The following is a 72,089-nucleotide window of genomic DNA, read 5'->3' as shown; positions in this document are numbered from 1 at the left end:
TGTACATTTTTCTCCCACTTTAGACAAAGCCTGTTGTTGGCAGCCGAGTCATAGAGTGCACTTAGATCCCAAAGGCCATGTAGCACTGTGTTTTACTGTTGGTCCAGACTGGCTGGAGTTTTTTTTTTTTGGATCCTTCAGGCTTCTCTGTGTCTGTATCACTCTGTCTTATGTGCCACTGATGGTCTCTGAAGCAGCACAATTCAGTGTTAATGCATCACTACCACATGCGAGCCCTGTTGGAATAGACTCTGAAGAGGATTTGAGAGGACACAATGCTAGAGGAAATGAAGAACCAAAGGCCTACACTACACAATGGCCTTACCGACAGATGGTACCAACCATTCATAAAGATCACACCGTTTTTTCATGTTTTCTCACTGAACAAACACATTAGGCGCTGATGTAGTACAAACTTATTTTCCTTTGTACCGATTCCACTTCCTTCAAATCCCTAGTCATCTCCTCACCTCAGTCTGTCCTTCGCAGTCAGACCCATGCACCTCTTCACTCACCATTATACTGACCTTTGTCGAGAGAATGAGTGTAGAGATAGAAAGTGAATTTATAAAATTTAATTTTGTATCACGCTTGAAATTGAAAAAACTAAAATTGTGGCATTTGAAATAGGCAATCTCGAATGCTTTAAATGAGAAAAATGGATCAAATATCTCAACGGTTGATATAGTATGAGATATACGTCTAAGAAAAGTCATTTTGAGCTAGTACAGTGCAAGCTGTAATACATTCACATAGCGACAGTTTTTCTTTACATAACTAAATTTTTTCTTTCCTGCGTTTCACTTTGTCATTCTGCATCTCTCGATTTAGTTGATCCTTTAACGGACAGGCATAAGGGTTTTGGCACATCACCCCATGTATTCCCCATCTCCCTTTCATGTTGCCTCTGTACTAAATAATGAATGCAGTACATACAATTATGATGTTAAACTTTAGCTGCTAAATGTGTGTTTTAAAAAGACAATGTGGCTGGTGTTGACTTACATATTTACAGATGCACTTATTCAGTCATTTACAATTCTGGCTATGTGTTTGCCTGGTAATCCATGAGTAAAAAGATATGATACATGTTTTATAATGTCAAGAGGGGACAACTCAGTTGGAAAATTATGCAAATGAATTTTTAAGTAAAATTAAAAAGTTAGAGACCAGCTTACCAGACACGGCTTCAAAAGTGATCTTATGTATGATGCATATCTTCATATAGTCTATTATTATATAACAACTAGGATTCATTGGGTTGTTTCACTTGATCTTTGACACGATTGAACACGCTTATTAGTTTAATAACTATATGTTTTCTACACAATGTTAACACTGCTTTTAGCTTAAACTCAATCTCATCCTGGGAATAGATCAATAAGCAGATGGAAGAGAACATCAGGTTATATCTTTTGAGACATTGTTTTGATTAAAAGCTTTATTTTCCCTCATGTGTTGACCTATAGGCTGCTTTATCTTGCCCAAGTGATTCTTGCGCAAGGATACAGTACCCAAGGCAACAGCTCAGGCTCGGTTATATAACTCGCTTTTTTCTCCACCGAAAATGTACCTGAAATATTAAACAGCAGTTGTGTTTTGTTAACATGCTGAAGATAAAAGATCAAATGGAGTTGCTCTGTCTGTCAGTGGGACAGTGTGCTTGTTGGTTAATGTGAGCAGTGAGCACATGCATGTTGTGTCTTCTAAAGAATTCAAGTCCCCCCCTCTGTCTACCTCCCTTTTCCCTGTACAGTTACCGGGCATCAGTATGGTGCTAATTAGACGCTGCAGTGAAGCATGGGACGGAGCGAGTGGACAATCACCACGGTGAGAGATAATTTCACACTCTCTGCCCTGATCACTGTCTAACAGCTGCTGGAAGCACAACTGGCAGAGAAACCCTGCTCAATCTCACTCCAAGCTAAACCAACGCTGTGCAGGCAGGAAAGCAAGCGTGTGTGTGTGTGTGTGTGTGACAATCCTCCACATTCTTTCCCATCAGCAACCTTAAACACAAGCTCCTCCAACTCCAATAGTCTCCTCAATATATCCGAGGCTGAGGTGGTCATGGTGACTTCATCCGTAATGAAAAGATTCAAGATATGAGCGTTATAATGGCAAGGGGGTTTAATTAAAAGATGAATCATAATTCAACTTAATTTCCTTTTGCTGTCCGTGGAGGTGAATTTCAACTAGGTCACAGCAGCACCACCGCAACCTACAAGCTTAAACACAATCTTACTTTTAACCCCAAATTCAACTCTAAAGTTGAAAGTGATTTCAATTGTGATTTATTTTAGAAGTTTCACAAGCAAAAGCATACATGCACATAAAAAAACTCACAACACTATAATATTGCTTTCATTTAAACGGATAGCTGATTTCGGTCTTTCAGCTGTATTTGCCATTTGCAAACAGCCAAATTAGGAACATTTTAAATAACACACAATAGCAGCGATAGCTTAAATGTTCTGAAACAAGAATCCAAGATAAGTTATATTTTAGATAGCATGCTGTGTGTATTAACACACTTTTTTATTTATTTTTTATTTAAATTGAACTACTCTTTACAAAAATGTTCCGACATTACCCACGTGGGAAAGATGTGGCTGTTTAAGCTATACGACCATGCATTTCTGATGCATGGTCGTATAGTCCGTCTTTTCAATCACACATAAATAATATCACCCGCACTGCCTATTTCCACCTCCGCAATATCAACCGTCTCCGGCCCTCCCTCACCCCTCACTCCACTGCCATCCTGGTCCACAGTCTAGTCACCTCAAGACTAGACTACTGCAACTCCCTCCTCTTCGGTCTCCCCCAAAAAACCATAAACTACAACTGGTCCAAAACTCCATAGCAAGAATCATCACCAGAACCCCATCCTCACACCACATCACCCCTGTCCTGTACCAGCTTCATTGGCTCCCGGTTCACTTCCGCACTCAATTCAAGGTCCTCCTCTATACCTTCAAAGCCATCCATAACATTGCCCCCCCATACCTAACAGACCTTATCCAAATTGCCACTCCCTCCCGTGCACTCTGTTCCTCCTCCTCTGTTCACCTCACTGTCCCCTCTGCCCGTCTCAAGACGATGGGGAGCAGAGCCTTCAGCCGCTCTGCTTCCCTGCTCTGGAATGCACTACCCCCCGACATCTGCAACACTGAATCCATAACCCAGTTCAAATCCAAACTTAAAACCCACCTTTTTGAATCTGCATACCCCCCCTGATCCTGCCTTCCTCATCACCTCACCACCCATTGTGTATTTATTTTAAACTAAACTATTCTATTTGTGTACCTTGCTTTTAAACAGTATGTTATTGAATTCTTTGAATGTAAGGCGACCTTGAGAGCTTTTGAAAGGCGCCTCGAAATAAAATGTATTATTATTATTATTATTATGGTCACACAATTTAGTATTTCAAGCTATACAATTAGGATGACTAAAATAATCAGTTCACTAGGCCTACTCATCTGATTCTAGTCTAAAAAGGGGAAACATACAAGCCTATATGTGACGCAGAGGTTATGAGGACAGAAATCACAAGCAAAATGATTGCAAACTACTAACTGCCTAACTCTGGCTAATCTTCAATTAGTGTTTTATGTTGGTCCCCGTCAGTAAAAGCACAAGGTGGGACATTTGACAGCAAGGGGACTGAAAGTAGAAACTAATAGACAATTGAGAAGACTAGGGAAGGAAAAGTATTTTTGATTCCATTTGGACAGGAGGTTGGCCTTGTTTGAGTGATAGGCACATGTTGGTATGGTTGGCAATTTCCCAAATCACACCTATACTACTGCTTCACTTGTCCTGACCCATAATAGTCTTACTAAAAATAACTATCTGCTTTTAGTGGTGTGCATGTGCCAACACACACATAAACACAATACCTAAATGGTCTTCCTACACTGCTCCCGTGTGATAGTGCACTGCAGATGTTAGCGATTAGCTTGGTATAATGATGATAACCTGAGAGGCTTCCTCTGCCTCTCTTGTCGCTCTCTCTTTGTCTACCTCCCTTTTTATCTCCCACACACACACACACACACACAGCGTCCCTCTGGCCATGGGGTTCAGCTTGAATTAGCCTTGTTCCCTACCAGTGGATGGGCCATTTACACATGTTGCCAGGCAATTAAGTGCTTGTCTGACATTGGGGTTTCTGGCGAGGGCAGACAGCATTATCACATGTTGGACAAGAAAGGGTGTGAAAGCATAAAAGGTTGCAGTTGGGGCCAAAGCAAAATGGGGTTTATGCTGCCTTCCCATTCATTCTCATCTTTATTTTGCTTTTTATCATGTGTACCAGTACCACTAGTAATGACAAACTACAGGGTAAAGATCCAAATGTGACCTTAGAACTAATGGTAACACTTCACAATACGGGTTAACAAATGATTAAGGTATACCTTAGTTATTCCTGATATGCATTAGTTAACTGTTATGCTTACTAGTTAATGCTTAACAAAGCATTAGTTAACTACGCATAACCGTTAATAACTAAGCATTTACAGTTAGTTAATTCTTAAATCATTAACTACGCACTTCCTAACCGCTAATAATAAACTAAGCATTAACTTAATTGAGGTAGTATATGTCTCCTTATTTTAAAGTGCTACCAAACAAATGTTCAATTGTACATATACAGTACCAATGGTATTTTCCTCAACACCATTCTTCTGAATGTTAGTTGCCTGACAGATTGTAGCCTATAGTGTTTGGATTGCAGGAGCGTTGCAAGCCGGAAGCCTAGTGGGTTTGTCACACACTCGTTAGAAAAGGCTGGGAGTAGGCTAATGCTGGTCCAGCCACAAAATGGACATGCAAATTACAGTTATGGATGCTCATTTGATTGCCTTGTAGGGGGAGAAAGATACAACGCAGGAGAACCATAGACATCACTGGCAGCCTCTGCAAGGGACCCAAAGCTATTTATTTTAAAACATTATAAGAGCATTTTGAAAGTAATACAAAACAGTTTTAAGTTTTTAGTTATAGCCTAATTAATGTCCAAGATTCTTAGTTGTATAACCTGTAAATTAATTAAGCAGCAATGAATTGAAATGCTGCACCTTGCTGCGGTGACGTGCCTGTTTACTCATGTGACACAGATCACTAGCACACCTGTCTGCTGGGTGTGGTGGGTTGTTACTACTCCCTTGGTTGAGTTGAACCACATATACAAGTTTTCCTGTTGTGGCTGTACAACCAAACACCACCTCTCTAGCTGGATACAATTGTTGACTGGGAAACTAAAGGCAACATGGAATGGGCCAACAACTGACTTTTGTCTAAAGGATGTTGGATTCACAAAGATCTGTAACTAGACAAACCTGTGTTTTCATTTCAACAGCAGAAATATTGCATGGCCAGATGTGAACTGTCTATGTAAAAAGAAACATAATCAGTTTGATGCTTTGTGTATTGTATGGGTTTTTGTTAATGATCAAACTGACTTCCTCAAGGGTAGCATCAGGAGCATTAGAGCAGATAGGGATTCTCGTGAAGCCTGTTCCCTGGGCCGAAGTAGTTCCCTGATGTATTTTCAATGTTTTCTCCTCTCTGAATACTGAGCAGTCAATCAAGTCATCAAGTATAACAAGATCTGCGTTCAGTCACAACAGAAGGACAGATTATTATGAGTTAGGCTGACTATTATTTTTTGTTAAATATAATAAATATAATTTTAAATCATGCGTATACCTACGTGGTTGATAAAGCCTACCGCAGACATCAGCAGTCAGTCCAATTACAGCAATAGCAAGCCGTGTTTTCCAATGTTCTTTGAGCCTGCCTCATTGCACCTTGTTCATGCACACAATCACGCACTTGTCAAGTCTTCTTTTGTGTAAAGATGCATTTTTGTCTTGGACGACATTATACTGATTAGCACCGTAACAAGTGGGGTATGGCGCCTTGGAGTGTGTGCATGTGTGTGAGAACGTCACAGTGCAAATGTGACATGTTTCATTTGGTTTCCTGCCATTTTGATTACACCGTCGCTCTTTAATTCCACACTCTCTTTCACACAAACACACACGCGCGCGCGATAAACACTTGCACGTCACCTCGCACGACTGGCAGTACTCATGCCTTCTCCCTGGGGCACTGTGGTTCTTGTATTAGAAATGCATTCTATCAGTGCTTTTAATGCAAAAATGCAATGAAAGTCATTTCACGCCATGTTGAGCAACTTTGCCACATTGTTGTTAGGTCTCTGTGGCTCTCTACAGAGTGACAAGAAGAGCCACATCCACACACATATCTTGGAAAACTTCATGTACCTCCTCTGTGACAGGTGGAGGAATAGAAATTAACAGATGAATCAGCTCAGGAAATCTCAGCGTAGGCTGGTGTTGCAGTGGAAACGGTGATGAGGGATTAATCGGTGTCGTATATGGATTTGACTTGGATGTCACAACGTACTGTGTGAGACCGGCACAAGACGGCGTACACAGCCAAATGGTGCTCCAGCTTTTCCTGTGGTGCCTACTGCCTACAATAAAACACATCACATGATCGTATACAGCTTGACCATCCTGCTGCCGGAAAACATTTGCTTTGTTTGAATTGCATGTCTCTTACTGCATCTCTCCTCTTAATTCAGCCAGTGACCCAATAGGGCTTTATCACTATACCGTCTAATAAACTGTTGTTGTCACTCTTGTCGGGACACACTGAGGCACCACTGATAGTAATCTGCAGGCTCTATTTTCTCTCCAGCCCACAGAACAAGGGGTCAACCAAACTTGTGCTCGCAAACTTAGTGCAGCAGGTACTCCTGGGAGGGTGCTACAAAGGCAGTGTGGTGAAAGATGATGAGTTATGCATTCAAATCAGCCAGGGGAATGCTCATTATTTGGGTTTGTTTGTTTGTTTGTTTAGCTTTTTAATTCTCTCTCTAACTCCTTTTTCTCTCTCGATGGCAAACAGTGGTGTCTCATGTGAGGGATGGCTATTTCTTGGAGCTGTAGCACTCGTCTTGGTTTGATATGCACACTATAGCAGGTTCAAAATGTTCTCCTGCACAGGGCAGACACTGACATGACAGCTGATCAATGACGTTTCAAATCACTGAGGCTCCATTCTCTTTTCCATTCATCTGGCTGCTTTGTTGAAAGGCGTTCTCTTGTGAGGGAGTCCTTAATGGCTACTGAAGGAAAGGCAGTTTGGGATTTTAAAATAAGGCATTTAAATAGTCAAGTGAACCTCATAATGCAATTTGTTTACGTTAAACGTACAATTAGTGTCCCAAGAACTGATGGTTAATTTGTGCTTGGCATTGTCTATTTGGATGACAAGCCCCTTTTTATTAATCAGGAGGAGCCATTTGACCACTTTGCCTACTAATTTGGGATAATGGCAGCCTGTTCCTTCTGTAAACAAACCCCTCCGCCCCTTCAGAACAAGTTGCTCTTCTCATCCGTCTTGCACTGTCTCTGGGCTGTAATCTCATGGCAGTCAACGACTGCCTCAACCAGCACTGCAAAACAAGTTGGTATTTTACTATTTTCTTGTCCTTAATAAATAGAAATGCTCTAATATGGGCGATGCAAATGGATGAGGGGTGTGTAAATGGAGATGATTTAGTGAAAGTTGCCTATTGAAATTGCATAAAGAACCCAAGGATCAGGTCTGTTTTAGCAGATAATTAAAGTCACATATTGTGCTAATTTTCCAATTTGGGTTTCTACTAGAAAACTATCTTAATTGCTTAGGGTCCAAAATGACCCTTTATATTTCCAACAGTGCCATTGCTAAATCTCCCTTTTTTCTGTCTGAAACCCTCTGTATTAGAGCCTCTAGACTAGAGTCTCTTTAGGAGAAGGGGGGGGGGGGCTGGCTTCTCTTACTCTGAGAAGTTTTGGAACACAAGTTTACAGAAAGGTGGAGGTACAGAAAAAGAGAGGGTGGTTTTTCTCATTAATGTTGAAAAAACACGAAACGGTGCAGGTGACCTTTATGTTGATAATTGGTGACTTCATCAGTAATAATGAACTCTACAAGACAAACCAGCAGACATATCCAGATCGGCATCACATTAGTTTAATGCACTCATCCACCACAGCTTACAGATAAAGGTTTTGACCTTCAGCTGATTGCATCCTGAAGGCATCCATTGTTTACTTCAATAATGCACAACCTGGCTGCCCCCAAAACACACCACCACACTCAAAGCATCCAATCATAATCACTTTAAACAAATTGCTTCACGTAGTTTTGGCAGCAATGGTGTCAGTCACATGCAAATGTAGCCAAAATCTAATTACATGCTACTGTATTAGTTTGAGTAAAAACAAATTAGAAAAACATCAAAATGCAATCAGGATCACAATTTTGACTTGTATTGTAATGTAATACTGTATATTCATGTGTCCGTATTGTAATAGTTAAGAAAATTAAGCAGAACCAAAGACAGGACCAGACTTTGAACAATTCCAAACATGTAAGTTGAATCCTTTTTAAAAAGGCACATCATAGTCATTTTGATAATAATTTGCCATTCATATCTGAAGTGTTTGAAAAAAAGTATAAACATAGTATTATAACAATCAGGGAGAGGATGAGAACAGGTGAATTGCCTAATGCTTTATGCCGATAGTCACAATTTGCAGCTTAACAGTAGAGCTGTCTTTGACTCTGCATTTCCTAAGACCGACTGAAGATTCTTCTTTGCATTAACTTGTGTATGGATGATGTGTGTCTTTATTGCACAGACATCTACACTTCTCTGTTTGATTACACTGTCATGCACTCAAGCTTGTGTGTGCTGCTGCAGTGCTGTGATCGTCCTGACCTAGAAAAGACTGTGCGCTGTGTCAGAAGAGGGGGAATCCAAGCACCACCACTGAAGGCAGCAGTTTCACTTTCTCACACACACAGCTAACCAAAGTCGTGCTGTGTGATAGGCACCCATCAAAAGTTCACTGAGAAACTATTTTAGACTAATGTCAAGACTGCTTGCATTGCACATGTCTGCTGCATCAAAGACACTTGCTTTTACTCCACGGCAAATCAAGCAGGATCATGCTTGTCTCTCGGCTTACTCTGATCCAGGTTGCAATAATATCATATGCTTTGAAAAGCAATAAAAGCACTGTCTATAGATCATCCTTACATAACAGCAGGTTTAAAGCAGGTGTCAATGTGACAGATTATTTATCCGGCTGCTAAAGTGGACAAAGAGTACCGGTTGACAATGCTCAACATTTTTATAACCTTCACCATTTATAGCAGTTGGTATTTTCGGAATCATAATTGAGCCTGTGCCTCGCTGAAAAATACAGTAAAGAGATAAGGGAGGTGAGGCAAAAAGGGAGCATATCTGTGATGTATCGTGGCAACTGAGGCTGACGAAGGAGAGGGGTGTCATAGGAAGGCCATTCACAGCCGCACAATAGATTAGTCTCAGGCCCTCACAAAACGCACACCAGTTCAAATTATCCCACAACATCAATCAGGCAAGGGGTGAGAATATTGTCTTTGGAATGAAACGATCCTTTACTCCACATGAAGAGTGAAATGAACCATCTTTAATTACAGCCCAGGCTCCCCACTGTGCACAACAAAGACAAGTGGTGTGTCCCCTACGCATTCTGGGCGCATTACTCACTGAGTCATATTGACCTCTTACTTATATTCACAAGAGTAATGTGACACACAAGGCTCAGGTGGATTTCATATATGAAGTAGCATGCAATCAGACAAGGCAATCAGAGCTAACAGCATAAAAATCCTGCCGACTCATCCACTCGTTATAGTGTCAGTTTTCGTGGCAACAGTGAATCTGGATGACGATGAGATTCGTTGTTGCTTTTTAGGATAATCTTTGATGGTGACGTATTATGCTTTTTCATCTTTCCGACCTGTAAATATTCTTACAATGTCGGATAGTCGTGTTAAACGATGTCAGAGTCTCGAATTATGAGGTACGCATTTGGAGGTGTTTTGGTAAATTATGCGCCCCTCTGAACTCAAAGTTTCAGCAGGTTTATTCTAACTTGGTCACACAACCATACGTATAGACTTCTCTATACATATGGTTGGTTCATCGCACTTAACACAGAAATGTTTTCTTAAAATGGGCCAGTATAAAGCTGGATTAGAAATTAAACTGCTGCTAAAGGACGTTGCCGTTTTTTTGTTGTTTTATTTTTCAGACTTTATTCACAAAATCTCAGACATACGGAAGGAAACTAGATATTCTGTATAAAGACTGCGCTGTTCCGACGATACTTCTCCATATTGACGAGTCAGAAGTACAACATTTTATCAGTGTCTTACCTACCTATGTTTGTTTTGAGTCAGTAATTGGACAAAAAGGTTGCTGTACACTGTGTGTACAGTGTCAAACGCAGTCCAGAAAATGTAATTCACTATTTTGAGTGTGAGAGAGAGACAACGAGCGGCACATCACAATATATTCTTCTTGCATTTGTCAGATACAGCCAACATAACTTCTGTGGTCGCTTGGGGCATTTGAGACTTTTGTTCATCCGAGATCAAACAGTCGGGCTAAACTGCAGCTACGTCCAACAAATGAAAACACTCCCTTTCCACAAAAGGGATGAGAGATGGCATTCTGGTGATGTTTGGTTAGCGGCAAGAGTGTTGATTTGTGGCACCCGCCTACTCACTTATGCACCCTTGAGCCGAGCCACCAGTGCTAACCCCAGGCATAGAGAGTAACCCAAACACTGCGTAAAAAACACTAAGACGTAATACCCTTGGATATGTCTCAAAGATAGCATCACACACATGCACACAATGTTTGTGTGTAGTGTAAGCTATGAAAAACTTTCGCTTTTATATGTATTAAATTGGCTATTTAAGAAAAAAAGGTGCATGATTGATGCATTTTGAGTGAGGTGATGCCACTTATTAAATCCAGGGCCATTGTCTTCCTTTGACGTTACAGGCATTTTCTCATTACACTGCTAAATCAGAGACTGGTGCTTAGGTCAAAAGGTGGTTACCTCAAAGATAACTTAGCTTTCATTGAACTGGCAGGAGAATGAGTAACCTCTGTATGTCTGAATCAAGGAAGTAATGTGAACACATAATACATATGCTCATATTTCACATTGCATGTCAGCAGGTCGCACTTTTCAAGAAAACAGATTACTCGACTTCATAAAAAGAACGTATGGTACAACGCAGGAGCAGAGCTGTGTTTCACCTCGGACACAAGATAGATAGTATAGATAGGAGATAATGCTTGTGAAGGATTTGACAATATCTGCATAATAACCCCCCCGCCCCCCCAAAAAAAGCCCAGCATCTGCTATCATTTGGAATCTGCTGTAGTAAATCGGCTGTCACAGGTAGTACTAGGCAGTACTAAGTTAGGTTGGTAATGGGGGGGGGGCTTCTCCCCTTATTACGTCATATTGGGAGGGAAATCTAAATGGGGTTATTGCACACAGCTTTTCAGAAATGTGGAGGTGGAGAAAAAGAGATAAGAGTTGTTTTTTCTCATACTTTAGGAGTCTCTAGCTAGACACACTTGGGACCCATATATTATTTTGAAAAAAACATGAAAAAAGTGCATTTTTGCATAGTAGCTGACCTTTAATTCTAAAGTAAATTAAGAATGATAAATCCAAAATGCAGCAGTCCACCTGATATGAAGCAGTGAGTTATGCAGAATTGATTAATTAACTAAAGCATATTAAACAGCATTTTATGACTTGGAGCGAGCAGACAGCTTCTTCTTCTGGAACGTTGCACTGATAAGCAACAGTACATGGATATAAGCTTATAAGGTTGGCAATGAGTGCAGCTGAGTGTAGCAGCCACGTAAACCGCAGAAGAGAAGCTCAGCAGTCAAGATGCTATTATGATATGGAAAAATAGCTAAACAAGCCGACATATAATCCTGTTGCTTTGAGTTAAACTACTCCTCTTACTTCCCTGTGTACGACAAAAGGCACATGCTAAGCTTTCATATGGTGCGGATGTGCACAAGGTAAAAGTAATGTTGTTGAGACATGACAGAAGTTATCAGCCAGCAGACACTATGACATGGCCAAGGGAAAGACCTGGGAGAGCAACTCAACAGCAGCTTCAGAAATCTTGCAGCGTAATACCAAACACAGCCAACAGATTATAACCAGCGAACACGTACCTTGGTGAAGTGAAGCCGTGTTCCCGAACAGGAAGGAATTTCCCCTTTTAAAAAAAAAAAGAGCCACTGCGGTCCCAGGGTGAAGAAAGCTAAGCAGGACAGGAAAAGTCCACTTCCAGGTTCAAGTGATATAAGGCCGAATAGTTGATATTAGGAAAGGCTGACAGAGCCAGTCTTCAGCAAGTAGCCACAGGGAAAAGGTTGTTTCTCATCAAAGTCCTTTTGGAGCAACTCAAATTGAGTTTTAGCGGGGCTAGCTTGCTTGTGAAATGTTAAATGAGCACCAACAGGAGCAGAAGGAGCAGCAAGGTTACAGAAAAGTTAGCTAATTAGCAGTGCAGCAGGTGTTCGAGAAGGAAGAGGGTGCATTGCAGCTGGTCCAGGTGGAGCTAATTTGAACGGCTAATATGAGCAATGTTTCTCATATTTTCGGAACCTTAAAGCCCAAGGCATTTTCTCAAGGAAGTGTATTGCAATATACAGAGTTTTATTTTTTCAGTTTTTTAACTGGCCTTCATTGATATAGATAAGGTGGAGGACAAAGTTTTAAAAAAAAAATTCAGTACTGTAGTTCAACAGCACTACAAAACCCCATAATTACCATACAGTTGAATCAACACCTCTCTAAAAATATGTCCATGAAAACTGAACTTTACAACCTCCTTGAAGGTAGGATTTATTGCAGTACTGCTGTTATAGACTGCATTAGTTTAGCAAATGCAATGCAATACAGAGGTCAAACTTCTTTCACCACTGCATGTAAAAGAAAAGTGGATGTGTGTTAACATCGGGTAGCGTCACACAGTCACTGCAGCCTCCCGCCTCTCAGCCCGGGACAATTTATGGCCAGCCAACCCTGGGCAACAGGGGACACTTAGTGGTAAAGTGTCAGCACTGGCTAACAGCTGCAAACATATTTATCCAGCAGCTGCAATTTATAGGGAGGGAGGCCTGTCACCAGATGTGACCCCATGGGACATGGCCTCAGCTTTGGAAGTCAATAAGGGGACAGCATGAGGGGGTAAGGAACAAATATCTGGACTGTGGGAAATATGCAATCTTGCTTACTATCCGTTTCTTTTTTTGCCTTTCTCTCACACAAAAAAAACCTTGCGGAAAGCTACTGTACAATCTCAATGCACTGGGGTCATCTCACTGCAGGGTCAGACTGAGACATGTCTGAAAGTGTAGGGGGGAGGAAAGCATTAAAAGATCCGGATAATGAATCCATGCAACGGAATGATAAATGATCGCAATGAAATCAGAACTGGTTTAATGAAAGGCATAATGAAGACGGGTGAAATTGAGGGTGCGAGGAAAAAGAGTCACAGAACATGAAAGTCAAAGCAGAAAAGAGAGCAGCAAATGTAATGAAAGTGGCAGTGAGGAAAATCTATACTAAGCCAGAGCAAGGGGGGAGGTGGAACGTTGGTCCACTTTGCCGCAATAAGCCTCCAGCGGTGAGGGTAAGAGGCAGGGAGGCCAGTATTCCTGACAGAGCCTTATCTCATCTTCAGCCTGGAATAAAACCCATTTTCCCACCCGAGACAATAAAGCACAAGGTTACCGAACCTCGCCCCTGTGACACTCCTATTTAGAGAGGGGCCTCGGCCCAACATTAAAATGCATAACACCATCACCGCGAGGTAGTGTATGACACCAGGGCAGAGTTTGCTCTATCTCTGTGTGTACGTATGTGTGCTTCATGATAATGCAACCGAAGCGTGTTCAACTTCAGCAAGTAGTTGAGCAGATAAAGTCTATCGGGGCAAATAGACCACACTTGAGCACCGTTATGCTTGCTCCTGCATTTTTTGTTTTGCATTGACATAAATAGGGTTCATTTAATGGCATTGTTCATTATCTTTTAGAGCAGGAAAGAAGTGAAGTTTGAATGTGCATGTTGAACATGCATTTCCACAACTGAGTATGAGTATGCTCAAACACACCCGCAGCCTCCCCTTAGTTGTCTTCCCCCGGGGGTTTTCTCCTCACACGTTGACGTGAATGTGTCAAGTGGCCCCTCGTCATTGCTAAGTGGATTGGGCTGTGTGATGGACATATCAGACGCCCCCGGGAAAAAATGCCATGCGAATCATATAATGTGATTCTCCTCTGTCGTAATGGGTGACAAGTGTTTCCTGTCTCTCCACCCACCATCCCCTCATCCATCCGTTCCGAGGGCGCCGGCTCCCTAAACTTCGCCCGAGGAGACGGGGAAGCAGGGAACGATAAGATGGAGAGATCGGCAGGAGGGAGAAGGAGAAGGAGCGCCAAGAAGGGTGGAAAGAGATGAGATGCCTCTGTGCATCGCTTGGAGCCAGAAGAGATGCCCACAAGTTGTCAAGTTCCCTGTCTTGTTCGCTCACAAACAGAAGGCAGGGAAGTAAAATGACTGCTGTGATGGAGAAATAGACTCTGGCAAAGGGAGCTGCAAACACAGGGTGGCTTAGGCTAACATTTGCCCAAAGCTTACGCCTGCTTGATTGTACACTTTCTACATGTCATATTTTTCTCTGTCTCCTTCTTGCTCACACAAATACATATACAACCCCCACCACACACACACACACACACACACACACACACACACACACACACTAATAGAACAAGAATAACAAGTAGTACGTATCCATGTCGACAAACAATCCTGCTCTATTGTCTCATAGCTATGTTAATTAGGTCGATTAATGCAATGCATGTTTGGCATCACGAAGCAGTTGGTGCAGTTCGGAGAGCATTAACAGCAATGTTATACTAATTGCGAGTCTGTAGCAAATTCCTTGTTCAGACACTACCATTTGGCTCAGCTCAGGCTCCTGTATGGCCTAACCTTTCTCATCAGAGGTAGACATGCAAAACTGGCTCAGGACTCATTTCAGGGAAAGGCCTCCTCTGGCCTGCTCATTTCTAATGAAAAAGGGGTACCAAGCCAGGCTCTGGCAGTCGCAGACTCTTTTAATTGCTTTAAAGACTATAAAGTGAGAAAAAGGAGCTATTTGTCTGGAAAGTACACTTATCTAATCTCTCTTAAACTACTAACTTTCTCTGGGAAAGGCGAGACAATTAGCACCTTTTACAACATATTGAGATAGATCTTGGGCAAATTTCAAAAGGCGTTTGGGAATGATGTGATCATTTGAGGATTTTCTGTTGGAACTTGGCACTGCTGCATAAGAAAATAAAATCCTACCCCAACATCTGAAGAAGGAGATTACAATAGGGGCATCCTTTCATTCAGGGACTACACATTTGGTTTCTGTCTGACTATCATTATATACCGATATTAGCACATCTCTTAAAACAAAATGATTTAAGTAATGTGACTAGAATCTATCAGGATTTGTTGGAAATACTCAGCCCAGAAATGATGTGTTATGGTTGGAGAGCTCACAAACTGGAAATTGTCCTCTAAAATGTGTATATGATGATAATTTGATTACACAAGGCCAATGGGATAGATAGATAGATAGATAGATAGATAGATAGATAGATAGATAGATAGATAGATAGATAGATAGATAGATAGATAGATAGATAGATAGATAGATAGATAGATAGATAGATAGATAGATAGATAGATAGATAGATAGATAGATAGATAGATAGATAGATAGATAGATAGATAGATAGATAGATAGATGGATAGATGGATGGATGGATGGATGGATGGATGGATGGATGGATGGATGGATGGATGGATGGATGGATAGATAGATAGATAGATAGATAGATAGATAGATTGATTCTGTATAATCTCTCCACCTATTACTGGGTCTTCCCAGTGCCTCCTCCCAGCTGGACATGCCTGGAATACCTCCCTGGGGAGTTGGCAGGGGGCATCCTTACCAGATGCCCGAACCACCTGAACTGGCTTTCCACGCAAAAGAGCAGCGGCTCTGCTCCACTGAGCTTCTCACCATATCTCTAAGGGAGACGCCAGCCACCCTCCTGAGAAAAAAAAACTTGTAAACTCGTTCTTTCGGTCCCTGCTCAGCCTTCATGACCATATGAAAGGAACGAAGACTGACAGATAAATTGAGAGTTTTTCCTTCTGGCTCAGCTCTCGTTTTGTCGAAACGAGTACAATACCTCCGCTGCTCCGATTCTTCTCCCCTCACTCGCTAACAAGAACCTGAGGTACTTGAACTCCTTCACTTGGAGTAAATATTCTTTACTCCAAGTGAAGGAGATTCTTTACTCCAAGTATTCTTCCATAACCGAATTCTGTAGGCGCCACTGAACACTAAAATAATATAACAGACATTAAAAATGTACTTATCATTGTCAACAAAAACAACACTTGAATGCATGATTTACTTTGGTTTCTACCGTCTGCATTCTGACGTAGATAGAAGCATACAAACGTGTACTTGAAAGCAACACCACCAAAAGGAAATCTGCAGATGGAAAAAAGAAATAGCCACACTCAGCCAGCATTATTTGACAATGATGAAATGTGAGCTGTACATTTTCCTTCAGGTGTTTGAGACAGAAAACTGTAACAAAGGGGTTATGGAGGCTTAACTGCTTCCCAAGCTTTAGGGACTACACCCAGCAAGTTGCAGTGTTACTTTGGTAGTGCACGAGTGAGGCTTTGTGCAAGTGTGTGCATTCTATAATTGTGTGTGTGTGTGTGTGTGTGTGTGTGTGTGTGTGTGTGTGTGTGTGTGTGTGTGTGTGTGTGTGTGTGTGTGTCTTTGGACAGAAGCCCTTTATCAGATTCTGGCGGAGTGGAGCACAAGGGGATCGATAGAGCTTTGGCCTGAAACAGGGAGACAGTACCTGGATCTTAGCCGGCCTCCATCGTTCCTCTCATTGATCTTCATTACCTTCACAGACTGGAGTTCGGGCAAGAAGGAGCTGGACACAGTGGCCCATACACAAAGGAGCACGTACTGTACACACTCCCACGAAGGTGCGTGCACATTCAGACTGTGAAATTACAGTAATCTTTTTGACTTTGTAGGGTCCTCAAGTGAACTCAGGCAAGACACATAACCACTCATCTTTGTATCCACAATGCAAAACGAATGAACATATAACATGGATGCAGGGTAGGCAACATCTACAAAGACCAATAGCCTGAATATGTATTCTCTAAAAATAAGAATTAAAAAAACATTCAACCCCTGTTTTACAACAAAAAGAATAGTGCTTCAATGACACATGTGCATTTGCAAAGCATCATTTAAGTTACTATAAACACAATGTTCAGCTGTATAACCATTGTGTATAACCAGCTGTTAACCTTGAGCCTTCCTTGGCTGAACTTAAGTGATTTTTCTTTTAAAGACGTGTCATTCCCAAATTACCAACTGGAGATTGTGTTCCAAAATAGTATACTTTTTGAGGAGTTTGTGGCTTTAATGTGTTGGAAGTTAATTGTAAACCAACATACACATTTATATCAGTATGTAGTAGACCATGAAGCGGCAAAAACAGCCAAGGTATTATTTTTTTCAAGAAATATAGAAAAATATCCATATACATAATGATACAAATGTAAACTAAATTAGAGATTGCATCATCTTCTGAGACTGTCCTTTGGGATGAGCCTCTAAACGAGTGTTAACATGAATAGGAAGTCCTAGAGGTGCTGATAATCACGGTATAATTTTGTAAGCAAGCCCCAATCTCCTGTGAAAGACCTTGTGATGCAGCCAAAAGTTCAGAAACACAAGGTCAAAACAGAACAGTTGAGCTCAACTTGTGAATGACGGCCACTGCAGGGTACCTTTTTAGAGAGGTTATTTGGTGATTTAGTTTTACAACTCAATAAAGTGAAAACGAGACACATAATGTATTTCTGAGGAGAATGTTAGGAGAATCTAAAAGGTTTACCACCTCGTATGAGAGAAGCTCTAAAACACTGGACCCTACAGCACACTTCCCAAGTATTTCAAACTCCACACAGCATGTTTAGCACAGGCTTACTAGACATGTGAACACTCTTTAAATAATGTCTCCAGACCAAAGAACAATCTTCAGACAGAAGTATAATTAATTATTTGTTTTACATATTTGTACCTTAAGGTTTCATTATTATATCAAAACAATAAGAAAGAAAGGTGGAAGCTATAATGTTTACAAGCAAAATGTAATAATTTTGTGGAACTCGCAAATGTAGTCGCAAATTATTGAGCACTAACACATAAATTATCACTTGCTGTTACTGGGGAAAGTAAAGAGATTATGGCTTTTGACACTGTCGATTAGGCAATGATGTGTATGCACATGGCTCCATATTTTGCAACATGATATCTGGTTGGCAGAAAAACCTCTTTGGATCTCATCACAGTTAGCTGCTCTAATGTGGATGTCATTCATGTCCATGAAGCTCTTTAAGAAGAGATTTCCTGATCTCAACGGGGTTAAACAAAAGGAAAATAATTCAAGCTTTTATGGAGCGTCATCTGTTCATGTCCAAACAATGTATAATCAATCTGTAATACAGTAACTTCCACATCATACATTTAAAGTGGGTTTTATTATTATCTCCACAAACAATTACAACACAATTGCATGTGAACACACTGAGCGCCTCATAATTAAGCTCTAACTTTCAATTAAGCTGCTAAAGGTTTTGTCTATTTGAAGAGAGCAGTATAATTGCTTTATTCAGTTGAGTTATTGAACTGAGTAATCCCTGACAATGGAAGTAACAAACAAGCCAGTAAAAGCTGTTTTATAGTCAGGGAAATGGCTTTAAAACACCCATGTCATCCTTAAAAGATGTTCAAATAATCCCAATCCAAGACAATTTACATTCAGCAAAAAGAAAACAGGTCCAACCAGCTGGTTAAAGGCACCGGGTCTGGCTGGATAAGAGACGGGTTGTTTACCCTTTGCTTGTGTGCCGCTGTTCACCTTGTCTCCAAAAAGCCAGGAATTTAATGCACAGTGAAAGTGAGTAAAGAAAGGAAGAGGAAAAGCAAGGGGAAAGTGAATGAAGGGTGGTTGATTGAATAACCAAAGCTCTCAGGTGCCATCCCCCCCCCCCCTGTGACTTAAGTTAATTCAATTCTCCCCTCTGTCCCATTCAGTCCTGTCTGGGAGTAGACGGCATCAAAGCATAGCCGGAAAAGACTAAATGATTGTAACTCAATTGTTGCAGGGCCATCATTGATTGTTTGCCCAGAAAGAAGTTGGAAGAGAGACAAGAGACACTTATTTCCTCCACCTCTCCCACCCTACGTAAACACTTTTAGGATTGATGTTGGCATATATGTGCAGTTTGCACCTATTAGGATGAGGAAGCGTCCGTGCACTGAGCTTTCATCTGTACTTGCAAGGTATATGCACTCAAAGCACTAATGAAGCGCACGCTAATTGCAGAAGAGGCGATTAAAATTGCATGAAAAACAAGGAGCACTCTTTGCTAGCACACACAAACAGATGGATATTTAATTAGGAGCGTAAAAAATGTCATATTAAATGTGCTCACTCACTCAAAGACTGCCACTTTCTGTATATTCATAGCATAGTAATGAGCTGTGGTGCAGACAAAAAGGAAATTTATTTTACTTTCTTCAATTAATATTTTCTTGTCCCAAGTAGTCGCCTTAACATAAGCCCAGAGGCTTCAGATGTGTTGGAGCCTCCCCCATATCCACCACCAACATGAAACAATAAGTAACGACTTAGAATGGATAATTAACAAGATGCATTCAGATTAAAAAAAAAAAATCAAATCTCACCAATTTCTCAAAATACAGAGAAATGCTATATCCATTTTCTTTTACAGGCTTTCTCTTGGGATTTTATTTTCTAAAAATAAAAATAAAAAGCTCTGTCACTTACATAACTTGGCTGTAAACTGCATTTAATTGAATAGCTTGCCGCAAGTTCCAAGTACAAGTCTTCTCAATATTCCACAGCAACATTCATTCCGAACCCCCTCGTCAATGGACAGCGACAAATAGTTTATGGAGTGCTCCCCTGATCAGTGAACAGAATATAAAACTCATCAAAATAAGACAAAATGTCAACATCAACTCAAGACATGGTTAGGTGATCAGCCAAGTGGGTGTGCACAGAAAAAAAAAGACTGTAACAAACACAGGAAAGATCCAAGAGTCTGGACTCCGAGGTGAAATCAGTAGACACTGTCTTTAATCAGTAAATCAGTCCACTCTGGCGAAATTAGTTTAGTTTAACAAGGATTATTATTCCCCCTTCAAGTCTTAAATCTAAAATATTAAACCTGTTGTGATGTCATCAGGGTTATCATATTTCGGCCTGGGAGGCAAATGAGTAGCCTGTATAACATATGTGGGCAGTGTGTGTATGATTTGAGCATGGGGAAGTCTAAGAAAGGTGCTGTTGATTTGCATTATGGGTATCACTCCAAATTCTCCCCCAGATGTATGGGAATCCAATACTAAATTGCTTAACTAACCCTCTTATCAAATGTACATCTGCACACTATTCATTACATCCATCTGCTATGGCACACAATGTAGTTTTGTGAATATGATAAAACACAGCGTTTGGTTAAAGAGGCTACAGTTTAAGGCTGTAGAGCAGGGGTGGCCAACCAGTCAGAGACTAAGAGCCACATTTTTTACTGTGTTACTGCAAAGAGCCACATCGTACACACGGGTACACATGAACATCCCCCCATCCCTTCCTCATACATGCACACACACACGCACACACACACACACACACACAGACCTCTGCTCAGTCAGATTTACTGTAAATGTCACAACCAAAATGATAATGCAGTAACGGCCTTAACTATGTTTCACCCGTTTCAGTTGAATTTTGTATTATTATTATTTTTTAAATAAATAATGCTTGTGCATGCTACCAGGCCCAGGGGCACTAGGGCTCAAGGGGGCCCTAAGCTAAGGTACTGATAACTTTACATGTCTTATAGTCAAAGAGCTCAGTCACTCATGTCAATAAAAGGTTCCAAAAAGGAATAGCCTAAATATAAGGAAATAAATCATCATGGGCCCCTCAACTAGTAGGGGAGAAATACAAAAGCAATTGTAAAGCAACAGCATTATTAGCTCTGTCTTAGGGGCTTCATTAGGGGCCTCTAAGGCCCCAACACATACAGGAATAAACTTTCTATGTGTACATTCTATACTGTTCATAAAAAGTAGCTATCCACCCTTTATCTGTTGAAATGGGTCTCTCCATCATATAACATGGGTCTGCAGACCAATCTACTGTTTTTGCAGTTGCAGAGTAAAGGATGCTGCCTGCTTAAGAAAAATCAGAAAAATGTTCCTTCTGCAGCTCAAGATTTGATTTAGCCTCTAAATGTTCCTCTCTAAGTGCATCAGATTGATGCATTTTACTTTAAAACGGTACACATTTTCTTCCAGTGTGCAATGCCCCCTGACAAGGACCAGGGTCCCTCCCACAGTGTCCCAAAATCATCTGGGAAACACTGACTTTCTTAATATGTTTTTTGCCAATAATTGTATGTATCTGTGCGGAAAGGGTAGGAGTGGGGGGGCCCTTTGAGAGTCTTGGTCCAGGGGCCTATTATCTCATAATAGGCCCCTGGAAAAAAAAAAAACGGGGGGCCCCACACTAGGACTTGAAACGGGTCCCCAGATCGTTAAGGCCGCCCCTGTGATAATGACAGAACTGGACTCCTACAGTACTGAGACGACAGGCCAGTCATTTTCAACAATGAACATTGTGTGCACTGCCTCACACACAAACTCTCAGTTCAACCAAGTCCACAAACAAAAATATAACAATTTACAATAGCGTTTTTCTCTTACTATGCATGTTGTCTACACCCCTGCTGTAGAGGCTATATTCCACCTGTTCTGGAACGACAGAGCAAATAAGACATGGACAACAAACTTCACTCAAAGCACCCTTAATGAAGGTGTCTAAAGAAAAAAAATCATATGGCACTTTCACAAGTGGCCTCTCCAAGAAAGAAAAAAAAGGTTCCTAGAAGTGTGGCACAGGTGAAGAAGAAATGGATGACCTGCAAGCCATTGCAAAAGCAAAACACAAAAGAGATGTCACTGCCAGAGTGGGGAGGCAGAGTACCACTTCACAGTTTCATCCATTCATGACAAAATGGCAGCAATTATCCGTGAGATATCTGAGAAATCCATCAAGCCTGATGGAGACAGGGCACACAACATTGATATCATTAATGTAAAATGCACTGCTTCACTAACCATCCTGACTTGGGTTTTGCAAAGATTGGTTAATTTTTCTTTTAAAGATAAAAAAAATAAATTATCACCATTCGGCGTTTTGCTAGGAAATGTAAGGTTTTGGGGTGGCTATTAGGAGACATTTTGGGCAGTTACTGGAGCCTAAAAAATCCAAAATTGGAAAACGGTCTGTGTCTCATTTAGAATGAGAAAATGTTAACTATAGAATTGCTGGGTGTAATAGGCTGAAAAATATAATCATATACAGTCATAATAACCTGTACCTGAACATATTCACATTGGCTTAACTTTCTCATCTTTGAATGTAATACAATAATAATAATGACTATTGCAATACAAACTTAATATATACCGTATTTCTTTAGATTCTCCTGAACCTATTAGAATCTCAATATGTAGAAAAGTAATAAAATGGTAATCCTTCCCTTTGCCACAAACTTGGATTGCACCTTTGATGAAGGTAAGAAAAGACAGAAATGACAATGAAGCATTTTTATTATATGAGGTAAGGAACAAAAAAAGTTCTGTGAGCAATGTAGCCTAAATGGGCAAGGACATGAGGTTTACCTATTTATTAGCCTCAGTTATTTTACTTTGGGATTAGTTAGATCTGATAGTTAGACCTCCTATTAGCAAACTGATACAAAACTCAAATAAAAACAATCCAACTATACTTGTTTGTCATTTGTGAAAATAAGCCATGGTTTATTAATTATAAAAACAACTAAACCTGAACAAGCAAAATAAGCACACAATACAATATGGTGACCTTTATTTAGTTGTAAAGTTAGGGGTCACCCTACAATGAGAGTTTTATTTGATCCAGCCTCAAGTGGCATAGATAGGTGAAATGCAGCGTAAAGCTCTCATACACTGTCTTCAGCTTTCAGAGGCTGGGATGTCACTCTGGCGGTTGTGGGGGTCTTATGAACACATTGTGGATTTGGTCAGGAAGTAGGGGTCGGAGATAGCATATCAATTCTATATGGAGTCGTTGTCCAAAATAACAACGCATAATTCCCATGCTCCTTTGGCAGGTGTTAACATGTTGTTTATTTGGTAAAAGAAGTCTGTGGCACAGTGCTTGTCTCATCATGCAGTTCGGCAGCTTGATGATTACAAAGTGGGCTCAAAGCTCCAATCCTTGTTTACTTGTCCTCCCAGCTATGTTGTCGCCATGCCGCTTGTTTGCCGTATGGCATCTCGCTGAGTCATTTGGAGCCAAACAGAATCATTGCTGAAGAGTCATTAAAAGAAAAAAGCCTGGGGAAAAAAATAGAGGCGGACAAAATATGTGAATAGAGTGGCAGTGTTCATTAGGAGCAAAGTTTTAAAAGTCATTGCAAAGTTTTAGAAAGAGAAAAAAAAGGAAGAGAAATGTCTCCCTTGCTAAATTTAGTCTGACTCCTATGTGGCCAAAATGTACTCAGATTAAAGCGCAAAGATTTCTCATGATGTCATTTCACATCTGCAGTAATAGGAGCACTCTGTGAAGCCAAGACACTCAGGGATGTGTTGCCGCAGGTCCACGTTTTTTAGCAAGTCAACTGCCAGGCCAGCAAAGAAACTACGTTCATACGAACAAAAGATACGTACTTCAACATCCATGCTGGACTAATGGAGATCCCGAGCTCCCTCATTTTAGCTACATCCTTCTTGTAAGAAATAGAGAAAAAGGTCAATGTCATGACTCGAACCCATGACATATTTTAAGAGTCCTCACTCTGAATAGGCTGCTGTGCGTCCTGCAATGTGTTTTCTTTCCGGAACCATGAATGTGGATCGTGACAGTATTTAAAATTCCGTATAAGAGCTGGATTGGGTAGAACTGTGTTAAAAAAGGATCTCCCTCGTCTATTTACATCTATAGCTCTCTCTCGCTCACTGACACACCATTCGTAGTTCAATTTACGGTAGACGGTACAAACTAGCTCCACCGATCAAGTTATGCCAATTGCCATGGTAATTAGAAGACATTGCTCTGAGTGACGGGAGCCGACTAACAGTATTATGTGTGTGTCTGTGTGTGTGTGTTTCGGTGTGTGGGTGCACGTGTGTGGGTGCACGTTTGTATGTCTGTGTGCACATATTAAAGTATTTCTGCAGAACAGGACCCAAGCCTCAGTAAAGGCAAATAGCAAAGCTCTCTCATGCCATGCGTTATTTATTCAAGTGGTGAGAGTCTTTAGAAAGTGAAAGAGAGGTTATTTTTAAATGTGAAGATATTACAGATAGCAATCTGAAAAGTAGCTTGGGTTACTTAACACGCTGAGCAGGAATCAACTGAGGTACAAACTTAGCTTTGGCCTCAATGCCTGGTTGGAATTGCTTTCCAAAAAGCAAACAAATGAATTCAGAAATAAAGCATTCTCCTCTGAAAAAAGCCACAAAGAATTATTACAATATTACCTCAGTTGAATGCACTTTAGACCTCTTTAAAGTATTTCTTTTTAATTAAATGTCAGGCAAATATACCTGTTGAACACAAGCCAACAGTGACGCAAGATTATCTTAACATTTATTTTTGCTGGTAAAATATTTTGTCTTGACTGAACAGTTGTTTTTACCATTCACCTGAGGTCTCTCTCTCTCTCTCTCTCTCTCTCTCTAGGTTTTGGGTTAAAACCTGTATGATTATCTTACTGCAAATGTTGCATCTTGCCCCTTTTTTTATCATGCTGGTGCTGTGGATCAAGGCATCGAAATGTCGACATGAAGCTTAGCAAAAGTTAAATCAGGGAGATTGACTATTTGCCTCGCACTCTTTATAACAGATGTATTTCTCTCGCTATCATTATCTTGTGCTCTCTCAATCCCTAGTTCCATGGACATTTCTCTTATTCATCTGGTGATGGGGGGGAGGTTGGCATTCTGTACATCCCATGGCTTCACTAGCCCCTAATAACATTACAATAGGATCTAATATCATGAGCATGTCAATAAATGTATATTTCTTTATTATTAAACCTCTAATTAATATAATCTGTCCTGACTGAACTGTTGGTTGTCTACAGAAGAGTATTACGGCCAAGGAGAGAAGGAAGTATATTTTTTCTCATTATTTTAACACATGTAATCAGGTCAAAATGTTACTTTGTTGAGTATTTTGGTTTATGACCAAATACCTGAAAAACAAATGGCACACCCCAGTTGCATTTTGTGCTAACACACTAAAGTACACTTGGTTTGAACGGCTTTCTCTTTCTTTTTTCAATTGTTATTTTTGGTGCTTTTCAAATATGCACCACTATGAATGTCTTTCTGGAGGGCCTGCCTGGTAATGTGAACCACTGACCCCCAAGTTAAACTCTATATGACGGCCAGCTTTTAATTCTGCCTTCCAGTGTGGCCGTTCGGGTCAGGTATCAACATGTTTTCGGTGGCTGGACAACACGTCATATGAACCTCTTGTTTTCCACTACAACCTTTAGGCCTTTAATCTACTACAGTCTAGTAGATTTAAGTCTCATTCAGACATGCTTTATTTTGCTTGGGGGTGGATGACCTGATCTGTGAATTTAATGCTGTCCGGAACTCACATGTACAGTAGGTAATTCTTCACCGCCACATCAAATGATATTACAACCTGCATTTATCTACTGCTTTTCTCTTAACTTTCCACACATAATTTAAATCCTGTCCTGCCTTGTATCTGAAAGTGAGATTTTTCTGCAGGCAGAACTGCTTGTCCTTTTACTTCAGTCATCAGTGATTCATCTTCAACCGCTTATCCGGGGTCCGGTCACGGGTGCAGCAGCTCAAGCAGGGGACCCCAAACTTCCCTTTCCCGGGCCACATTAACCATTCCATGAGTAGAGGATCCGGAGGCGGTCCCAAGCCAGCTTAGAGATATTATTTTTCCACCTATTCTTTTTACTTTTTTTCTTTATTTTTTTTATCAGTTCCATGTGAAATTTGACTTTTGTTTGAATAAAATCTAGGAAGTCAGAAATGTTTCTGCTAAACCGAAAACCTGCTAACTGAAACACTTTTAGCACCACATGGCCTATTTGAGAACCAATAGAACGATTGAATGTTGTTATGGCTACAGGTGGGTATGTGTATTCCCTTATGACTGTTGTTTTTTAAGAACTTTTGATAAATAGGCACCATGAAAAGTGGGATAAGCTATTAGCAGTTCCTGCTTGCAGTGTACTGGTGTACAGCCATCACTGGATCTCTATGATACTGAAGAAAGCTGTTTGTGATGATTCTCAGCCAATTTCTGAAATGTCCTTTTTCTATGATTTCTATGCAGATTTATGGACATTTTTAATAACCTGTCACTCTGAGATTGTTAGAATGCCAATGAATTACATTTTAGAGGGACACAGTGAATATTTCATTCCCCACATCCCCGTATAATGTTAATCGAATCCGAATAGGACTACAAAACTTTATAAATAAGACCCAAGTTGTGTGGAAAAATGGAAACCATCTTTACCTAACTAACATTACACCTCAAACATTGCACAACTTAATTGCAAGGTGTAAAATCGGATTAACGATGATGCAAACTTGTTACAGAGTGACGTGGTCCAGAGATTGTAAGAAGAAGCCAATAATTTAAAAGATCTAAGTCTTGCTGCATGCAAGACTGAGATCTTTTAACACCATCCCACGCCGCATTGTTATGCAGGCACCAGCTTAAGGGCAACACATGTATCTCTAAAATAGAATTGACTATTTCAAATACCTTTGTGAATTATTTATTATGTGAGAGATAATAGAATTTCAAAAAGGAGTTTTTTTTGTTGTTATTCATACAACTGAATATAGATTACAAAAAAATTAAGAACCAACAAGGTCAACAATTATATTGTGAAAATCCAATTCATAGTCCATTATTTGCAGGCAATATAAATAATGGATTATTCATTGCTTAATCACAAAAAGCCAAATGTCTTGCTCTGGCACACAACAAAACAATGTTGTGTAGTTTTGCATGCAGCTCAATGCTCCCTCGAACACCACAATCACTGCAGGACTCACATAGAAAAAGGTACGGTTGCTCTCTGGAATAGCAAATCCTGACCTACTCAAAGTGGCAGAAAAGACAATAAAAGGCAAATGCTACCACAGCAGCAAATAACTTTTCTCTAAGTCTGTCACATTCACTTCGGTCAATCTATTGCATTAACAAGACAGTTTATATGGTGCAAATGTAACACTGAAATGTGAAGTCATGTATGAAACAGTATAGTTCCTAGATTTCACACAGGAGTTAACAAACGCCGGTTTCCCATTTTTAGCCAATAATCATGGATTTGTTCAAAATGACAGTTGTCACTATAGCGGATTATTAGCTGTACCTGGCTAGTGCTAAGTCAAGCAAGTGCAAGAGCTCAAACTGAGGTGGTGGAAAACTCCTTCTCCAGCTGACGTTTTCATGTTTCAACCCGCAGTTTGTTGCATCCTTAATGTTCTACATTTCTGCACAGTGCACTCGACTACTTTTTCAGGGAAGATGCTTTAAGTATTAAATTAGTAAAGTTTGACTATATGCCTTTCATGCAAAATACTGTACATGGGAAATGTGAGTCATTTGCATTGTTCGCTACATGAACCTGCACAGAGCTAGACGTCCTCATTTTAACCCAGACGAAAATGTAATAGTCAAAGAAAGCTAAAGCGACATCAAGTCAAAAACCGTACCAAACCCTGAATTCATCTTTAACTTTCAGCATAACAGTGCTGCCCTTGAGTTACCATTTGAGCAGGTATGTTTTGTGCGCACAAAGGTGTTATTTTAATCAGACAGCAACAGGGGAAATGACCGCTATCAAATTACTGGCTATGAGTTTTAGCATTTGCCGTTCGCTGCCTCCCTCCGCCATAGCTTCCTACTTTACACTTACTTTTGCCCCATAGACTGACAAAAGAGGTATGCCCCATTGCAAGAGAGTAACGTTGCTTCTGGTTTCAGCATTCTTCGCTTTTACAAGGGAAAAGTACTTGAGCATAAAGAGTTACTTGGTAAATATATATATATATACTGTATATACAGTATCTCACAAAAGTGAGTACACCCCTAACATTTCTTCAAATATTTCATTATATCTTTCCATGCGACAACACTGAATAAATGACACTTTGATACAATGTCAAGTAGTCAGTGTACAGCTTGTATAACAGTGTAAATTTACTGTCCCCTCAAAATAACTCGACACACAGCCATTAATGTCTAAACTGTTGGCAACAAAAGTGAGTACACCCCTAAGAAAAAATGTCCAAATTGGGCCCAAAGTGTCAATATTTTGTTTTGCCATCATTATTTTCTATCACTGCCTTAACCCTCTTGGGCATGTAGTTCACTAGAGCTTCACAGGTTGCAACTGGAACCCTCTTCTACCCATTCATGACGACATCAAGGAGCTGGTGGATATTAGAGTCCTTGCGCTCCTCCATCTCCCGTTTGAGGACGCCCCAAAGATGCTCAATAGGGTTTAAGACTGGAGACATGCTTGGCCAGTCCATAACCTTTACCCTCAGCTTCTTTAGCAAGCCAGTGGTCGTTCGGAGGTGTGTTTGGGGTCGTTATCATGTTGCAGTACTGCCCTGCGGCCCAGTTTATGAAGGGAGGGGATCATGCTCTGCTTCAGTATGTCACAGTACATGTTAGAATTCAATGAACTGTAGATCCCCAGTGCTGGCAGCACTCATGCAGCCCCAGACCATGACACTCCAAACACCATGCTTGACTCTAGGCAAGACACACTTGTCTTTGTACTCCTCACCTGGTTGCCGCTCCACACTCTTAACACCATCTGAACCAAATAAATGTATTTTGGTCTCATCAGACCACAGGACATGGTTGCAGTAATCCATGTCTGTTAAGTAAGTAAGCCGTAGTCTGTTTGTCTTCAGCAAAACTTTTTGTGGGGTTTCTTGTGCATCATCTTTAGAATAGGCTTCCTTCTGGGATGACAGCCATGCAGACCAGTATGATGCAGAGTGCGGCGTATGGTCTGAGCACTGACAGGTTGACCCCCCACCCCTTCAAGCCCTTCAGCAATGCTGGCAGCACTCATACGTCTATTTTCCAAAGCCAACCTCTGTGTACGACGCTGACCACGTGCACTCAACCTTCGTAAACTGGGCCGCAGGGTGGTATTGCAACATGATAACGACCCCAAACACACCTCCAAGATGACCAGTGGCTTGCTAAAAAAGCTGAGGGTAAAGGTTATGGCCTGGCCAAGCATGTCTCCAGACCTAAACCCTATTGAGCATCTTTGGGGCATCCTCAAACAGAAGGTGGAGGAGCGCAAGGTCTTTAATATCCACCAGCTCTGTGATGCTGTCATAAATGGGTGGAAGAGGGTTCCAGTTGCAACCTGTGAAGCTCTAGTGAACTACATGCCCAAGAGGGTTAAGGCAGTGCTGGAAAATAATGGTGGCCACACAAAATATTTACACTTTGGGCCCGATTTGTAAATTTTTTCTAAGGGGTGTACTCACTTTTGTTGCCAGCAGTTTAGACATTAATGGCTGTGTGTCGAGTTATTTTGAGGGGACAGTAAATTTACACTGTTATACAAGCTGTACACTGACTACTTTACATTGTATCAAAGTGTCATTTCTTCAGTGTTGTCCCATGGAAAGATATAAAGAAAAATGTGAAGAAATGTAAGGGGTGTACTCACTTTTGTGAGATACTGTATGTGTGTGTGTCAAATTACACCAGAATGCAGCTCCGGTGAACACATTTAGCCAGAGGCAATGGTATAAGTGGTTGCAAAGGCAAACTTATGGGAACATTACAATTGTTATTTTTGCACTTGCTGGAGGTTTGCAGCTTCTAACGCATTTCCATGATGTAGTCACACTAGGTGTAACTGAACAGCTTTTTTTCAGATACAGGACTATAGGTCCAAAGATTGCCCACTTTTCTCTTCTTTATTATACTTCTCCCTTCTTTTCTTCGAAGTGCCCTGCTCAAGGACACAACGGTAACTCTGTCTATTACTACCACTCATTTTACGATGAACACCCTCCTGTCTGGTGCCGAGAATCGAACCAGTGTCTTCTTGGTTACTAGTTGGCCCCTCTATCCTCTTGGCCATCCTACAACGATGTGTTACACTTTCCATTGCTGACACTTAAGGCAAAATGCATCAGGAAAACCACTGGCTGTAATCCAGTGGCTCTCAGCACAAATCAGCCCAGAGACAGTTTTGTTTCTCCAGAAAACCCCCTAACCTCTCCTGAGAATTGTTGGCGAACCTCTCTGTCCACAGACAAGCATTCTGTGGCATCAGTGTTTGTAATGGACAGAGAAAGAGAGAGAGAAAGAAGATGGTGACCTCCTCGAGGGGGCATCCTGACATCATCCACAGTGGCGGTGGAGACATGGCGCTGTCACAACACACAGCAGGACGCGGGCTGGCTCGGTGTCACCAGCTCTGACGCTGTGGAATGACCCAAGCTGGAGTAATGACTGTGACGGTAATAGGACAGGTCTCTGGCTGGTGTGGATGGGCCCCGGATAGAAAGAAGGAAAGGGTTGAGGGCTGAGTTGTGGGAGGGTGGCTGAGTTTGTTGAGGATGATCAGAGAGACAGGGACAGGATGACTGTGTCAGCACGGGTGGATACAGCATCCTTCGGCTAGTTGAAGTAAAACTGTTAAGACATGGCAAGTGAAAGGCTACTTTGAGAGCAACAGATTAATAGTCATTTTGTCTAAACAGATGTTCAGAGAACCGTCAGCCTGATTTACACTTTATCTCAAATAATAAAACCATCCGGTGTTCCACATTGCTTATACTCAATAGTGTTATCGTATAGGCTAGTTTGTTGTGATTGACAGAAGCTAACATTCTCTATGTATTTCTATATATTTCATATTCCTACTGTGAAGGCCTCCTTCACATTGATTTCCCTTGCAAATAATAAACTTGTCCTTCAGTTTTATTTCACACATTTCTAAAAGGGCTTCGGCATTCATTTTGTAGCTTCAATATATTAGAATGCATTCATGTTGAGCCTATTGAATCTTTTGGAGGCCCTAACTTACAAAAAATAAAGAGGCAACACTACTGTTCTGTGCATCTAGGATTGCCAGCAGACATTGTGCAGACTATCCTGCGTGTAGAGGTGTAATGCACCATTTCAGGACACACGGGTGAATGGTGCGGTGTGGGGAAAGAGGTGTTGATCCAGTGATTTGCTCATTTGGTTCAGTTCTCTCATTTCTACGCATCGGCACTTTCATGAGGGGCTCGGCGAAAGGTTGCTCCATGGCCACCCTGAGCGAGTTTCTGCTTAGACTTTATGGAGAAAACAGCCGGTGATATATTCCTCTACCCCTCAGCGGGACTTGCTTTTCTTCAGCCCCTAAGACGACTTGGTGAAGCAACGTTGTCAGCAAGTCCTCCAAGTCTGCCCTGTAGAGCCACAAGTGACTGAATTTCAGTCCACTCCACATACCTTCCGATAAAACGAGCCATGAGTCATACCCCTTTTAAAGCAGCACAGGCACTTTGTCTTTTTTTATTTTTAGACTTCCTTTAGAAAAAGCGATCTTTGTGCATCCGTATTCAAACAGGTGCATTGCATAAAGAGTAACCTCCATTCATTTCAACAAATGCAAAGGGTTGATCTGATTTTGTTTTCTCATTCAGTTCATTGTCAAGAATGAATCAGCTGGATGTTTAAGAGCTTCCTTCATGTAACGAGAAGTGCAAGGACAGATTCCACTGCTTGTGTCTTTCTCTCCAGAGTGTTAAATGGGGCTCCTTCTGATTGGCTGAGCATGTGCATGTATGCTCACTCAGCGTGCTGAAGTGGGTGGCCCGTTGATAAGAGCCCCAATGAAAAATGAAGAACAAATGATCACAGAGCTTTGGCATCATTTCTTCAGATGGGCTGCTTTGAAAGGATTTGGTCATCCCATTTAAACAATCTGGAATTGCTTGTTTTTAGAGAGTAAAATCACGACTGATGCTGCCTCTGTCTTTGTCACACAGCTGATGTGGCCTGCAACATTTTAATAGGAGAAATTAGATCTTCCTGCTTTCTCAATCCCCTTCCCTCCCTCTCTCTCCCCCTTCCTCCCAACCTCCATGAAAGAACAAAACTAGAATAAAACGATGGAGCATCAGCATTCTCTAGAGGCCAATGGAGGGCATAGCAGATTCTTTGCAGAAAGGCAATTATCTTTCTCTCCGTCTGATCCTTCTCCTGTCTGCCTCCTCTCAATGTCAGATGGTATAGCACTTATGGCAGAATTGAGCCTTGTGCAGACACATCTTTTATTATTTTTTTAAAGCAGTGATTAGTCTGCTGTTAAGACAGAGTCAAATAAGGAGAACCTGCTTTGCCACTTTAAGTGAAGCTACAAGGAAGGCTTTATGAAATTAGTTTGGCACACCCCAAACGAACTTGGTAATTAGCCTGAGGTCTGCCATTATTTTCCTCTGTGTCTCTCGCTCGCTTAGTAACACCATTGTCAAAACAATGTCAGCACCATTCTTTGCCAGTTTTCATCTTCTCAATGTACCCAGGTGCCTGCTCCCAAAGTGTACATATACAGTGTACTTTATGTTTGCCACTGTGCCTCCCCTCACTGTATTTGCTGCTTTCATTTTATACACAGCCGCAAAGTGGGTGTGTCAGTAATAGTTGAATACTACAGAGAAAGAAATCAAACATACAGCCAATACAAACAGCTCAACAGGTATTGAGACTGTTGAGAAAAAGCACTCCCTACTGTGGAATGTATGGGTTTGTTTGTTACAAACACATCTATGGCACTGTTTCTAAGGGATTAGCTGTTATATGATACTGCCCATGTTGATTACGTTGCGTGTGTTTTAAGTGCTGAGTTGAAGGAAATGTGACACATGATTGATACTGGAACTTAAATATGATGCCATATGGGGATTTATTTGGGGGGGGGGGTGTGTTTGTTTGATATATGTGTGTTTGCTGTTATCAGTAGACCATCACAGGTATTTTTTAGAAACATTTCCAATTACTGCATTTCGCCTTTCTTTCGCTTTTCATTACGAACAATGTTTGCATTTTTAATATGACTTTCGTTCTGAGTATAGGCTGAGAAGGAGTGCCTTAACCGTTCTAATGGGTTAGAAAGTTGCACACACCTTTAGCGTTAGCGGGTCAAATTTGACCTGTGATCTAACATAGCCCAAACACTCCAAAAACAATGATTCTCGTCCTACATTGTCTCACCTTATAACTAACTTATTAGCCATTCATATCCATGCAGACATTGTTTTAAATTGAATGTTTATTGTCCCATGGACCTTTCCTCTTGAATATACCACTTGTTTTTTAATTTAAAAAATGTTTCTGTTCACTCATGGTATTTCCTATAGTGAAGACAACAAGTACATTTGTTATCTGACTATAATATACTAATATTAGAACACACTGTCTAGAACCAATTAGTTGTGGGTTATTTAGAATTTTTTATTTTATTTAAGCACAGTGACAACTGTGGTGTTACGGGTAAAAATTGACCCGTATAGATTTATATTAGGAAAAAGGTAAAAGATGTCAGAGTCAAAGAAGATTCTTGTTTGGGCCAATCCACAGAGCTACCAAGAACTTAAAAGATGCATGTAACAGCCACAATTTTTACTGCCTGGTCATATTTACATTACATTACATTTTATTTAGCTGACACTTTTATCCAAAGCGACTTCCATTAAGTGCTATCAACCATGAAGGTATTTGACCAATAACATCACAGATGTCACTGTTTTGAGACCTTCAGAATTGACTTAAATGGTTAAAATAAGTTTTGTGTGTATAAAGCTTTTACTGAGGACAGCATAAAATCTTGTTCCAGTAAAAAAAACTAAAAGGCATTTTTTTTCAGTTGAAAACGGGTCAACTTTGACCCTAACACAATGGAAGGGTTAAATCATCTCTACCACAATGATCATAGTGCACATTGTAGGACAGTCAATGCACGTTGAATGAAGTTGGATTGAAAAGGTTAAATGTTGGAAATCAGCACAGCTTCACACTGGCTCACAGATTGTACTCTGTGTGCTAAAGCATTGATTTGCATGAGTTTCATATCATATTCAATACTATGCAGATCTGTCACCTGACAGTTTAGCGGCCTGCCCATTGTTCACCTGGTGTTATCTCTCTATCAAAATTCGTCAAAACACCCCATGGCAGTTTTGCAAGAGCAAAACTGGTCCAGATTGTAATCGCCAGTGTGTAGGCGTATATGTAAGTGCCTGTACAGTATGTGATGCTCCACATATCCTGCCAATCCTGAGCTCTTCTCTAGCAGGTCCACACCTCAAAGCCAACCCCCTGAAAACATCCAGGTGAGACCAAGTCAGTAAGCATCGACACAAGGCCAGCTGGCACACACTCACTAGCCAGCCAGACATCACATCTTTTGCACTGCGTTTGGAGCCTAAGGTAAGGTTCTTTGTCAATATTTGAAAAAAATAAGTGTTAGATCAAGAATATGGATGTGATAGAGATTGAACTTGAGATTGAACTTGAATTCCAGATGAATTCTTGAAAGGATTCAAGGAGGACAAAAGATATCTTAAGGACAAGAAAAAAGGCACACCATAAGGGCGATAATATTGTTCATTATGTTCCTTTTCTTGTTTTTATCGTACATTGAGGTACGGTCCTGTATGTCATGGTAAAAGCTCAGCCTTGGTGCGTACAACATAATTAGATTTGTAAAGATATACAACTGTGAACATAGCTATACAGAGAATGCGTGTGCTCTACTCCCCTAGCTGCATGTTCCCTTGAAAAATAGACTAAAGTCAGATTGAAGGTTAAAAAGAAAAAGGCAAGACGTGTGCGAGTGTCAGGAAAAGAATGAAAAGCAGAGCTGAGAAAGACAAACGAAGAGAGAGAAAAAAAGCCACACAAGAACGCTTCAACCCCACCTTGTTAGCCGCAAGCCTTGACTCATTCTGGCATTGTATGCTTGGCATATAGAAAAGTATTTGGAACACGCTCAACCTGTAGAGCAGGTCGAGGATATATCACTGTTTTGAGCAGATGAAGTGAATATGTACACAAGGAACCGTGTGAAGCTATACACATGAGGAGGATTTTTACGAGTATTTTCTAACTAAGAATTACGCTGGCACATTTGGACATCCCTGCCTAATAATGTGCCTGTTTGTGCCATGCTGAGAATGTTTGTGAATGTTGATTTCCCTCCTGAGAACCCAATCCTTTGCACACTGTGTGTGCAACGTAATGAAGCCGGGAAAATGCACAAGGGCTTTTATTTGCATCGCACTCAGTACAGATATTAGAATCAAATACATCACATAACCCGAGGTTTCTCAGTTGAGGAAGCACGATACGTCTCGTCTGTCACAACAAAGAGAAAGACAAACACAACGGCGAGGAGATAGACGAGGCCTGCTGCTGTCAACAGGGAAAGGCGGGCGTTGCAATCTAGAACAAATAGGAAAACAAATTGTGGTCCAGCTTTGCCATCTCCCTGAGACAAGATATATTGTTGTCCCTAAGGTTGTTGTTTCCCCTATTGGAGCTGAATGTAGCCCCAAACATTGCGTGTGCATTTTGTATGAGAGAAAAATCACACTGATAAACCACATCCTCTTCATGCAAGAAACAAGCCATACCTTTAGCGTGGTCGACTGTGGCTAGGCAGGAAGGGCAGTGGTTCCCTGATCACAGGGTTGAAGGTTCGATTTTCCCGCCTCCTGCCTCATTGGTGTATGAGTGTGTGTGAACGGTACCCTGTAAATCCAGACTCGCCGCTAGCAAATTTAAATTTGCTCCGCAGCTTACTCTGGGGACGAACCATTACAGCCTATTACCTATGTCGGAAAATTCGGAGCTACCAATCAAACGGTACTATCTGGTATGGGCTGGCGTAACCGGATGACGACAGTGCAGCGCATGCGTAGTCGAAGTTGTGGTAGAAAACAACAAAGATGGCTGCAGATACTTTGTTTGAAACGGATTTGGCCTCGACACTTAAATATTTGGACTTAGCTTTTTTCTTTCAGAAAGGAAAATAAGATGACACTCAAATCTTTCATTTGCAAGAAAGATTTATTTGCACAGCAAAAGTTTAATTTACCATTGAGCCCCGCTGGTCGCTAAACGAATGGGGCTGAGTACGTCACCTTGTTCATTGCTCTGATTGGTTGTAGTGATATCCAATTGCGTGCTGTGGTATTTTGAAATGCATGCGTAGGTGCCGCTCATTGAGTTGGGAAGGTCTATTGCTCATCGCCAGACCCAACATCGTTTTAGATGTGGGTCCGGATTTCCAGGCTATGTGAATGGGTTAAGGAGAGGCAAAGCCATGTTGTTAGATCAAAGCCTCAGGATTTCTAATGGGCAGCAGAATCTGCCGTAAATGTTTGTGTGAATGGGTGAATGGGACGGCAGTGTAAAGCGCTTTGAGTGGTCAAGTACGTCTAGAAAGGCCCTAAATATATACAGTACAGTCCACTTAGTTTTGCATTTAAGTCTGTCCTAAACATTACATTTGCGCATTTGTCAGGCCTCTTGAACGTTCTCCTAAAAATGGCGTGCATGGAGACTCAGAACAACGCAACAATTTACAACTTGTTCTCTAAATCTAACTGAGGAGCATTGAAGTCCCCAAAGGCACGGGCTGGGATGCATCTTAAGATTTATACCTCAGCCTGTATGATACGCTCTGAAAAGGAAGTAGAAGTCAAGGAAACAGCCACAGTTATGGAACCTGTCTGGCTATGAGGCCTATGTTGTGATTCTGAAGGCATTCATTGAGCCAAGTATTTTTGAAATGTGTAATTTAATAGTCACGAATGCTGGATGAAAGAGAAAATAGCAACTGATTTTACAAATCAATATGTCCACGCGGAGGACCGCAATGCTGAAGTAAAAGTGTTTCTGAATTCTAATACTGGGGATTGGACTAGACAGGATTGAAATGGAACACTGAACAGTGAGGCTGTAATCCAACTTGTTCCCTGTCATGCTGAGCATTCACCAGAATTAGATGTAAATGCACAAGAGAAGCTTTCCTCTGTTGTTGAAAATATATCCTTTATAATATCTTAACCCTCGCTTAGCATATAGCAGACCCTCCTTATGTTCGCACTTACACGACATAATCAAATATGTTCTTCAATGGCGTTCGCACCCACTGATCAACAATCACACCTGTCGCTGCAGAGCTCCGAACCCCTTCAGTTTTAGATACATCTTGCTAAACATGCACGTTTCGTAAATGTTTGTCACTAAATAGAAGCACTACTTCATTTGCAGACCACCCAACCCCACAGAGACATAGAGAGAGAGAGAGAGAGAGAGAGAGAGAGAGAGAGAGAGAGAGAGAGAGAGAGAGAGAGAGAGAGAGAGAGAGAGAGAGAGAGAGAGAACTGGGAAGAGGAAACATATGCAGCCAAATAATTTGAAAGCACAACCACGCACCAAAGAAACACACAGCCAACTAGCTATGCAGGTGACCCATCCATCCATAGCAGCTCCATCTATAAAGTATGCACACGATCAGCCCATTAAATCCACATGGTAATACTTCCCATTCTCTTTCAGAGCACGCAGGCTGCTATGGTACAGTCATGGCATGCTTAACATTTACAAACACATCCCTTAACAGGCCTTTGAAAGAACCAAGACTGCAGTAGACATTTGGTATTGCGGAGATGAAAGTGGCTGCCTGATCAGCCACGCTGTTCAAACAGCTGACTAATAGAGTGGAGAGTATTGGTTTTATCTCTTTGTCTCAGCCTAGGGAGGCTCAGATGACGACTCCCTCATTGGTGTGTAATGATGAGTCAGTAGTGGGAAGGTAGCTCGCTGTAAATACAGAACACCTGAGACAGACAGTGGATTTGCCTTTGAAAATAATTTGAATAGACATAGGGATGGTTGCATTATGGGAACTGTAGGATCCAGGATTTTTTTGGGGGACTTTGCCCAACTTTAGGGGCTAATATTTGAAGATCTCTAATGACGCATCGATTTTGGAACCGCTCCTTTTCAGTTATCTGTCACTGTCAAGTCCCCCATTTTTATTAAGGTGTATTATTTAATCACTGGAGTGCCTTATATAAAACCTTACTGCGATCCTTGCTTTACAAAATGACATTACATATATGGCAAGAAGAATGTGCGGTGCTCTATATCTAATGAATTGAAAGAGTCTTTTACATGTAAAGCCTATGGAAACTGGGTCTAAAATTGTAAAAATCAATGATATGATATCAAAGTTGGGTGTTTCAATAAGCTTTTACAAAAATCTGATTGAAAATAAATGTTTATACATATTATAAAACTTAGTTAAAAAAACAGAGTTTTGACCGTGGGACAGGACCGTGTGGGCAGAGTCGTACCAAGTGTTCTCCATGGCAACAGTCATTGTTTTTATAGAACGTTCGGGCGGAGAACTGCCGTGATTGGTTCGAGATATTTATTTTGCAATAAGAACCAGCACAAAGCCCACTTCATTTAAACTGAATTGTGTATCAAAATTAGATTACAATATCTTTCATTTGAATTAAAAAATATGCCTGACTCTTTTCAGATGCATACTATCATGCAACTAATGACGAGTTGGGTTTACAGGGGCTTTAAGTGCTTCAACTACTGTCCTTTTTGCCAATTCAACTTTGTCATTCTTCCATCCATCAGGGTGAGATCCTCAACAGCCTCATCCCAGCTGGTCTCCCTCAGTCTTCTCAGTCCACTCCTCCTGCTCTAAGGCAGCAGCAGTCATGAACTGGTCTGCGTTGGAGCAGCTCATCAGCGGGGTCAACAAGTACTCCACTGTGTTCGGCAGAATATGGCTGTCCATGGTCTTTGTCTTCCGGGTGATGGTGTTTGTGGTTGCGGCCCAGCGGGTGTGGGGCGATGAGAACAAGGACTTTGTGTGTAACACGGCCCAGCCCGGCTGCGTCAACGTGTGCTACGACCACTTCTTCCCTATCTCCCACATCCGCCTGTGGGCCCTGCAGCTCATCTTCGTCACCTGCCCGTCCCTCATGGTGGTGGGACACGTCAAGTATCGTGAGAAGAGGGACATGAAGTACACCACCTCACACGAGGGCGCCCATCTGTACGCCAACCCCGGGAAGAAACGTGGAGGGCTGTGGTGGACATACCTGGTAAGCACGAATGGTTTCTAAGTTTTACATCTGGCATTGCTGTAGATGCCACCAGAAAGGACAGACAGAGCAGTGCCTCAGCCTTAACCAAACTGAGGTTTGTCATTGATTATGTTTACATGCACAACATATTCTGATTAAGGTCCATATTCCGGTTAAGAAAATATTCCAAAGAAGGTGTTAACATGCACAGCAGCTACGGAAATATTTCCATGTCAATCAGCATTATTCTGAATAAACCAGTGACGTGGTAGAAGCGGCATGATGCCTGACGCCAGCACATTTTTCCGGTAATAATTCCTGTCACATCCATGGAAAATGAACTCACTTATTGTCATTAGCGTTTTTCTGGCATTGTTTCATAGGCCACAAATGACAACGCTATTTTCAAGAAGCCTTGTTGCACACTCTAGATAACAGCCCTAATATATAAACCAGGGCATGCGTCACAAACGGTGGCAAATGTCAAAAAATACAAAAAGCGAAAACACATCGGAATATTTATTCTGTTGTGGTGTATTACATTCCACAATATTGAGATCAAGTTCGGAATACTCCGGGTGTCTTAACCCGGTTATGGCATATTCTGAAAATTAGCTTATTCTGATTAAAGTGAGCAAGTAGCCTATAGCTGTTTACATGGCGATGTCATATTCTGAATATGACCTTAACCAGGTTAATATTGGAGTATTGCTGTGCATGTAAAAATAGTTAGAAATATGTAAAGAAATAATGTCCTGGGGGCGCCCTTAGCTCAGTTGGTAGGGCGTCCCCCCCATGGGCCTCGGCCAGCAGCGGACCCGGGTTTGATTCCAGCCCGCGGTTGTTCTCTGCATGTCACTCCCCTCTCTGCCCCATTTCAACTCTGTCTCTACACTATCAATAAAGCATAAAAATGCCAAAAAAAATATTTAAAAAAAGATAATAATAATGATAATGTCCATGGATGAGAGTTTAATGTAGCTACAAAAGGCTGGAGAAGCCATTAGTGTAAGTATTACAGTATATGTTTTCTCTAAATCAAAAGAATAACTTGTTTTTTCACCTATTGGCCCAATCTAAAATGCATCATTCCTCCACTTTTTATCAAACTCAGACCTGTAGTAACTGAATAACCACTTGGATATAGTTTGGTGGATGGGCATCTAAATGGACCTATATCATTATTGTAAAGTTTTCTTAAAGATGTGTCTTCCAGTTTAACCCCTTTTGTATCTCCTCATAGTGCAGTCTGGTTTTCAAGGCAGGCTTTGATGCTGGCTTCCTCTACATCCTGTATTACATCTATGATGGTTACGATATGCCCCGCCTGTCCAAGTGCACCTTGGCGCCGTGCCCCAACACGGTGGACTGTTACATATCCCGTCCCACTGAGAAGAAGATCTTCACACTCTTCATGGTGGTCTCCTCTGCTTTCTGCATCTTAATGTGCCTCTGTGAGATGGTTTACCTTATCTGCAAACGCATCCAGAAACTCATCAACAAGAAGAGAGCGTCAGACAGGAGGGCGTTCGCAGAGAATCACGAGATGGCACTGCTGGCAGCGCCCAGGTCAGAGTTCATGTCCAAAACCTCCATCAGAGTGGATCATACAGCCTCCATCCAAAATATCAGTAACCTCAAGTCTGAGGAGAAGAGGCCAATCAAGAAAAAATGAACAATATGGCAGCGGCAGTGTTTAAAAACTTAACAAAGTGCTCAAGGAGAGCTCTGCAAGCAAACACATTCATCAGACTCCAGGGAGAACTTCTGCTCCAGACCAAAGATATCCATCAATCCATGGATTTTCTGAGACAGCGTTTTGTAAATGTTTTCATGTCAAATGACTTTCTGCAGGATTGAAAATCGTATGCATAAATGAACCTCTCAAAAAGGATTGTAACACGAGCCCTTAAGGTTTTTTGGAATTGGTTTGTTCTATGAGTGTGTGGATGTGTGCATAATGTCTGTATTTTTTATTTTTATTTTTTGTATGTACAGTGTGTATGTATTATTCATCAGTTGTATGTTTACGCTATCACATTAGGTACTTCAAACTAAGCATACAATGCTGAAAGGCCCCAAATGGTATAAATACTTTAAAAAGAGCAACCTCTTCATACTATAAATTGCCCTTGATGAATTAAACCAGATTAAGCACACAGAGCACTTCCTCCAGGAGTAACGAAGCAATTGGCAGGAACCACTTGAGGGGTTTTTGTTATCAAATGTGCAATATAAAGAAAATGCTCTTTTTCTTCATTAGTGAACTGCTGTTGACATTGTGTGTGTTTGCACTATTTTTGGAAAAGAATTAAGTAAGGTTCCAGTTAATATATTTTCTTTAACATTTTGTATTTATTTTTTAGATCTATAAAGTCATTTCACTGTTAAAGACTGTGTCTCTGTTGTTTCTATTTGAAAAGCTTTTCACATTATCATAGGCCTACATCACATTAAACTATTTATATCTTGAGTTTCACTGTAAAGATATAGCCTAGCCTGGTATGGGAAAGGACAAGGGTCACATGTTTAAAAAATATATAAAATAAAATAATTCTAAATAAAACCATAGTTTAGCATTAGGTTGTGTCATATAGGCTACGTATAGGCTATCTTAGGAATGTTAGGCTATAGTAGTCGTAGCCTATTGGTAAATAGAAATTAGATGTTCTCTCTTTCTTTATCCTAAAAAGGTAGCCTATGCAATTGAAACTCAAATAGACCATGTAGCCTATTCATTTCGGGAATACAGTGAGTGACTAACTCTCGAAGTATTTGGTTGTTTTAATGCGAGTTGCGAGGATAGTGATTCATACCTTTTTTTTCTGTCGTCATTACTTTTTCCAATCTGCCGCCCAATCAAGAGCACGGGACGCGGGTGCGGCTTTGACAGACCCGGTGTTGCACCGAAAGCTGTGACCTGTCAGAATGTGTGACCCTAGAGGGCGCTGTTCTTATTGATTAACCCAGTCTCATAGTGAAGTAGGCTATGTAAAAACGTTGGTCCATTGCACAAATCGTAGAAGTTTCTCAAAATTGGCACTGAAATGGTCAGATTGTTTTTTGTTTTTTTAAAAGGTGACTAACCAACCTAGTTACCCATCACAGTGAAATGTGTAGGCTCCACTGCGCAATCATTTCAAATTGGAAGCAAACAACTTAATAATCTCTCAATTGCAGGACTGTTTTTGTGAAACTATGTTTTCAGCTGTGGACCAACATAAGTATTAAAACATTTCACTGTGAGACTGGGTTGTTATATGCCTACACTACAGTCTATTGAAATAAGTTAAGAAATAAGAACAGCGCCCTCTAGGGTCACACATTCTGACAGGTCACAGCTTTCGGTGCAACACCGGAAATGCACCAATAACTAGCTACCCTGAGCTCCGCCTTCACCGCTGCCTTATTGAAGGAAGTCAAGTCTGTCAAACATGAGTTACCACTACGGCCAGGTATCGAAATATTGCATTTTGTGTTTAGCTTATGTTTAATACTAAAGCATGTTAATATGGTATAGCAACTGTTGTATCTGTTCGTGTGCCTTGATATAACGTAGCTGATGGTGTATGTCATAGAAACACAGATGACGTTAGCCGTGCTTTTTGTTTTGCTATGGACAGCATTCACTAGCGTTGTGTTTTGCTAACGTAAACTTCGTAAATCTCAACTGTATCAAAGCTGGTTTTGTAGTTTATAGATAATTTACTCTTGTAAATGACCAGGACAGTCATAGTCATTTGTTGTTAGTTTTGTTTTCGTCATTTTTTTAAACAAGTTAACTTGTTATCGTGAGTAGTGTTTGTGAGCAAGCTATCGCTACAGTGTGTACTTAAAGTGATATTCATAAGTAGCAATACGTCACTCCAAGTTCTACAAGTCCTGTATTTAAAGTTTTAAAAGTTCACAAGTAGGCTATTATAAGCGACCTGTAAAAGTACTGAGAATGCCCCTAAACCAGTGCCTTATATCAGACAGGCTTCTACATTATGTTCCATTGATGTATTGTTATTTTGGATGCATGTATGTGTAAGCAGCATTTATGTTGAATAGAGACAACCTGGACTACTTACATCTTGGTTAGCTTAATACATAACAATATATCTTGTGTTATGGCGTGTGTGTGGTACTTCTAACTGTTTATGCTCGTGCCTGTATTCATCAACACAAATAGACTTTCCTTCTAGTCATTCAAAGCAAATGTATTCCTTGTACTTGTCATGCAGTCTCAGTGAAGCGTTGCCTTGTCTTGTCACTGTCACTGCAGGGCTATCCAGGAGCAGGCAACCCACCACCAAGTGCTCCATACAACGGAGGCGGCGGTGCCTACGGACACCCCTCCTCTGCTCCATACGGAGGTGCAGCAGGTGCACCAGGGGGGCATTACGGCGCTTATGGATCCCCAGCTCACGGAGGCCAGTACGGGCATGGACAACCAGGGGCTGCCCCCGGTGGACCATATGTGGGCTATGGGGGCCAGCCTCACGGAGGAGGAGTGTACGGACATCACGCTCCTGCAGGTAACCTTAGGCTGGGACTGGAGTGTCTGCGGTACCTTCCTTTGCCTTGTGGGGGTTGAACAGGAATACTCTGAACACATGGAGAGTGCAGATGGGCTTTCATTCCCCTTCTACATTGCTTCTCTCTCTCTCTCTCTCTTTCTCTCCCTCCAGTGGGATGATGGATAGAAAATGACTTGCGTTCCCAGACAGTCATGTAGAGACAGGGTTCAGTTTGTGCCCCTCAGCAGGATTACACGGCTGGAGTGATGACTCCAGTAATACTGAGTGAGGGCTAAACAGAGAAAGAGACAGATAGGTAGAGACTGTGATGTGAATATGTGTGTGTGTGTGTGTGTGTGTGTGTGTGTGTGTGTGTGTGTGTGTGTATGTGTATGTATATATACGCATCCGCGTGCGAATACACTTTTTCCTGTAGCAGCTAAGCCTAAGTCAGAACCTGATGGCCTGTGTAGCTATCACTCCCCCACACAGGAACAGAATCCATCAGGTTCTTTTTTTCTGAAGTCTCACCTATCTCTCTCTCTCTCACCATTAATTTTTCTGGCAGTCAACCCCCCTCCCCCATTCTGTTTCTCCTTTCCAATGGGTCAGGTAATGGCCTCATACACAATCTCCATTTCGCTGAGATGACTTTTCCCTGACCCTTGATCCCACACTATTCCCTTGTTACACAACCTCTTCCTTCTCAAACACAGAGCATGTGTAAAGTAGGAGAGGTAATTCTTACCAGATTACCAACTCATTTCACAACTGTAAGAGATACATTTTATCTTAATTTTAGCATTTTTACAATTACTGGAAGATATTTTTATATTTTATTTTGATGAGTACAGCAGTAGTTGGCAGTACAAACAAATCAGTTCTGTAAACTTTATGAAATGTGCTTGTGGTATACTCTCACAATTGTAACTTTTTTCTCCTTGTATCCACACATTATGTAATATGTCAATACTGGAATGTACTTAGTTGTAGGACTTATGTTTGGCATATCGGTGATGGAAAACAGTGCCATAAATAATGACTATAGCATGTGCTGTACTTTTTATAGGTCAGTGCCTTCTAAACACCTAAGACAAAAGCTTGAGTCGGGCAAAGATAGAAAAAAATATATATATAATCAATTCTGCTTGACAGAGCCGGCGCGAGTTCAACTTTCAGACAGTCATTTCTTCATCTCTCGATAAATAAATTATTATTTAGAGTAGTCGCTTCATTTTTGAAGAATCTTCACAGTTCTTTTTCTTCGCTCCTTCAGCTTTTTTCCCCCCCACCTACACACATCCGTTACACCGCAAAGCCTAGGAGCTTCAGTGAAAGGATAACCGGTGGGATGCATATAGAAATTGTAAAGAGAATTACTTAACGTGACTAATGATGGGCATCTTCAAAGTCAGTGTGGGCCACCAATTAATTCTCCACCATCCTTTTCCCAACTCTTATTGTTGCTCCTCTCCAGGTAACATGCCTCCTGGTGTTAACCAAGAGGCGTACCAGTGGTTCCAGACTGTTGACACGGACCGCAGCGGCTTCATCACTATCAAGGAGCTGAAGCAGGCACTTGTCAACTCCAACTGGTCTGCTTTCAATGACGAGACCTGCCTCATGATGATCAGTAAGTCGCACAGTATGTACGTAGCCTAATGAAATGCTCAGCGGAGGAACTAGACATGTGTTGATGATGGAGTGGTTATAATTGCTGTGAAGGTGTTGCTATGTCAAATTGATCCAAACCAAAATGGCTACGGCAAAAGTGGGAGGACGGTGTTATTTGGGAAAAACAAATGAATTAAGCAGTGCTAAAGAAAAACAGCGGTTCTTATATCAACCAAACTTCTCAATATGAATCTTCTCTGATTCTAAAAGAGAAAAACAGGCAGCCAGGAGCCTTAAAGATGACATGAGTCATTTTCTGTCCTGGTGCTTGTCAGTTTTAAGAGTCACCCTCCATTCCAGTTGAACTTGCCAGGCAGTGACTAATGTGTTGTCCTAACCATTATGAGAAATGTGTGACTTCTGTGGGACTACTTTTACATATACGGCTTAACAGTCTGCGTACTGTGTGTTTCCTGTTAGACATGTTTGACAAGACGCGGTCTGGTCGAATGGACGTGTTTGGCTTCTCTGCACTGTGGGAGTTCATGCAGCGGTGGAGAGCCCTCTTCCAGCAATACGACAGAGACCGCTCGGGCTGTATCAGTGGCATGGAGCTACACCAAGGTAACGTGTGTGTGTGTGTGTGTGTGTGTGTGCGTGTGTGTGTGTAAATACTGCTGCATTTAAATGGAATATGTGATTATAAGAATGATTTATAGTATTTATATAGCGGTTTTTTGGAGGTCACTCCAAGACACTTTACAATCATGCATATAGAAAGAGAAGGAACGAAAGAAAATGGAAAAATGAAATATAAGGTTTTGGATGACTTTGAAATTAAAAAAAGCGCTCTAAACACCGAGCCTTTCAGCTTAGATACGACGATCAATTATACCTATCCTGTTTCTCTCTCTCTCTCTTTCTCCCCCTCCCTCCCTCCCTCCCTCCCTCCCTCTCTCTCCCTTTCCTCAGCCCTGGCTCAGATGGGCTACAACCTGAGCCCCCAGTTTTCCGAGGGTCTGGTGCGACGCTATGCGGTTGCGGGCGCTCGACCCGGCCTCCACCTGGACCGCTTCATCCATGTGTGCACCCAGCTGCAGGTCATGACGCAGGTCTTCAGGGAGAGGGACACCGGCATGGCAGGGAACGTGCGCCTCAGCTACGAGGATTTCCTCTCTGGGGCCGTCACCAGGCTCATGTGAGGCCTTCCTCCCTTCCACTGACAGTCCCCCCCCCCCCCCCCCCCTTGGCACTGTGGACTGACACAGTATCATTCCATGTTCAGGTTCATATTTTGCTCAGTTTGTTTTTAATGCTCTCCCATAAGTGCCCCCAATCTGCTGCTGGTACATACCTATTACACCAGCCAGTAGACATTAATCCATGGCTTGGTGCTGTAAGTCGATTAAAGCCTAACGCCATGGAATGGAGTCCAGTGGCTATTTGAAAAAGGCAGCTAAAGCCTTCACTGGCTAGCTTAACTTTTTAGCAAGAGGGGTCAGCAGGAAAGTGATTGTGGCAACATAACATGAGTCACCACATGCTGCAGGTCATAATCTTACCATGGATGCCCCGCTGACAGGTAGCATGTCTCTTGTTTACTAGTACCAGTACTTGATTCACATAATGGACTGAGACACAAGAGATCACATGTCTACACGTGTTAAAATCACCGAATGTTGACCCGACAAACGGACAGTAATTGAAAGAAGAGGAGCACAATCCACCAGGGATCATTTCTCTGCTCCTACAATAGCGTGCCTGCATTAGACTGCATGCAAACGACCTTGCCGAACTGCAAATTCATATCCTGTGACTTTGCTCACACGAAGCATTAGCATGTTACCGTCGTGCCATAGAATTATTTGAACTTGCCTTTTTAAATATATGTTTATCAGCATTATTCCGCATTTCAAAGGGGTTATTTTCCACTCCGCGGCTGCACATTGCATTGAACATTGCTTTGTAATTAATCAAACAAAGGGCCATATTTTTTGATATAAGAATTATTCAACTCTCACTTTTAGTGGGGTGTTGTTAAAGCTCTGTAGCTAAGTGATTTTGAATGTGAATTTATTATGTACATCATTTTCTGCTAAATTGCACTCCGGTAAGCCAGTATCATCCATAAATATAACTGTGATCTGCGGCCAAAAAGATAAGTGACAGATAATACACTCCGCTAAGGTTTGTGTTGTGGAGACAGTAATCATGCCAAAAGGTTCCTTATGCCAAAAACAAATAAATGCTTTTGTATCACACTCTGATGTATTCACATTATTGATTGACAAACATTTACACTGATGGGGGAAAAAACTGTTTCCATTCATTTTGAAGAGTTTCATATATGAGAAGCTACAGACCTGGGGCCGTATTCACAAAACATTTTAAGGCTAAGAGTAGGTCCTAACGTGCTGATTTAGGAGTAACTCTCAAAAATAAGGGGCGTTTCACTCCTAATTTTAGGACTCCTAACTTTTTAAGATAAGTGTAATTCACAAAGCATTTTAGCGCTAAAACTAGCTCCTAAATCTATGAAAAGCTAGGAGTCCTCGAGAGGACCCCTAAGTCACTAAGAGTAAATCACAGACACTCATTTGATGGCATTTTGGAGAGATTTAATGCTAGTGAGCTTTACAAAAGGTACCTTAATAGCTGTAAGGGTTTAATGATCTTAGTAAAGCTATGTTTAGAAAGTATAGACACATTTATATTTATTATATTTATATACAAAATTATGTATTAAGTTCCTTTTCCTGCAGTTGCTTTGGGTTTACTATGCACTGAAAGTTACTGTTGGTGTCACGTTTGGGTTTAATTTGTTACTAGAGTAGGCCCATATGTGGCGCTTCCAACTCCTCCATTCCACAGGTCCGCTACTGTATAGTTGCGTGTCTCGCCTTTTTCCTTCCGCATGCACTTTACGATTTCGCCAGTTGTTGTTTCTAAATTGCGAATTTCCTGGTTTGTCGCTGTCTGACTATTGCGGCATAGTCCGCCGTTGAGGGAAATACAGTGAGAGTGCATGGCGTGCAGCTGTTCAATGAGGATATTTTTTCCGATTCAAATCATTGTAACATTTTAAATTAATAGACCTATGTGGCGCTATTGTAGGTTAATTGTGAACGAATGTGTGGGAAACCCTGCAGTATCTTGGTTTCATGTTAAATCAGTGTCACTCGTCATTAATTGTATATAAAAACTCTTCACTTTAATACAGCGACACGGTATGGATATCTCCACAGTGTTTCTATCATAAACTCAATCTTAGCGCTCATTCCCTCTCAGCCAATCACTGTGGGCATAGAAGGTATGAACATGACATCATCCATAGCAACAGGGTCAACACCGCCCTCTATTCTCAGTTTAGGAGTTCCTCCCATTCCTTAGTAAAAGTTGATCTTATCAGCTTTGTGAATAGGTTTTAAGAAATTACTCCTTACTAAGAACTTTTAGTGCTCCTTAGGAGTACTCTTAGCGCTAAGATAAAATGTTTTGTGAATACGGCCCCTGATGTATACATACTTGCATATCCGAATGATACATATTGTGTAAATGCAGCAGATAAACATGTCGATGTTTACATTGTTATAAATTGATATCTTAAAGGGGCACAATGCAGTTTTAGAGGAGAGGGGGGTTAGTTTGCCTTTGCAGAGCTATAAGGTAGTATAGAAATGTATTTACTCTACATGTAATCCTAAATATTCAATAATTCTATCCTCATCAATTAAAACAAAATTATTTTGAGGCACTTGGAACCAAACATAAGAATAGAAAATATTTGTAGATTAAACGGTGGGCCCAGCGGCTGTAAACAACAACAGTGAAACAGTAACTTTTCAGGTAACTTTCTTACTTCATTTAGTGTTCTAGGGATCCAATTTTCCTGTGAGTTTTCCTGTTTATTCAATTATGAGATTATACCTTAGGAAATGTTCACTTCTCTGACACACACATAGTTCCATAGTGCACTTATTTAATTTTGTAAAAGTGCAGTTTTTACTGTATTTTCTTTTACGGCAGTCATCACTAGTTGTCCAAAACCCCACTCATGATGACTCTTGACATTAGATTGCCCCCAAAATCAGTTACTCATTTTTCCCTTTGTAGGTGGACTGGCTGCGCAAAAGAGCAAAAAGCCTCTGTCTTCCCCTTCCACATCTGGCACTTCCTTCCCCTCACCATCTGTTGCTCTGTTTGATCGCAGAACTCTCCCGCTCATCCTTGTCTCTTTCAAAACCAGAGGCAATCCATCCAATGCTCTTGTGAATTTTTAATTTTTTTATTCATTTGTTCATTTTGTATCCCTTTAAGAACATTGGGTTTGAGGACTTATGAGTGTGGGCCAAAAGTGCCCCTTGCTTTGGGGTTTCGGCTCATAGACTACTGATTGTCATTCCCTGTGTAATGAGGCAGTTACCCACCACTAACCATGCCTGACACTTGTAATTAACGAGTGCAAACAGAGCAAGTCTATGGGGTTTCAGTTTAGTGAGGATGGGGCGCTCCATTCTCATCAGCCTCAGTTTGTGATTTGGGGTGATAAAATTGTTTCATTTTTTACGTAAGTATCTTGGCTAGCGCAGGCTCTTAAGCTCATGTGCTAATGAACAGGAGTTGATGAAACAATCCTGGCACTGTTGAGGTGGCTGATAAAAGCAGAACTGGCTCTAGTGATGTTGTTTTACCGCTGGGCATTTATGAGCACATTTCACTCACTCTGACAGCACTGATCAAATGCCAGGGCTGGCAACCGAAAGATGGACAGCATAAGGGAGCAACAGCTTAAAACAATCATTTTGAAGCATGGAGCTTAATCACCCACACACAATTCTGGTAATCGCAATCATTTCTTCAGTCATTCCAGGTAATGATAACGTAACACTTTGGATATAGCACAATTTATTCAAACTTTTTTCTGCCTCTGCACAATTGACCAATGAGTCAGACCTGACCATCACTCCATGGCAGGCTGCATTCCAAACGTTGCGTATCAGGCCTGTGCCGTGCACACTGCATTACTATAGTTATATGGGAAACTTTTGTGCTAGGGAGCTGAAAGATCTGTGTCATCAATCATGTAGAGGTTGGCAAAGAACACTTAACAATTCACTACCAAGAAACTACACTAACATAGAGGAATATTTTCTTCCACCGAGCAGTCAATTCTGCAATTCATGGTTCCCCGCTGGGTGACTGGGATGTACACACTGTCTCTGCATCCCTCATAAGCAGTTAAAGTAAACAATTGCAACGCTGATGAAAATGTTTGTGTCTTTGTGCATTAAACCAAGCTTCTTTGAGTGTCCCTGTCATTATGCAGAAATGCGCTCAAAATAAGGAATATCTCAGCATTTGAGTGAATTATGTAAGTGCACAATTCCCTTTGACTGTAAAGTCACAAAGCATGTGCTTCTTCAAGTATTCATTTATAATAGCCTAGTTTGACTGCATAATGAGACATAGGCCTACCTTAGTTCCATTTGATGTTATATTGTGCTGAACTTGTTTTGCTATCCTGTTATATTTATATATAACATGTAACCATATTGGTATATCTGACGATCGAATATTACCTGTAACTTAAGTTTTCTGGTGCAGTGGATCCACAATGAATTTCTTAAAATAAGTATGTATTTATTTTTATTTAGAAATTAATGATTAGGCTAGTATAACTTGTTCATTGATACCAACCACTATCAATACAACTAGTGATATACAGTGTTGACATCCATTGTGTTTCCTAAAACAAAACAAAATAGAATATGAATGCATTCCTTATCTCAACGTAGTGTGCTTTATTCACCACAAGGCGGTGCTAAACACCGAGAAAAACACATAGCGCCGGCTGGGTTACTTCACAGTGAGGCTCATCAGCCAATCAGGTTAAACCAGGAAGATTACAGGACATCGCACGGAAGTTACGTTGATCCACTGCAGCTCCAACGTGCTAGCTTTAAAGGTGAGCGAAGACCAATGAATTAAACTAATGTCATTGCCTTATCATTGGCTATATAAACTACGCGGTGACATTTTCTAAGCAGCAAACATTGTACGGAGCAAGGTGTAGCTGTTTACAGTGCCTGGGTTGAAACGTTAACATTTCCTGAACGTTTCCATACGGTAGCCGGTTACATGATGTTTCGTAGAAGGACTTTTAAGCATTCACCTGGCTAATGGTAGTTACACAATTTAGCATACGGTCAATAAGGAAAGCCAGACTTTATTAATTTTTTTCAGATGCTGTGTGAATTTGGTTCGAGCTCTATTCCATTGCCCAGTAAGGGAAAACGGTTGCACGACGCCAGGCCAAACTCCATAACAAATGTATGCATTTATTTGTAATGCTTGTGTACTGAGTAAACCATACGTCGTTGGGCATAAACAAATGTAATGACTTTTCGGGGAGGACAGCTGTCCATTTCGGCAGTTAAGGAACAAATAAAAGGAGCAACATTTCATAATTTTAAAATTAAATGTTGATGTCTAAATTCCTTCGGGAAGAAAGTAGCGGTGACGCTTATAAAGGCTAGGCTTTGGTAATGTAAGGGTCTTGTTTCAGCTGTTTACAATTAACACACTGACTGCTCATTGACGGACTTCTTTATGCAGTGTTAACGTGCTGCTCTGTGCCTTTCCCGTCCTTAATTTCCACCATTACATTTTTAAACTATATGGAGCTAAGGAAAAGTAAGAAGGTCACGAGAAGGACATGTCGTCTCTACTAAAATTGCAGTTTTCTTTATGGGTGCGATTCAAATGAGCTTTACTGACATGACAGATCAATAATCAATATTGTCAACATGTTTACAGGAAATGTTACATGGATGAATGCTTGTCAAAATACAAAATATATACACATGTCAACAATCAATTCAAATACAATATAATAAAGGCATTAATTAAGGCATTACTGACATATATATATATATATATATATATATATATATATATATATATATATATATATATATATATATATATATATATATATACATACACACACACACAAAACAAACACTTTTAAAGTAGTATGAATACTACCAGTTACATGTGCTTTCTGTCCTTAAATTCAGTTGCATGTTTGCTAAAGTACTACATCATTTGGTTTAGCCATCAAAATCAGCTTTGCAGTTTGCACCACAAGGGGGACCCAGCTGAGAAGAAGTGCATTTTACATGATCAAATGGGAACTAGTGAGCTACGTTTATATCCCCCTTTATGTTTGAATGACTCTTCCCTCGACTATGCTATAGTAGCCTAATTACCCTTTAATGTGAGCATAAATTCACTTACCGCTTCCTTATTTCTTTCCCCTTACGGAGCACCAGGGAGCCAAAGTGCTGTGCAGTCATGTGGCCTGTGGCTTGGACCTTGATGCGCACCTATGCCCCTTATGTCACTTTCCCCGTGGCCTTTGTGGTGGGAGCAGTGGGCTACCACCTGGAGTGGTTCATCAGGGGGACTCCTAAACCTCGCCTGGAGGAGAAGAGCATCTTCGAACAGAGGGAGGAGAGGAAGCTGCAGGAACAAGCGGGCATGGACAGCACCCAGGTGATTAGCCTGAAAGACAAACTGGAGTTTGCACCTAAAGCAGCTCTGAACAGGAACCGGCCCGAAAAGAGCTAACCCACTTTGGTGTGGGAGACTGTTTTCCCTTTTCTCAGCAGGATGGGAATGTGGAGTTATGGAGCAAAGTGGGTAAACCAGAGGACAAAACACTTGTCTTCCCTCATAGCCATATATCCTCACTCTTGGTCACCCAGGAGCTTCAGCTTGCCTGTGTAAATAATACATCAGAAATATTAGAAGCCAAAGGGTAAATAAAGACACATACTACTTGGTCTTCTTATAATGTCAAATATAGCTTAGTTGTGATTTATTTGACCTTACTCTTGATGTTGCATAACTAAAGCAAGACACTGTAATTACAACACCTTAAATATGGAACCTCTGGTAGTCCAAACTTTCAACCGATGACAGGCTTTCGATGAGAATTTCCAGTTTTATTTTAATCCAGTGGTGGGTACTATGAAACAAATTTTATTGTGTCTCGCAGTAGCTTTCAGATAACACAATTGTCATTTCTTGCGTCATAATATTTGTGTTGCAAATGCGTCTCAAAGGGGTTTCTCCTTTCATCTCTTGTGTATGTTAAGACAGGACTTCTGACTGGGAACATAAAAGTGGAGGAAGAGAGACAGGTCTTTGTTGTAGTTCTTTTCATCTATGTAACCTTTTGATGGTATGTGATAAAATAAGCCAACAGTGTGGGAGGTCTCTCAGGAAGCTAAAGTTGTTTGGATCATCTACCCCAATACTTTGATTTTTAGAAAGTCTGGATGGTTCAAACACTTAAGGTTTTAATGACGTGTGTTTCTGAAAACATGCTTAATAAAGGAAATGTGTCATTTGCATGCTGAAACCGCATGCTACCGTTTTTTTGACTTTTCCGTTAATGTTGGCCTTTTAAGATTTTTTTGACACCGTTAGTTAGTTGAATTTTTTGTCATTTGAGCAGCATTGTTTCACATTCAGTTTCAAACTGATTATGAAACAATACGGCAGCCATGGACAGAGAGTAACATTGGAGTCAATGGAAGGAAGTAATGACTCTGCTCATTCAGTTCAAGAAGGAAATCATTTTCGAGGGAACACTGTAGACAAAGCACTGCTGATAAATGAGGAAACGACCAACTCATTTACCTTTTTAGAACTTGGATCAATGGACAATTGTGTTTTATGTCTCTGGCAAAATATTAAAGAAAAGACAAATCCATTTAAAAAAAAAAATTCTGATATTTTCAGCTGTTCAAAGCATGACATGTATACGCAGCTGCTCCCTGTGCAAAATGTCCCCAAGCCATAAACCTCAAAGTGCAGGCTTATTCACCGAGAGCTGCCTTCATGACAGGGTGAGTGAGTACACACGCCTGTACATCGACTATTTCAGATACAAAACTTTTGGATTATTAAAAGGCAGATGGAACCACAATACAGTTCATCCTGTTCTCCCACCCTAAGTACAAAGTGCAAGTGGATAATTTATGTTAAGTTGGAATTTATTTTTAAACTAAATTTACAAAAAAAAAATGTTGAATAGAGTATGTATTATTTTAGCTCAAGGCAATCAAATTAGGTTTTCTGTTATTAGAAATTTAAAATTTTGTAGATGGAATCGATCAAGTACAACAAAGTGTATATCTTATCATTTCCAGGAGTTCATTGACACCAGTAACAAGTGCAGCACTCAACCAACCACAGTGCTATTTGTTGTTAACCTCCACTCATGTTGCCTATATTACAAAATAAGTGCTACACTATTACATTTTAAGATAAACTGATCAATCTTATAACTGTTCAGAGAGGCCAATCAGCTGGGTAAGAATTTACAAGATAATTTGAGCCTGATGAGTAGACTTTTAATTGTATGTATGGCCCTCATTTTTGAGTTTGGATACAGATCAGTCGTCCTTGCTGTTCATTTTGTAATGCGTCAACAACATAGATAAGGTATTAGCAGAACAACATGAGGCTAAAATTAACTTTATCCTTTTAAGGGAAGCTTTTTTTCCCCGATACATCTCACAACCCAACATTAATTACACATGTTAATACTAATCCCACTTAAACAATATATGTACTAATGATTGAAATTAGGTATTATATTATTAAAATATTGCAGAAAGAATATTTAGGAACACTGTTGCTTGACAGGCATATCATGCTTTCTTTACCGGATATTACATTTGCCCTCCCTGCGTGGGTAGAAAGAGGGGAAAGTTTCCACATAGTTTATTAACAGATACTCCCTTGAGATTTTCCAAAGGGTCCAACATGAAACAAACAATACAACAGACAAAATCACATACAACTTATACACATAAAGGCTCTCATTTACCGACCCACCCACACATCATTCCCATGAACCCGCAACACCCATACAAAGTAAAAATAAATAAACCTAAAATAAAAAAAACTATAACGGAGATATTGACAAGCAGATGCTTTACAATATTAAAAGACCAAGAAGACATTAGCATTAGCGGTAGCAGCATGCTGTTTTGAGGAAGAGTAAAGTAAGTTCTTGAATATTCGATCAAGACAATCTCTTTTGTCCCCTTTAAAAAAGATAAACAGGAGCAGTGATGTGGATAGGAAAGAAATACTTTAATAAAAGTCCATAATTGATTGAAGGCTACAGTAGGAATGCACAGTATATGGAAAATGTATCATCATGCATTCATGCTCTGCATGTCAATATATTTGGCCAATCATATGAAGCCTACCAGAAAATATTGTTAAAGTGGGCATGAAGATGTTGATGAATACATGTTCAACAATGAAACCATGTTGGAATAGAAATAATGCATTTAAGTTTTTAATGTTTTCATTGTCTGCATAAAGGCTACTGTCTATGTAGACAGAAAGAAATTAAATTTATATTTAAGTATTTGTTTTATGATCGCAAGTGATATCATCGCAACATCCAACAATGTTATCACATTTTGCAAGTGAAATCGTGCAGCCCTAACACAGAGGATAACTTGACTCGTGATCACTCAATTGGTCTCTAATAATTATTTTCTCAAAACCTCAACTCCAATCCCGTGGCCTTTTTCGTTGTTAAATAATGAAACCCTAAGGTCCATCTCTCCAGCGCTCCCAGGTATTCCTCTTAATGCATGATAACCTTTCCAGAGTGCCAGTAAAGTTCTGCTACATTAACCCCCTGCCAGATAGTGAACTAGGGAAAAAAGATTGTGAGGCCCAGATTTACATTGGCACCGGAGTAGTGAGTGCCGTGCTGTATCGGCATCCATCAGCTTGTACTCCCCTTTCTTAAGTCTGCATGGTATCGGTGCAAATGACCCGCTCAGTGTCGGTGTTGTGCAAGTTCAGAGTGGCAATTGCTTCAAGCTGGTGGAAGTTTCCATGTGAAACTGTTGACGGTGGATGGAAAATTATTATGCGGAGAGAGTTAATAAGGAGTGTGTATGTGTATGTGTATGGAAGGTGTGTGCGGCCTCCTGGGAACAATCAGAGGACAGGACAGCTCGGCTTTCTAACAATGGCACAGGTCCTCAGAACTGGACAGTACTGTGGGAACCGAGCGCCGAGGCTCCTGGGAAAAGGAGGGGGGATGTGAGGAGGTGCTCCATTGTTCTTCCTGAATCATGGGGAGTATACTGGGTACGGGTGATGCTGGCTGTGGCTTTTTTTTTTTTTAAATGAGGTCCAATCGAAACACATCCTGAGTGGACAGGCCGGAGACGGTGTTCCCTTTGCTGCAGGAACAATAGAAGTGTCTGCCTGCTTGGGAGGGCACTGCATCCCCTATTAAACAACCACACACACATAGACAGGATCAAGAGATGAAGGTATGTCTACTCATGCACTGCAGACAAGAAGCCCAAACATAAACACATAAAGGGTCCCACACTTGTAGGGGAAGTCGAAGAAGAAAAACATTTGAGGGGAATATTCTCATGGGCACCTTTAAGGAGTGAATTATGTCTACCAAACTTCTCTGACAGCCAGCATGCATTTAATACTGTAGTTGTGCTTACTGTATTTACTGACATTAGATGTCAATTTAGGAACAGATATCAATCATACCTCCAGTTGTGAGTTTAAATGTTCCATGAACTATAACACTGTTTTACATTTTTCCCCCCATCACATAAAGAATGCAATTCTTTCAAATTGTCCATAAGAAACACTCAACACAAAATAAGTTTGGCGAAATCCAGCATGTTGTTGTCCTCCTAAAGCAACATGTTAGAAATGTAAAGGTTTAGTCAGCGATTCTGGTGAATGCTTGCTGTCAAAATGATTGAATATCTCCTCACGTTCAGCTATGACCTTGTCCAAAAAATATCCAGTGATAATACACATCCTTCTGTGAGGACTGGGGGGAGGGGGAAAGGGGGGGGGGGGGGGGGTTGGGACACAGGTGCGGACCAAGGGGTTTCTAAAAGTTATCCCCAGAGGGATAACCACTGAATCGCTAAAGCGAAGAAGGGGAGGGGGAGAAAGCAAAAAGCCACACAGGCTACTTTAAAATACCACACTAAAGTGAGAACAAAACCATCACTGCCAAGCAGCTGAACGGACAGACAAACACTTGAACAATGATTTTCTCTTAAACTCAGAGGGCACTATGATACAACCTCTCACTACCTCATAAGGTGAGACAATGAGCAGCACAGAGCACTGGGGTCTCAGAGCATATATAATCTCTTCACACCTGGGTTCAATCAGCCAATCAGTGCACACACACCTGATTGCAGTGAGGAAATCAGACGCCATTCTCACGGAGGCGAAAGATTCCGTGGACTCACAGGGCTGAAATCTACCGTTTCCTCACACCTACACTCTGTAAACTGGCGTGTTGCTAGCTACTCTGGGTCCCCTTTGTTGACATGCCCATGTGTATATGTTGTATACAGTTTACAGAACCTAGGCTGTGTATTAACACCAGATAGTTTTTCAGTTCACACACAGTATGTACAGGTAGTGAATTGTGAGGAGATATTCAATGATTTTCACAAAATGTGATTTTGGCAACAAGCATTCTCCACCTTAAATCTTAAATTCCTCTTTCATATTTTTCTAAAGAAGAATTACCATGGTAGCATTCTCCATGTAATCAAGCGTTTGAAGCTGCATCAATTGATTGTCTGTTTTTTCAGTCAATTGGGGAATTGGGAACAGAACCAGCTTGAAACGCAAATGATCACCTTTCAAGTTAACGTTAAAATGTAAACAGTTGCCAATTTAAATGTAGGATGCATTGCGATGAGGACATATATTTATATGTATCTATGTCAGATTAATAACTGTTGTATGACGATGGTGAAGCAATACTGGAGCAGGAAACTGATACGGGCCCACTTCCTTTTCAGAGTTTAAATTTAGGAACTGTTCAAAGCAATTTGCCATTGTTATGCTGAGGAGCACAAATGTCCAAATTAAGGGCTGGGGGGTTCTAAACGTGACATTGTTATGGATACAGAGTAAGTCGTGTTGCCAATTTAAATGTAGGATGCATTGCGATGAGGACATATATTTATATGTATCTATGTCAGATTAATAACTGTTGTATGACGATGGTGAAGCAAAGTAAACTTTGTTTTAGTACCATTCGGGAAACACGATGTGCCGGTATGTCTGCCGTGAATCTTTTGTCTAAGTTCCCGGGAAATCTGACCCGTGCAAAGGCATTAATAATAACTATATAAAAATAGCATTATTTTCACTGATGGTCTCGATTGCTGTTTAATGAAAAAGAAGAAAAGGATTAGTGTAGTTTTAAATGAAACACCTGGACGTTCACTCCTAAAAAAACCCACTCTGCTCTTGATCGTATCAGAATGATAGTCCTTTAACCTACCTGAAGAAATTATTTTTCCCAACCAATAGCCTATGTAGAGACTACTAAATCAACATACACAAGCTTATTCAAACACACACACACAAACACGCACTCTGCAGGCCGTAAGTGGTACCAGCCCTCTTAATTGACTCCAGCCGCACCGTCGGTCCATTTCCCTCATCCTTCACTGGCCTTTGATGGGGCTGCCATGACATTAGGTCAACAAAACACACGGGAGCCGGGACAAAACAATGCAACAATGCCCACCACAGCACAGTCCCATTGTCAGGGTGAACAATCCCAAACCGCCAATCCCTGGGGAGAAACAATACTGGAGCAGGAAACTGATACGGGCCCACTTCCTTTTCAGAGTTTAAATTTAGGAACTGCTCAAAGCAATTTGCCATTGTTTTGCTGAGGAGCACAAATGTCCAAATTAAGGGCCGGGGGGGGGGTTCTAAACGTGACATTGTTATGGATACAGAGTAAGTCGTGTGTCGACATTGTGTGTGCCTGTACGTTTAGTCGAACAAATGGAGTTGGCACACACCACGCTGTATGCCTTTCACAAATACACACACGCTATATATTTTTCCATGCAAGGCACATTATTACCAATTACATCCAAATATAGAGATACTGCATAACTTTGACAACCTCATTCACCCTGGAGCTTGCTATTTTAAGTCCTGCTGGCCCCTTTGTGTGTGTGTGTGTGTGTGTGTGGGAGTGCTTTCTCTGCCTGTTTAGGGTGCTTCCTAGGAAGACACAGAGTTTCCAGCAGTACAGTTGGCAGGAAGTACGACAAAAGAGCAACCCTGTTTTGGACAGGCTTGGCATGTAAGTGGACTCTTTAAAGACCCTTCACTGTGCAGAGCATGGCTGTCAGAACTTCCCTTAAAGGTCAACTATTTGTCAGAATGCCCTTTTTCATGGTTTCCAACATTAATGTGGGTCCGCTGTGTGTCTAGAGACTCCCAAAATATGAGTAAAAAACAACCCCCTCTCTTTTTCTCCACCTTTCTGAAAACCTGTGTTAAAAAAACCCAGTCAGGGGGCGCCCTTAGCTCAGTTGGTAGGGCGTCCCTCCCATGGGCCTCGGCCAGCAGCGGACCCGGGTTTGATTCCAGCCCGCGGTCTTTCTCTGCATGTCACTCCCCTCTCTGCCCCATTTCAACTCTGTCTCTACACTGTCAATAAAGCATAAAAAAATCAGATTTATCTTCCATCATGATCTCATCTCAATCAAGCCTACTCAGCACTATAAGCACACCCCCAGATACCATTGAATCTAACTGGCAGTTAAATTCATACCGGGGGTTAGACTCAGGGCCAATCAGAGCAGACTGGGCTTTTTGGAAGACAGGGCCCTAAAACAGAGCACTTCAGACAGAGGCTGAGCTGAACCAGCAATTAATTAATGGCAATGTGAGAAATATAAAGGGTCATTTGGAAAGTACAACATGATAACAGTGTGTAGTAGAAACCCAAATTACAATTGTGTAACTGAAAAAGAGGCATGCTATGTGACCTTTAAAGAAGGGCTGCCTCTGGGTATGACAATTGGCCTTTTATCAGACCTGCTGGAGCCCTGGAGGCTTCTTACAACTGATGTTTACATTCTAAACAGTATTATATATATATACAATATTGTGTGTGTGTGTGTGTGTGTGTGTGTGGGTGTGTGTGTGTGAAAGATATACATTATTTCTGTGTCGCCAGAGGCATGTGGCTTATCCAACAGAGTGAGGAAATGCATCAGCAGTGACTTTGACAATGTCAGGAAGAGCAGTCAGAAAAGGCAGCTGATCCCACGGGCTGCGTGTACAACAGTCAGGGATGACCTGTCACACAGAATGGGGTCTTCCCAAGACCTAGTGACTACCACTCATATTTATTTGCACAGCTTTACACATACTCCTGTTTCCATTGTCGAGCGTTTATTGCAATATCCTGTTAACGCAGCGTGCGTCTGATTTGATTACTTTGAGTTTGGGGTCTGATTTGATTGCTTTGAGTTTGGGGAAAGGTCTGGACGTGAGTAATAGGTAATCAAACCAATGAATGGGAGAACGTCTTATATCCTGTTGTCCTGCAAGGGGAAATGTGTAGCCAAAACACCTCTTTTGAGGTGCTTGAGGGTTGCAATTTCTCCGGTGGACAGATATAAGGATTAGAGGAAAAATTGGCTGTAGGGGCAGCAAATAAGCTGCAGTGTTTTTTTTTCTTTTTTTTTTTTTATCCTGGAGGTTTATGTTAGCTTCACTGAACAGGAGGTGAGAGTTTACTCTTGTTGAAAGAATAGAGCAGGGCGTGGGGCTTCTCCGGCTTCGATGGACTATAAGGAAGAAAGATGCCAAAGGGAGCTCCGCTGTTCCGCTGCTGGCTTTGGTTGGCAGCAGAGGGGCCGATGCGGGCTGCCCCGTGCAATCTGTTCCATGACCCCCTGGCTTTATGTGACAACACGCCCCACAAGCAAGTCACGTGGACACGATCATCCATGTGCACAACACACACATGCACACCCAACCAACCACCTAGAATGAGATAACAAAGACTGCCGGAAGAGGAACGCTGGCCAAGTTTTTTTTGTGGACAGAAATTAAACTGGGCAAGCTTCAGCCGGGCTCTGTTCAGATTGTTCTCTCTCAACAATATGTGCCCATGTATCCTCAACACATGGGGAGGGGCTGCCCCCCACAATACAAAAACACATTCCTCTGAGATCTGAGAAAAGAGTCTTCTTATTATCAGTAAATCATTAAACATTTAGATAAAACTGCAGCGAAACGAAAAGAAAAAGTTAAAATGATTTCATAATTTTCTGCTCTTTGCAGTCCTTGTTTGGCCTCACACAGTTCACACTCCACAGCCATTTAAAAAAAAATAGAACCTGTCTCACTTATAGTTTCCCATAAACCCCTTTTCCTGCTCTAGATAACTGCTTATCTTCACCGAGACAGTTCAGTAAATTGCAGGAAACGAGCGTCATATTGCAGAGCCCCGGGAAGACACATGGCTGCATTCATTTGGAGGCTGGCCGTGCACCTTTTGTTGAATGTGCCGAGTTCTGGGTTTTTATCAATTTCTTTCCACGAAAAAAAAAAAAAGATAACAGTGGGTTCTCCCCGGGGGATATTAAATAGAGGTGTAGAATAAAGGGGCTGTTCCACCTTGTAAGAACCTTGTCAACATATAATTGATGCATTTATTTCCTTGTACGACCAGTGCTACAGTTCTGAAAAAAAGCCATTAAATCAAAGTCCTTGCCCACCATCTCTTGTGCCTCCAGGAGGTTATTCTAGTGATACCCTGTAAGGCTCATCCACTTCTCCACTCCTCCCGCCGTCTTTTATTCCCACAATGTTTTCTCCTGAGTGATTTGGTGCCTCCGTATTGTGACAGTATTTGGATAGTGGAAAGTGTACGCTTGGACACAGAGGCAAAGCACACTTCATAGAATTTTTTCCTCCCCACACAGAAATGCCATCCCTGTATTCGGCAAAGAAAGGGAACAGAGCCACAGTGTACTCAAAGGAGGACAACTTGTAAGGATCGCAGCCTCTGTACGGAGTCTGAATTGTACTTTGGATACCATGAATAAAGCAGTTTGTGACATGCGGGAGCCATTGAGTGAAAAATATATCATGCATTGCCAGTTTCATCATTGATTTAAGGGCACTTTCCACTTTATTTTTTCCACCAAAAAATAAATATAAACGCTGGTATTTCTTCATAATACTTTCAACATTAAACATTAAATACAGTTATCACATAGTTAGTCATTTTGCACATTCCTGTACCGCTTTCAGTCCATTCGGTGTGCAGTCACTCCTGGGTCCTTTCAGTTCTCTCTGAAGCTCCCTAAAATGTTTGAATTTCAAAGTGAATGCTTGTCTTTAGTCCATTAAAGTCCATCTTTCAGCTCCCTTGCAAGCCAGTCTGCAGTGCTAGTCTCTCTCCCTCGTCCCTCATAGCTAAAATACTATGGTCACTGGCAGTAATAAGTCATGTACAATCCCAGAATATCTCATGGTTTGGCCCCCCTCCTCTCTATCCTCGCTTTCTCAGCCAATAACCCCAACTCGAGGGACCCAAACGCACTGGGTGAAAGGGGAAAAGTGCATTGTGTGTGTGCATGCATGCATGCCTTCATCCACGTAGCCAATATCCTCTTGGGAGCCGAGCGGGATCCAGAGACCAGTACATTCCACAGGGTGAGCACTGCCACGGGGGGAGAAGAAAAAAGGCCTTCAAAGAACTCCAAGGGTTACAGTGCAAATCTCAGAGGAATACACTTCCTTAAATGTGGTTCTAGTGCATACTCTCCTACACACGCACACACACACACTCGTGCAATATCCCAAGCCTTTCATTTTCTGTGTTTTTTTCCACTGTTACACTCAGCACCAAAAGCCATTAAATGTAACATGAAGGCATCTTATGACTGCAATCTTCTTTCATTGTGGCGTCTCATTCTCTTTGCCTCGGGGAGTGCTTTCAAAATGTTTCATTTTGGAGAGGTCCATTTATCTGTCAAAAAATCTGTCTGAATGGCTGCCTGTCTCTGAGGCGTGGAGTTCCCAGTGCAATAGTTGTTTTTCTTCATGTATCCTTAATATGAGCCCCTCACTTTGCACTCCTGATTGTTAAGTGGCATGTGCAGAACACTCAAAAACCAAACAAAAGTTCATATAAACAGCACATTTGGGCAACCTGAACGTGTCATACGTAATGCTTACGCTTCAAGTGTCCCTTGTGGGCGGCCTTAGTGTTTTTCTTTTCAGTGTGGTGTGTGGTGGGTTTCTTATAATGGACCCTAGGGGAATGTGTTTTTCTCATAGCCCCCATGCAGTTCACATAACTGGGAAGCAGGTCAGCCCCGGCCTCCGCTGTTCCCCAGTTCACTTCTATGGCCACATCCCCGTAGCTCTCGCAGGGGTTGGGGTGGCGCGTAGCCTCACCCTCGCCCTCAAGTCCGGGGAGGTTAACATGGCTCCCTTCGTTGTAAGGCTGCGGCGCCTCTCTTTGGAGTTCTGGAGCTTCCTCTAGAGATGCCTTCTCTAGGTGAGGAAGGTAGTACTGTCCCTGGGCCCCGTAGCGTTTCTCCAGCCGATGGGAGACGGCCAGCTGGAGGAGGTGGAAGAGCTCCACCACATTGAGGAGCAGGGAGATGGTGGCTATCACCTGGGTGTAGACGGTGAAGATGGACTTCTCGGTGGGCCGCGAGACGAAGCAGTCCACCGTGTGAGGACAAGGCAGCATCTCACACTCGTACTTGGCCGCGATGAGGAAGCCGTCGTAGAGCAACCACAGGCCCACGATGAAGCCCACCTCCAGCAGGATCTTCAACAGGATGCTGAAGGCATACGCGCACAGCAAACGGCCCTTCAGCTTCGGAGGCTCGGGAAGGGCCCTGTCCAATTTTCGATCTCCTCTCTTCCTCACATTCTCCTGCTTCTCCTTGTTCTCTGCAATGTCCTTAGTCCCATTTGTATCATCCCTCTCTGCCACATTTCTCTCTCCACTACCTTCTCCCGCCTGCCTCTCCTCAGCCTCCTCCTCCTCCTTCTTCCTCTGTTCTTTCCCAGCCCTCAGAGCCACGTATCCAAAGAAGAAGATGGAGGGCGTGGAGACGAAGATGATCTGGAGGACAAAGTAGCGGAAGTGTGAGATGGGGAAGGCCCTGTCGTAGCAGACGGCAGTGCAGCCCGGCTGCAGCGTGTTGCAGACGAAGCCGGCCTGCTCGTCGTCCCAGGCAGACTCGGCGGCGGTGCCCAGGACCAGGATGCGGAAGAGGAAGAGCACGGTGAGCCAGACGCGGCCGATCCCAGTGGAATACTCCTGGCCCTCCTCCAACAGGTGCTCCAGGAATGACCAGTCAGCTCTGGACATCCTCTGCTCCTAAAGAGTTGGTACACACATACATTTTACATTTTAAACAAACAACTTTTTTCTTTTTCTTTTTTCTCAATAGAACCGGTGAGGACTCTTAATGAGGACATCTTCTTTTAAGGAGGAAGTAAATATTGATGCAATGTCTTAAATTATTCAGCCTTTAGAAGTGGCTGTTCAGCAGAAAGCGCCGATGGTAGAAAAGTTGAATTTCCAGCAGAGATATTAAAAGGGTAATACTACACACACACACACACACACACACACACACACACACACACACACACACACACACACACACACACACACACACACACACACACACACACACACACACACACACACACACACACACAACAGACCCATATTCACTCTATGGGAGATCATTTTAATAAGGCAAACAGGTTCGTAAACGTCTCCCTAGCAGTGCAGTGCACATCAGAATACATTACATCCCAGGGTTTCATACCTTGTGTTTAATTTACTGAAGTGTGCCACACATAAAGATGTTTTGCCATTTATAGAAAAAATGTTCATTACCTGCTTTTGCAAACTAGCATTTGATTCACACTTTGGCAGAGCTATACACGGGACACCAGATGATTCTCAAGATGGAAAGAAATGTTTCACTTATACAGTATACTGTATACATACAGTACAATATATATATTTGTTACCACACAAATCTTGTGTAACCTGCACTGTTGAATGTTTAGGCAAAACACTGTGAAACCTCTTTTTGTTAAGAGTCAGCCTGGACCAGATTCAGGTTAGGTTCATATCAACTCACTTCTGCCTGCTGTATCGGGTGCTTGGACCCCCATTAAACCTGCCCGCTGTTCTGAGGCCAGGCTTTGTTTGTATCTTACTTTTCATTTGCTGCTACATTACCAAACAGATTGGCTTGAATGTAACGCTGGACGCCTAATTGGTATATTTTATTTCCACTGTTTCCATCAACTCTCAAGGGTTTTTCATAAGCGCACAGCTACCGCAAAAGTGTTTAATGATTTCTATAAGCAACAAATGAGCTAAGTCTCGCCAACCTTTTCAGTATAATGGTGTCTTTTTTACTGGGCAACATGTGTAGCCCCCCAATTAGTTCTTCCATGAGCTCACGCTGTTGTTAGAGTGGGCTCCAGCTCCTCATCGTCAAGATGTGAAGAACAAGGCCCCCATACACTAAAATGAACTAAAACAAAAACACATGCTACTAAAGTTAAGATTTAATATGAATGGAAATAGTGTACGCTGTTCACCGTTCACAGTAAAAAAAATAAAAAACGGAGTAAATGAGTCCAAGAAGAGGCCCCCCGAGCTTTTACATACAGCATTATTTGACACATTCATTTGTTCCAGTTGGATATAATACGGTACACTTTAATCACACTGTGACTGATACCAGTAAAGTATTGGAGGGGGGAGCTTATGGAAGTCATTAATGCAAAACGACATACAGTGGCTTGTCGGGAAGCACACGCACACACGCACGCACGCACGTACACGCACACACGCACGCACGCACGTACACACACACACACACACACACACATACACACATACACAAATGCATCTGAATAAACATCCTGTGTGGGGGTTAGTCGGGGCACTGTGGTGACACTTGTCTATTTGTTTGGACTGTTTTCTGTTTTTCTGTTATTTCTTCCCCTCTGAGATAAAGAATAATAATAATAAAAGTCCTAACAGTGAAACGACAATCTGTTCTGACAGGATGAGATGAGACAATGGACTGTTGGTGACCGCTGCAAACACCCACAAAAAAACATGATAAGTGGACCCATCCACTTCTGGGACTAATTGTTCTGATTATTAACTGTTATCTCTACCAAACATACCAGTACCACAGAATACCAATACAGCCTGTAATGTCCATACTTAGTATATCACCGACGAAACAGCCAATAAAACAATATACCAATCAAAAAACATGAGTGCCACAAACATGATAAGTCATTACAGGCACTTTTTCATAAGAAAATAGATCGGCCTCCTTTTATTATATAAAGATCAATGGGGATTTAGCTATATTAATTATTCAATCATTGTCTGTCTGTGACAACCCAACGTAAAACCAAAACTGTATGGACATGCTAATCAGCTTTTCACTGGACTGCTGACAAGTGTACCCTTTACACCTTTAAAGTAATTTATAATTCACTATCTTAATTATCGGCATATTAAGTTGTTAAACTGTTCATAGGCCTGGCTACACCCTATATAATTTAAAAATACATTTACAATAGAGCATGCCAAAAAAATTCATAATACTCCACAGTAAGGGTCAGAGTTAAGCCACCCTCAATATAGTGATAAAGCAGGTGTTAAATTAACAAAACAAAAACTTATTTTAAATGTTTTATAAATAATAATAGGCTATAAAAGTCACTCATTGGCAACTACCGAGACATATGCTTAAGTCTTTGGGATATTGGAGAGGGATAAGTGATTGTTTTGTCCCATGAACTATCCCAATCGGTTTGTTTTTGTTTTGTTTATTATTTTCCCCCTAGAGTTGCTAGTTTCCTACCTTTCTCTCTCGTGAAGCGGGGTTCGTCTCCTCGTTGGCTCGCTGGCCTCAGCACTCGCTGCTGTACTTTAAATGTGTCACCCTCCTGCTCCTTACGGTAGCTCTGAGGCTCTGCTGCTGCTCTGACTCGAGTTAGTGTTTGCCTTCTTTAAAAATAACCGATGTAATCGGAAAAAGTGGGGAGAACATTCCCATGCCTGCTTCACTGGCCCTCCTCCCTCAGGAACTTGGGCCAGGAAATGGGATGGATGAACTCAAAGTGGTTAACGGCGCTCGATCGGGCCGTTTTTGGGTTTAACTTTTTGTCTGAAAGACCGTCACTTTGCATTAGCCTAATTACACGGCAATATCGCCCCCACTGCTGTTATTTGAAGGTTAGAATGAATGGACAGTTCACTGGAAAGAGTGAAACGGTATTATAGGCTATGTCTAGTTTTAAAAGGAAAAAAAGACAGGGTATTTCCATTTAAAGTCGGTGCAGCTTCATTATAACAAATGAACGCAATATGTGAGTCATGAAAAAGTTAAACAACTTCGAGAACGTTTATCAAGACATAAAACCGTGTCATATGAACTTTTTCTTAGGGAAATAGATCCTCCTCCTATTATTCTCAATATACATATCAATATGGATTCATCTATATGATTTCAAGAATATCCTATCCTTCTAATCATTCTCTGTCTTTGACAATCCAATTTAAAACTAAAAGGAAAAGCTCATCAGATGGTGAATAACGGGATAGCCACGCAGACTAGTGTAATTTTCCACTATGCCACGCAATGGCGCCAGTCACCTTGTTTCCAAGAAGCGCATGACGCACCGATCGATGAAGCCCTGTGGTCTCCTGTGGACCGCACTGTTTGTTTTGGCTTTCCCGCCGGTCTGTTGACCATCGTATGGTTTATATAGAAATGATGACGTGCGTTGATTTGGTCAAAATCACAGCTTGTTGATGAGGCGACTTTTCCTTATTTGCTATAGCCACATCACGGTGATCTTTAAACACTGCAAAGTGTACTGTGGAGCTCACATGTTCCTTTTCTTTTTTTCTTTTAACTTTTATTTGAGTGGTTTTATGTTTTTTGTACATATGGACAAAAAAAAACAGAATAAGTAAACACATACAATACATAAACAACACCCCCTCCCCCCTCCCTCACATAAACAGACAAGGAATACAGATAAAAAGTGAAATAAATAGGACAAAATTAATGTTTACTCAGGTTGGTGTTCTTTCAAGTCAGTGTAAAGTTAGAAAGAAAAAGAAAGAAAAGGCTACTGTTTGTGTTTTAAACTTTTTTTTTTTTTTACAGTGGCCATTCTTCCTAATGGTTTCTTTAAGTCTGGATACTGTTGGTACATTTCGTCGACATCATTTTACTTAAGTAAAACCTGTGACCTGAAAACGTACTTACCGGAATGAAGTTAATTATTGGGTAGCTGTGACTGTTGTCAAGAATATACCTCCCATTAGCTTTTACAGTATGGTCATTTATCATATGGCTACAATATTTTCTCACTAAATCATTCAAGAGCGTTTTATGTTTACTGAACAAAAATATAAACGTATCACTTTTTGCTCCAATCCTTTCATGAACTGCATGGCCTCTTTTGTACATAGAATAAAGTCTTAGATCTTTGATTTCAGCTCATTAAAAAATTGGACCAAAAACAAAAGTGTTGTGTTTATATTTGTGTTCAGAGTATTTCTGAGACCACAAATGGGCATTTATACTATCAGTTCTGCCCATTTAAATAATAAATGTTCCTCCGTATAAGTATTTCATAATTTTTCTAGATTCATCATTCACTTTCATGTTATTTTATTGTTGTGCAGCAAGATCTCACCTTGATTTTTTGCCTATTGTTAACTCTGCAGACTGTCTTGTTCCTTTAGTTGAGGCCCAGACTGGTCTCTGCACAAGCCAAAGATGTTGCTGTAATTCAGATTCTCTGCGCTTACTCCAATGGAAGTCCATACAGAGATAATGCAAAAAACCTTGAGGCATGTCTCTGCAGTACATACCGGATAGAAAAAAACAAGTCTTTCCAAAGCAAGCCTTTCTCCTTGGAGATGCAAACAGAGTGTGTAAGTAAAGGAGTAGCTTGAAGATGAGATTGAATGTCTTGAATCAGTTTTGGCACTAGCTATAAACTGAACAATGCCATTTCTGTAAAACCCAACGGCTTTCTCATGGCACCAATACATTGAAACGGGGATTGATTGTAAACCAGAAGTGTATTCAAATGCACTGAATACATGCTGACACAAATTCAACCAGTGGTCCACCAGCACCATATCACATGTCATAACACTGCCTTTACCTATCAAACAGCTGGTGGCCACTCCAATTAAACACTTTTTGACAAACACAGTCATTTTAAAATCTTTGCTGCAAAGCTGTCTGCTCACAGTCCCAATCAGCCCCAGTACCATTACACGTGTCAATATGCAGATAATAGGAAGAGTAAGGAGTCTGGCTCCATCCACCCAGGCCGACTACTGCACGGAGCGGAGCTTTATAAAAAGCCTGGCCAATTGACAGTGAATCATTGTGACGGATGAGCGTCTTGCTCTTCCTTGGGTCATTATATCAGTGGATGAATGACGAGGAGGGAAGTGAGGGCAGCAGACAGAGAGTAATGGAACTGTTTCCATTCAGGAAATGTATGATATGTCTTGGTGGCTATGGTGCGGTTATCAGTAAAACTAATTGCCAGCTTCAACTTCAATCAATTCCTCAGCAGTGGACACAGTTAAACCTGCACCATTGTATTTTATGACTGATTCGGTCACACCAGTGAACTCTGTTAAGCAGATATGAGTATGGAATGGGAACACTATGTCAGATAGGTTGGAACACCAGACTATAAGTTTGTGGGTAAGAGAAAATCTTTGGAAACTTTTTTCTATTTTTTTTCATTTGCTAAAACCTGCATAGCAAAAAAAACAGGTCAAGTGTGTCCTTATGGGTTAAAATGACACCAGATACCAGAGCCATTAACTAACTCAAAAGCTTAGGTCCCTTCAGATGAAAAAAAACACTGACAGCCAACAAATCATGGCCATGATTGTTTTTTGTTTGTTTCTTTACATGAATAAGTAATAGGGAGCGCTATATAAACATTACTTTGCTTTGCTAAATGATTAACTGCAACCATCGCCTGTAGGAAAACAGGCCGGAACACCTTCTACCTCCATAGTCTTTTTTTCATTTACTGACATACCGAGGATTCTATGCAGTTGAATATAAATTTGTAGAAAAATACATGTCAAAACCCATTATATTTTAGACATGCTAACAGCATGACTGTGGCGATAGCAATGTTGGTTGGTCGGTCGATCCACCACTTCCAGTCCAGACTGATACATATCAATAACTATTCGATGGATCCCCATTACATTAAGTACAGACATTCATGGTTCCCAGAGAAGGAATCATACTCATTTGGTAATCCCCTGACTTTTCCTTCACATCTGTGGTTTTGAATCGACTATCTCAGCAACTCTTATAGGAGTTGGATGAATTGGCATTGCATTTAGTCCAAACATTTATGTAAGATGAATCCTGTTCATTTGGCCTATTCCCCCTAACGTTTTACATCTAGTGCATAACCAAGTCAAATATTTTCATTGTGGAAAACACTTTGGTTTATGACAAAACCCCTGTCCAAATGACTGACCCTCCCACGAACCTCAGCTGTCCTGCTACGTAGCAAACGTTATCACCACATTGGCTTGCTGCTGTTAGCATTTAGCTTAAAGCACCACCGTGCCTATTTTATTATTTATTATAGTCATGTATTTTTTTATTTTTTTTTCAGGACAATGCACATTGATAAACATAGTCATTCCAACATGTAAATGTGCCAGATTGTAGCCCAGGGGCTAATTTCCATCTGGTGTCCATAGGCAGGTAGATGTTACAGTAAAAGCAATACAAAAGATATACAATAAATACATAACATGAAAAGGTTCTATAAAAAGCAAGGACAAACATAAGTATTGGTTAAAAAGGAAATACAATTCAATAGAAAGTGGGCCGATACAGTGCAGTGTTATATGTGGTTACATGTTTGGTTATCAGTAAGCCATGTATTTATTTTGCGCTTTTATTATAGTGTTATTGTAGCTGTCAGTTTCCCTCAATGATCAGCTGCTTGAATCTTATCTGTGGGAACAACATTCATGTTAAGCTTCAAGCATGAGGGGCAATGCATTTGCAATGACGTACTTTCTTATATAAAACAAATTGGTTTCTCTTAAAATATAGATTAGTTTGTGTGTCTCTAAAGATCACTGCGTTGAAGATTGTACGCATAAACAAGTCTCTGAGGAGCTAGGGGAGTTCTCGTGACATATTATGTCATGCAAAATTCATCTGCAATCCTAAGAAAAAATAGCACGATTTCTTCTGGGATGTGACGTCACGCTCTGCGCCTGTACTTTGTTTGTGTGTGTTTGTGTTTGCATGGGGACAGCACGACAAACGTCTCTCTCCATCAGTCTGTCACATTAACAGTAAATCTCTAGCATAGAAAAGCGCTGTGTGTCTATCAGTGCTACCTGCTTAGTAAAGATGTCCAAACTACATGAGCTATGGGCCCCTCAGCCTTGCATGTTGTTTGATGAAATATACATGACACTGACAGAGCGGTAGATCCTTTGAAGTGATGGATGTATAGTCTATATAGAGTGTGTGTGTGTGTGTGTGTGTGTGTGTGTGTGTGTGTGTGTGTGTG

At 41.2% G+C, this 72,089-nt stretch overlaps 4 protein-coding genes across 5 annotated transcripts; 3 read left to right on the top strand and 1 right to left on the bottom strand.

Moving 5' to 3' along the window:
• Positions 1 to 34,583: 34,583 nt before the first annotated feature.
• On the top strand, positions 34,584 to 41,797 carry gjb9b (gap junction protein beta 9b). The gene is made up of 3 exons (XM_080044932.1): positions 34,584 to 34,714; positions 38,951 to 39,423; positions 40,649 to 41,797. The coding sequence occupies exons 2-3, from the start codon at positions 39,034 to 39,036 to the stop codon at positions 41,078 to 41,080; spliced, it is 822 nt and encodes a 273-aa protein (XP_079901058.1). The 5' UTR covers positions 34,584 to 34,714; positions 38,951 to 39,033; the 3' UTR covers positions 41,081 to 41,797.
• A 971-nt stretch (positions 41,798 to 42,768) lies between these two features.
• On the top strand, positions 42,769 to 47,782 carry pef1 (penta-EF-hand domain containing 1). The gene is made up of 5 exons (XM_080045943.1): positions 42,769 to 42,860; positions 43,673 to 43,925; positions 45,385 to 45,540; positions 46,002 to 46,145; positions 46,494 to 47,782. The coding sequence occupies exons 1-5, from the start codon at positions 42,840 to 42,842 to the stop codon at positions 46,721 to 46,723; spliced, it is 804 nt and encodes a 267-aa protein (XP_079902069.1). The 5' UTR covers positions 42,769 to 42,839; the 3' UTR covers positions 46,724 to 47,782.
• Positions 47,783 to 51,435: 3,653 nt separating this feature from the next.
• On the top strand, positions 51,436 to 54,288 carry smim12 (small integral membrane protein 12). Of its 2 annotated transcripts, none has more exons than XM_080044846.1 (2): positions 51,436 to 51,486; positions 52,850 to 54,288. In XM_080044846.1, exon 2 carries the CDS (start codon positions 52,878 to 52,880, stop codon positions 53,151 to 53,153), a length of 276 nt encoding a protein of 91 aa, XP_079900972.1. In that variant the 5' UTR covers positions 51,436 to 51,486; positions 52,850 to 52,877; the 3' UTR covers positions 53,154 to 54,288. The 2 variants fall into 2 exon arrangements, with proteins under 2 accessions (XP_079900972.1, XP_079900971.1); XM_080044845.1 differs by having other exon boundaries at positions 51,449 to 51,486; positions 52,856 to 54,288.
• An 8,159-nt stretch (positions 54,289 to 62,447) lies between these two features.
• Positions 62,448 to 67,464, bottom strand: gja4 (gap junction protein alpha 4). Its single transcript, XM_080045950.1, has 2 exons — positions 67,346 to 67,464; positions 62,448 to 64,806 (listed from the first exon to the last, which is right to left on the bottom strand). The coding sequence occupies exon 2, from the start codon at positions 64,795 to 64,797 to the stop codon at positions 63,628 to 63,630; it is 1,170 nt and encodes a 389-aa protein (XP_079902076.1). The 5' UTR covers positions 64,798 to 64,806; positions 67,346 to 67,464; the 3' UTR covers positions 62,448 to 63,627.
• Between the last annotated feature and the right edge of the window lie 4,625 nt (positions 67,465 to 72,089).

This window comes from Ammodytes marinus (assembly GCF_949987685.1).
Source record: "Ammodytes marinus genome assembly, chromosome: 17".
Taxonomy (NCBI): Eukaryota; Metazoa; Chordata; class Actinopteri; order Uranoscopiformes; family Ammodytidae; genus Ammodytes; species Ammodytes marinus.
This window is presented reverse-complemented; position numbering and strand designations above follow the sequence as displayed.

Excerpts from the sequence above, each read along its gene's own strand:
- gjb9b (XM_080044932.1), top strand. The coding sequence starts at position 39,034 with ATGAACTGGTCTGCGTTGGAGCAGCTCATCAGCGGGGTCAACAAGTAC. Across the intron at positions 39,424-40,648 it reads GGCTGTGGTGGACATACCTG|TGCAGTCTGGTTTTCAAGGC; the intron begins GTAAGCACGAAT and ends ATCTCCTCATAG.
- pef1 (XM_080045943.1), top strand. The coding sequence starts at position 42,840 with ATGAGTTACCACTACGGCCAG. Across the intron at positions 42,861-43,672 it reads TGAGTTACCACTACGGCCAG|GGCTATCCAGGAGCAGGCAA; the intron begins GTATCGAAATAT and ends CTGTCACTGCAG. Across the intron at positions 45,541-46,001 it reads GACCTGCCTCATGATGATCA|ACATGTTTGACAAGACGCGG; the intron begins GTAAGTCGCACA and ends GTTTCCTGTTAG.
- smim12 (XM_080044846.1), top strand. The coding sequence starts at position 52,878 with ATGTGGCCTGTGGCTTGGACCTTGATGCGCACCTATGCCCCTTATGTC.
- gja4 (XM_080045950.1), bottom strand. The coding sequence starts at position 64,797 with ATGTCCAGAGCTGACTGGTCATTCCTGGAGCACCTGTTGGAGGAGGGC.